General features: G+C 42.2%; 1 protein-coding gene and 1 long non-coding RNA gene across 4 annotated transcripts; one reads left to right on the top strand and one right to left on the bottom strand.

Moving 5' to 3' along the window:
* Positions 1-32,353: 32,353 nt before the first annotated feature.
* On the top strand, positions 32,354-55,683 carry CUNH21orf91 (chromosome unknown C21orf91 homolog). Of its 3 annotated transcripts, none has more exons than XM_052741040.1 (5): positions 32,354-32,377; positions 33,475-33,608; positions 51,774-52,289; positions 53,270-53,332; positions 54,710-55,683. In XM_052741040.1, exons 2-5 carry the CDS (start codon positions 33,482-33,484, stop codon positions 54,874-54,876), a joined length of 873 nt encoding a protein of 290 aa, XP_052597000.1. In that variant the 5' UTR covers positions 32,354-32,377; positions 33,475-33,481; the 3' UTR covers positions 54,877-55,683. The 3 variants fall into 3 exon arrangements, with proteins under 3 accessions (XP_052597000.1, XP_052596998.1, XP_052596999.1); XM_052741038.1 differs by lacking the exon at positions 32,354-32,377 and adding an exon at positions 32,733-32,890; XM_052741039.1 differs by lacking the exon at positions 32,354-32,377 and adding an exon at positions 32,897-33,112.
* On the bottom strand, positions 42,689-45,323 carry LOC128112189 (uncharacterized). The gene is made up of 2 exons (XR_008218903.1): positions 44,759-45,323; positions 42,689-44,665 (listed from the first exon to the last, which is right to left on the bottom strand). It is a non-coding gene; the product is annotated as an uncharacterized LOC128112189 (long non-coding RNA).
* Positions 55,684-72,089: the final 16,406 nt, after the last annotated feature.

The following is a 72,089-nucleotide window of genomic DNA, read 5'->3' as shown; positions in this document are numbered from 1 at the left end:
TCAAGTGGAGAGCAATCAGTACAGTTTGCTTGTCTTTACTAACATCTGCTGGGTTTTAGAACAATAATAGTTGTTTTTGATTCAAACACAATGCAATGCTTTGTTTCTTAGACAATTCAATCAAACAAACAATTCAAAGTGTTCCCAGCCTAGAGCAGCACATGAACTGCAGAATCTCAGTAAACTGTCCCCATCATGATAAATGAGCCTGACCTAAAGTTATCTGGTCAACCTTTACAAGACACATACTCTAACATTCACACACAGGAGCAATGCTGCTAGGGATTGGAGAGGTTAGTCATTCTTTCATTTCACTGATTTGCATTTAGTCACTCCTGGTGCTTTTGAGGATCTGACAAGCCCTGGAAACAAGAGAGAAAAAGGGTGGGACAGAAAACAAAGTGGTTTCTACTAGCCAGGTAAGTTCACCATTTGAGTCTTCCAAAGGCCATTAGGAACCTTCATGTAAAGGTGAAAGAGAATGATCCGAGAGAGGAGACGGTCTGTTCTACCAATGAAGGATGCTCATTGGAGAGTACAAGCTCTTCTCAACAACACAGTTGACCTTCTCAGCATCTACTTCCTGATCACTGCTCAAACTTTACATAAGACACATGGCAATGTGGAACATTCGACTGACACTAAATTTTGGCAACCTACAGGTCCAAAGTCTGTATGTATGTTGGCTTTCAAGCCAATAATTGCAAGCAATCTGATATTTCTTTTACAGAATCAAAAGAAAATCATTGGTTTTCAATCTATATCATATAATCATAAATCTATTTCTTTAAACTTTGTGGAAACTTGAATAGCAAATAGCGTACACTATAAGTTTGACAAAGTTATCCCTACTAGCTTCTGAGAGAAACTAATTAGACTCCCCAAACCTTGCTTTAATTAGTAGTACATTTTAGGGTAAAACTCTTAATGTACCATGTTGCTTCAATGGACCATAGACAGTCATTGTTTGTTAGCAAGAATTTTTAGTATTTTTATCTTTGTTGGTGTGTTAGTTAACTTTCTCTCATTAGTTTGAAAGATACCAGAGGTCAAGTGACTTAGAAAGATTATTTAGTTTATTCTGGCATCTGCTTCATTCCAGTCTGGGCTCTTTCACTGTATCATGTAGCATATGGCATCATGGTAGAACTACATATGAATTCAATCACATGGAAAGACAGGGAGCCAAAGTGAGAATGCACCAGATTTTTCTTTTGTAACAATCCTTTCTAGGAACTAACGAGGATACCAACATGAACTAATGCAGCCTCTTCCAACAGCAGCACCTTCATCAGGCCTTACCTCTTAATGACCCATCCCCTTCCCATACTGCCACAATGAGGACAAAGTTCTCAACACACAAATATTCCCGGAGACAAACACCTTCCAAACAATAGTCAGATAGTGCCACAATAATGCTGCACAACAAAGAATTCCTTATTCTGACTTTTATAACTTTAGGTTGTGTGACGCTTATCAAGCTAGTTTGGGCTCACATCTTAAAATCGTTCCATATATCTTTCATCCTCCTTAAACCACCGTACTCTCTGTGTGTTGGGAAGGGTGTAATTTTTTTTCACGGTGATGATAGATGAGCAGGAAGAAGAGATTGCAGAGATACAATTCTGACCTCTCTCACACCCCATTAGCTAAAGCCAGCAAACCACATGGCCAAGCCTCAAATCAATGAGGCAGCTCTATGTTGCACCCAAAGTGAGAATTAAGTGGATGTTTTCTAAACAATTCTAGCTATCAGTAATTCCAAACAAGGAAGTCCACATGAGCCAGGCAGTGGTGGCGCACACCTTTAATCCCAGCACCTCAGGAGGTAGAGCCAGGCACATCTCTGTGAGTTCGAGGCCAGCCTGGTCTACAAAGTGAGATTCAGTTCAGGCACCAAAACTACACAGAGAAACCCTGTCTCGAAAAAAAAAACAAAACAAAAAACAAAAAAACCCAACAACAACAACAAAAAAGAAAGTCCAAATGAGCTACCCAGATGCCCTGATTTCTTTGAATATCTACATCCCCCCCTCAAAAAAAAATTCAATATAAATTTCTATGTCAATACAGTACTTAGTTACAAACAATAGTAACTAATTCTGGGTAATTTACTTTAAAAAACTAAGAACAATATTAACATTATTAACTCATTAAAAATATTAAAAGATTATTGAATTGTTAAAGATGTATCAGGCAGATTAAAGAAGTAGGCTCACAGACTCTGACAGTAACTGTATAAATACCAGCATAACACAGATCTGGCACTCCATCAAGACACGTGGTTCATTGTCTCTAGGCTTATTCCTACACTGTCCACAAATGACCTTGTGTCGGGCTTCTGACCCAACAAGATCCCTGGAAAAACAAAGGAAGAAAGGTTTATTTTAGATCAGTCAGTTCAAGGTTCCTGGAATCATTGCTTTAGGCCACAAGCTGGTATGATAATGTCAGTTAGATTCAATGGAGGGACTCCTATGAGATTAGTAAAACACACCTCCAGCTTTGTCTGTAAGGGAGGGTACAAACATGATAAGACCAGGAACATTTTGATGTAATCAGTGGTAGATTAGAATTTTTGAGTTGACTATTAGGAGACAATAGAATTGTGAAGTGCTGGAGAGAAGTAATTGGAGAAAGTGGATCACTGGGGCTGTGTTTGAGGGTGTATATTGTGATCCTGACCACTTCCTGCTCCTCTCTACTTCCTGGCCACCATGAGGTAAGCAGGTTATGCCACATGCTCCCACCTCTGGCCAAAAGCAATGATCCAGGAACCTTGTACTGACTGATCTAAAATAAACCTTTCTTCTCTTGTTTTGCCCAGATATCTTCATGTGGCAGAAGCCTAACACAAGGTCATTTTTCCTCAGAAAGCATAACACTAAAATGTGACTAGTTTGAACTGAGATGTGCTGTAGTGTGAAATATAGGTCAGATTTTGAAGTACAAGGAACATTCTTATAAAGTATCCCATTAATCTCTTAAGTCTGATTACATGTTAAAAAATAATATGTTTTATATTTGGATCAAATAAAATATATTTTATAATTAATTTTAACACAAAGGATATGGCCCCATGGTAGAGTGACTGTGTAGCACGCACAAAGCCCTAGGCACAATCCCAATCCCCCTACTAATTTTACTTGTTTTTATTTCCTTTAAGAAAAGAGAGTCCCTTCAGTGGTATATGCAGAATGTCTTCAGTGGTATATGTGGTTCACATCACATTGTGAACTCTATTGAGAATAGACTAGGGTTAATCAAGCCTGAAGCAGGAAGCCCAACATTGACTGTAAATAAGTGAGATACTGAAGACTATTTTGTTCTTGTTCAAGGAATATTTTGAAAGCAGAGCCAATGAGATTCGATCTTGACAGATTAGAAGCAGACTAAGATAGATAATGGAGTTAAAAAACACACACACACACACATACACACTCCAAGGACTTTTTTTATTTTTTATTTTTTTTTAAATCTCAAGCAGCCAGAAGATCAGAATAATCACCAAGTAGAAGTCAAGGAGAATGCAAGGTGTGGGGTTAAGGATGTCAGGCAAAGGGAAAAAAACAAATGTCCAGTAATGAGGATGCTAATGAGCAATGAATGAGTTTCATCAATCTAGGATCAAGAGAAAGTTGTATATTGTAAGTATATATAAATATATATACCATATATGTATATATTATATATATTTTATACTTACAGATTACTGATGTAAGACATCACAGAAATGACATTTAAAAACAAGGACTAGTTGTCATTACTGAGAACCATGACTGAGACCAATAGACAACAGTTCCAAGATACTTTATTTTATGTAATAGCTGGCTTGATAGATGATAGATAGATAGATGATAGATGATGGATGATAGGTAGGTAGGTAGGTAGGTAGGTCAGTAGGTAGATAGATAGATAGGTAGGTAGACAGACAGATAGACAGACAGATAGATAATTACATAGTGCATATACCACTTCCATTGGGTAAAAAGGAAAAGAAATTTGAAACAGGAAACAAAGTAGTTTGCAATGATTTTCCAGGAAATTTTTACTTTCTTTTAAAACCTCTCATTTATTTGCACTTCAATCTAAACTAAATAATCATTCCGGATTCTTCTACATAAACAAAGGCAGGAAGTATAGTCAGGCTGAACCAGAAAATGAAAGACAAATTTGTTTTGTCTTTCTCATCAGTTAGGAATGCTTCCTTCTGAGATTCTGCATCATTTCCCTAACTGTTTGCCAAACAGTCTGCAGAACCACCAAATGGCTGTTGTTGCTTTAAGTGCCGCATTACACTGCCTGGTATTTCACATGTTAAGTTCCAAAGACCTTCACCATCTGACTGGGTCGTTATCTTTCTTAGGAAAATCCACAAGAGCAGAGCTGATTGGCTCAGCTTGGACCAAACTGCTTGGCTAAGTTCACTGGAACCAGAAATGAGAAGTCTGCTGGTCAAAATGGTGAGGCACTGAATCCCACTAATTGGTGCATTTTCTTTGAAAATTGTGTTTAGTGCCATAACTGTTCATAATACATGCTTGTTTAAAAATGCAAATACGGGCCAGCAAGATGGATCAGAGGATAAAGGTGCTTGCTGCCAAGCTTGATGACCTGAGTTCAAGCCCCAGAAGCAACATGGTAGAAGGAGAACCAATACCAGCAAATTGTCCTCTGACTTCCATAGGTATACACAAATGTGATGTGGAATAATGCTCTTGTACACTGTAAAGATTTGTCACTTGAATTGGTTTAATGAAACTCTGATGGGCCAGTAGCCAGCAGGAAGTATAGTCGGGGCAAGCAGACTAGGAGAATGCTGGGAAGAGGAAGAGCTGAGGGGGGCGGGGGGGGGGGGGGGGAGGGGGGATACCCACCACCCCCACATTTCCGGAGAGTACTCTTGAGTAGGAGCAGCAGGAAATATTAGTTAGAAGGATAGAGGGGGGAGAAACAGAAAATACTGGATAGCCTCGAGAGGGCCTGGATCCTAATTCATTGGGCCTTGACCATCTCTGCCCCAGGGTATTTAAAGGAATGCCAAGGGGTAGAGCAAAAGATCTTCCCCCAGCACAGCCAAGTGCAGACCATCTCAGACACCTGCACTCAGGCCTGTGGTCCTAATCATCCTCTCTATGCAGACCTGCTGGGTAAAGCCACTAGGAAACCTGAAAATGGACTCCGACAAAGGGCGGAGTCAGGAGTTGCCAGCCAGACACAGAGGAAGCGAGATGAGAATGCTAAACTGAGAAAAGGTACCAAGCCATGTGGCTAAACATAGACAAGAAATATGGGTTAATTCAGTGTAAGAGCTAGTCAGTAATAAGCCTGAGCTAATGGCCGAGCAATTATAATTAATATAAGCTTCTGTGTGGTAATTTGGGAAGTGGCTGCTGAGTATTTGGGAGTTGCTGATGGGACAGAAACTTCTGCCTATAAAAATGTACAATAAATAAATAGATATTAAAAAATGAATAAATAGGGGCTGGAGAGATGGCTCAGGGGTTAAGAGTGCTGACTCTTCTTCCAGAGGACCTGAGTTCAATTCCCAGCACCCAAATGGCAGCTCAGACCTATCTGTAACTCCAGTTTCAGGGGACCCTGACACCCATGGCAAAACCGCAAATCCACATTAAAAAAATTGAATAGATATAGAAACATAAGTAAAAATTAAAAAGGACCTTCAATCCTGTTTCTCTCACCCCTGACTACTCCTAATTTTGCATCCCATGGTGAGGGATGGAGGCAACTCTAATGAAACAGGTCACACAGGACCCCAAGTCTAAGTCCAAAAAAGACCTGTATTTGACTTTTGTAATGTATTTAACACATAATAGAAGCAATATTCAAAACTTAGTCTTGCCTTTCTCGAGCATTCCTTCTATTTCATGTAGCTCTCCACAGATGTGGTTTTCTCAGAATCTTCAGTTGCACGTATGTTACCATAGGCACCATGTGCTTCGCTGCATAAAATGAGTCTGACAGGCATAAAATCACAGCTGAGAGCAAATTTACATTTCTAAGGGAGCACTAAAATGCTGAAATAGATTCTGAAGTGCAAAATGCACCTGTTGAAAACCTCTGAACTACAAAGATTCCCTCCCTTCATCCCTGAATGCCCAGTACATACTTATTGCATGCTTTAGACTTGGAAGGTATCGTGGAGGCACTAGCAAAAACTGAAACGGAAGACTGTTCATGCAGTTGTTTTTTTTTTTTTTTTTTTAATTACTGTAGTTGTATAAGTTATGCATTATCTCATATATCCCAGACTGTTCCAGAACTTCCTACCTAGCCAAGTATGACCTTGAACTTATGATCCTCCTGCCCCACTTCTTGAGTGCTAGTATTACCAGCGTGGACCACCAGGTTCAGTTTATGCTGAGGCTTGAACCCAGGACTTCGCACAAGCTATGCAAACACTCTACCAACTGGGCTACACCCCCAGCCCATGTTTTTATATTTAAAAATGCAAATAAACACATAGAGAAAAACAAAAGGTGCCTTCATTTAACACTACCCCCCGCCCCGGAGTCATCTCTGACTATCCCCGCAGCCCCAGCCCTCAGCGGAGAGGATGCAGTTGACAGTGTGGGCTGAACTCCTCCAAGTGTGTGTCTGATTTGATTTAATTTCTAACTCATTCTCCGGTTTTCTCTTCCATCTTCAGCTTCCCTTTTTTTCTTTATGCTCATGGCTTCTTGTCAGCATGCCTGGCAAGTTACATCCTCTAATGGCTCTGTATCCAGGGCTCATAAAGACATTTTTAATACAGTCCCAATGAGTTAATCTCTTAAGGTTCTCATATTTCACCCGTTTTTTTGAAAGCAGACGTTTTATGAGCTGGCGAAGCTCATAAACATACATCTCTGAAGCCAAAAACCATTTTATAATGTGCTATGTAGCAAACAACTACAGCTAGTCTTCCGATAGGACAGTCCTTCAAATGCAGTATCTAACATGAAAGCCGCTTATGGCTATTTCAGATAATGGGAGCTGTCCAGTCCGTGATGTGCTCAGTCCTCTCCATTTACGGGGATCAGTTGTGCTAATAGCGACTCGAAAATGAGCTGTGCGCTGCAAATTCAGTGGTGAATGATGGAAATGAGTGAGGATACTCTCGACATTTATAAGGCATTTCCTCCCGAAAGAGAATATATTAAGCACAGTGGTAAATTTGATTTTTTTTTCCCAAGCAGCATATCACATCCTCATGAGATCCTGTGGTCAAGTTTATGTACTGCCCATTAAGAGGGACTGACCAGGGCTGGGCAGGGGGGTCAGGGGCAGCATACCTATGGAGCCCGCACAAGAACCTGGGTCCCAGCCCAATACAAAAAAATAAAAGAATTCACTAAAGAGGCTTCCATCCCAAACTACTTTGTAAATTTCTCCAAGTTTTTGAAATAAATAAGATGAAATTTTTAAAAAGCATCTTCGCAAAGGTAAAATCTCCTACATTATGTCTTCCTGGTAGTATTTTTCTAGAGACCCACTATGTCACAGGAGTTATCTCACTATGAATAGGTCATAGAGTTTTTCTGTTTTCCTTCTAAAACTGGCAGTAACGATATTTACTTTGCAAATTTTGTTGATATAATCTGAAGGTTTATGTCTCCTTAAATTTGTATGATGAACTCAATCCCCAATTCAACCAAGAATGATGAGAATCATGAGTGTGGAACTCCTAAATGGGATTAGTGTCCTTTAAGGGACTAAGAGGTCAGGATTTTTCCCCTTCTACCAAGGGAGAGTGCAGTGAGAAAGCACCATCTACAATCACAAAGGGACCCTGAGAACACAGTAGGAATCACCATCTACAATCACAAAGGGAACCCTGAGAACAGTGAAGAATCACCATCTACAACCACAAAGGGACCCTGAGAACACAGTGAGGAATCACCATCTACAAATACAAAGGGAACCCCCACAAGACACTTCATCTGCCGAGACTTAACCTCGGACTTCCCAGCCTCTAACACTGGAAGAAGTCTCTGTTGGATAGGCCACCCAGATTCAGTACATTGTTACAACAGCCTGGTCCAAAAAGGTATATCATGTCAACAGCAGTGGTTTTGCCACTTAGGAGGACCACCACTGATTCCGTTTCCATCCTGAGGCAGACAATTAATGTCTATGCATACTGGCAAAACTTCAAAGTTTTTCTGACTTCCAATGCATTCAAAAGATGTAATATCTTCTGTTCTTTTGAGGGACAGTGCTGAAGCCTATTCTGTGTAGTCCCCTGAGGAAACCAGTTGAAATTACACACCAGTCATGCATAGAAATAACTGCTCAATAATGCATCCATAATCGGCGTTCTGGAACAATCTCTCACATAAATGACCTTCATTCAGATCTTTATCCACGAGTGAAAAACAATCAAAGATGTTACATAAAGTGTTTTTCCTCATGCCCAGAACAAAAATCCATGATAGTTCCCTGCTCTGCATCTCTTTGGACAATGCTGTCCACTTTACTGATGAATCAGTGTCCAGTTCTTAACAATGACTCATACTGAGCAAAATGCCATCCTACATAGAGTAGCCACATGTGGCTACTGAAGACTTGAAACATATTATTCCAAATTAAAAAGGGGTGGTAGTATAAGCTGCCAAACATATTTAGAAATCAGAATAAAAATTTTAAGGTAACTCATGAATAATTATTGTGCCGATTAGATGAGATAACACAGTGATATACTGGATAGTTGTCTTTGATGTTTGTGGTACTGGGACTAGAAGACAAGAACTCATGCCCACTTACCATACATGGTATATTAGTAAAATAAAGCATATTAACAGTAGCCCTACTGACTTCTTAATTTTTATAATGTGGCTCTCCCCCCAGTATTAAATTAATTATTGTTTGTTTTATTCTTGTGGTGGACTACGCTAAACTAGATACTATGAGAAGGACTCAGTTTATGAACAAAATGGAGAGAAAGAGAGAAAAACAATATAAATGTGTGTGCACACACAGAAAAGAGAGAATATTAAATAAAGTGTTTAATACTGAATTATGTCACATAAAATTTAGGCTAAAGTACAGAAGAAAGATTTTGTGTGTGTTTGTATGTATATATGTAGGTTCATGTGTGTACATGTGGAGGGTATGTGTTATGCATGCATGTGTAGGACACAGATTGATACTGGATGCCTGCTTCAGTTGCTCTATACTTCATTTTTGAGACAGGGTTTCTCATTAGCCCCAAAGGTCATTGATTTCAGCTAGACAGGATAATCAACAAGCATCAGGAATCCTCCTATTTCTTCTTCTCTGGTGATAGAATTGTAGGTGTGCCAGCTTTTTATGTGGGCTTGGGGGATCCAAATTCAGGTCCCCATGCTTGTTCAGGAAGCACTTAATCAACTGAGTCATCTTCCCAACCCCCAAAGAAAATTGTATTAACAATTAAATGATGCTCCAAAACCTAGTCTGAAAAATCAAGCTTATAGGCTGCACAGGTAGGTAAAATGGTCTTTGCTAGTTTGAAAATGATTCCCATCATTCCTTTGCTATCTCCACATCCTTTGGAAACCTGGCCTTGAAGCGCCTCACATCAAGTGTAAGGGCAAAGAGTCAGTTGCCTCCATTCTGAACAGAAGCTTCAGAAGCCTGATCTTAGAAACTTGCTGAACTACCATGTAAAGAAGCCGGGCTAGCATGCAGGTTAATACTAGTCCTATGTGGGAGCCCGTTCTCGGGTTCCTCGTGGCTTTACCCAGCAGGTCCACATAGAGGATGATTAGACCACGGGCCTAAGTGCAGGTGTCTAGGATGGTCTGCACTTGGCTGTGCTGGGGGAGGAGGTCTTTTGCTCCACCCCTTGGCGTCTCTATAAAAACCCTGGGGCAGAGACAGTCAGGGCCCGTTGGAATAGGTTCCAGGCCCTCTCGAGGCTATCCTTTATTTTCTGTTTATCTCCGCGATATTCTCCGCAATAAATCCTTCTATCTAATATTTCCTGCTGCTCGCACTCAAGAAAACTCTGGGGAACTGTGGGGGTGGTTGGGTAAACGCCCCACAGTCCTACTGGTCCCACAAACTTCTTCCTTCTGATAATGTGGCTCCCCACTCCCTAAATATTACAGTATTTTAATTACCTGTGTTATGCTTGTGGTAGACTGCACTGTCCTAGACATCATGGGAAATCATCAATGTGACCGTTACTCGAACCACAGAAACACGGCTTCCTTACAGACCAGCAGCTAGAGCTCCTCAGGTAAACCCAGTTACTACAGCTGTTTCCACAGAATTCTAACCAATCAAGCTACAAAGTTCTGCAGTCGCATGGGTCAAAGCTAAACCTGAAGGGCAGCCCTAAGGGCTGGGAAGACTATGGCTAAGTGGGGAAAGTGTTCACAGTCACGAGGACCTGAGTTTGAATCCCCACAGCCCCACAAAGTCTGTAATTCCAGTCCTCCTGCAGTGAGGTGGAAAATGAGACAGGACTATCCCTGGGATCTCTTGATCAGCTCTCCTGACCCATGAAATGGCAAACCAAAAAGAGATCCCGTCTCAAACAAGGGGGAAGATGAGGACCGACACCACGGTGTATTCTCTGATCTCCATATTCTCTCTCTCTCTCTCTCTCTCTCTCTCTCTCTCTCTCTCTCTCTCTCTCTCTCTCTCTCTCTCTCTTTCTCTCACACACACACACACACACACACACACACACCACACACCACACCACACCACACCACACATCATACACACTCACATATCACACACACACATCTAGTACACTTCACACACATTTACATATCACATACACGTGCACATACACACATCACACACACACAGAGAAAGAAAGACACACACAAAATGATTTTCAAAAAAAATTTTAAGCAGCAAAGAGGATTTGCAAATTTGACACCAGCCTGGACTCCATAGTGAGATCTTTCTGTTCAAATAAATAGCTAAATGGTAGGCTTTATTCAGTAATAACCATTTCAAAAAGGGAAAGGTTCCAGCATGAATTAAACTTAACAATTTGTGTGAGATGACTAGGTATTTTAAAAGGATAGTTGTGGGGGAGGAGTGAGCAGAAACCGGAGTCCCACTGAGCTTGCTAATTAACGCTTCACTGGAGGGAGGAAGTGAGCTAGGAAGGAGAACAGGAGTTAGTTCCTTAAGACTTGTGATTAAGAGATGGTTCTGGGGGCCTCAAGATGACAGTTCCAGGTTAGGAGGTGTGATGATATTCTGTTTTACTCATTAACAAATAAAATTTGCCTGAAGATCAGAGGACACAGCCAGTCACTAGATTAAACATAGAGGCCAGGCAGTGGTGGCACACACCTTTAATCCTAACACTTGGGAGGCAGAGGCAAAGATCCCTCTGGATCTCTGTGAGTTCAAGGCCACCCTAGACTACATGAGATTAATGCAGTCTAAAAGAAACAGAGCCAGGCAGTGGAGGCACACACGTTTAATCCCAGCACTTGAGGTCTCATGCCTTTGCTACCAGTATTTGGGAAGCACACAGGCCATTAATCCCTTCCTAGGGAAGGGAGACAGGAAGTGATATGGCTAGGCAGGGAAAGGCATATAAGGCATGAGGAGACAGGAACTCAAAAAACCTTTCAGCTGAGGACTCGGGCATTCAGTTAGAGGATTTGTAGAGACAGGATCGGCTGAGGAGTTGGCGAGATGAGAAGTGGCTGTGGCCTGTTTCCTCTGATCTTTCATCATTTACCCCAATATCTGGCTCCGGGTTTTTATTAGAAGACCGTTTAGGATTCGTGCACCAAGGAGATCTGTGTCTCAAGTGAGAAAGAAAACAAGAGCAAGTGTCCCAGTGTCACAGCACCAAGAGGTGCCTGCCTATTGCCAGTTTATAAGAGATCATTGTGGAACTTTGCTCATTCCCAGGCAGGCACTTTAAGGTATCTAGGTATTAATTCCACCGGGAAAGAATAAGACCACCACCACAATTTTTGAGCCAAATTTGAAGCAAGCTTTCTTAAACATTGGCCACGACGATGGGCATCGGCCAGGTCCGTGCCCAGGATTCCCCGAGAATGGCAGCAAATTATGACAGTCCGGTGCTTATAAGGGCACCACCCACAAGGCTATGTACTTCCCACCCTCATCTATCCTGGGACAAGCATACATCCTGACATGTTTCCTGCCTGCATACTTCTCACCTATGTATGATCAAACACATCCTATACAGTTGGGGCAACCAACCTTGTTTACAGAAGTGAAAACAGGTGGTGTGTTATCTCATATAAAGAGCCTCCAAAACTCCAGGTAGTTATCTGTCCTGGGGCAAGTGGGGCTTATGGGGTAGAGGTATTTTTGTTTTATAGATCTCTTAAGTACAGTCATTTAAACTTAGAACATAACTTTAACCCCCCATACAGTTATTCTCCTCCAGGGGTAGCCTTGACCTGCTAGAACCCATGCTATGTTTATTCAAGTATTCAGCGTTGTAGTGGGATTGGGGTGTGGACAAAAAAAAAACTATATTATAATCTATAGTTTTTATATCCCTGCTTTTAGGTATGGGCAAAAGGGGGCATAGGTTAGCTCCGAGAAGCCTACCTCAAGTTTCATCAACTAGAAAATCACTGTCACTTGGCACTTTACTTTGGGAGACTTAATATACCACAAAACTTATATAATATACTTCAATCAAGCCATCAAACTGTCCCTGTGGACATTCCACCATGCTCCCTTCTAGACCCCAGAACTGTTTTTTCGTGGCTATCCCACTGAGGGTGGATCTGACATTGCCAACTGTTGTTGTTCCTGGGGGCTATGTAATTCTCATCACCACTGAGAGTCACCTCCAGAAAAGACCCTTGGTGATCTCTGCCTTTGAACACTGCTACTCTCAATTCAATGTCCGACTGACAGAGCATGAGTGACATTCCCATGACCTGGCTTTTTGTCGCCAGCTCTAGATTCTATAGTACCATACTTTTTCTGCTTAACCAAACAGCGGGTCTGCAAACTGTGGCAAGGACATTCTGACACTAAGGATGCCATCAAACCTGAAAAGAAAAGGCGATCTAGGCTCCAGAGGCAGAGCTCTACAAGTTCCAGACCAGCCAGAGAGACAATGAGACCCTGTCTCAAAATAACAGCAAAAGCTATCCAGGTGCTGTAATGCTGCATCTGTACATTTTTAGTGGTGTAGATAACTGCCCGTGGAATATAGTCCTACCCTCTGCTGTGAGGCTTCCTTTTCCTCTCCTTTGGTAAACTGGTTCTGACTCTCCCCTTTCCCATTCTTGGCCAAATTAATCATATACACTCATGGAACTTAGCAAGGTAATTAGCATTTCCACTGTCTCTTTAGTTCCTCAATGGTCAGACTTGTTCACATCAACAGGCATTCAGTCAGAGGTGTTTAATATCTTTCATTTTTCTCGGGGTCTGGTATGGGGCCTCACACAAAGTAAGCCTTAGAAAAAGCAAGTCTGTGTTCATATGTCAGGCGATTAAAAGAAAAGGTGAAGTATGGATTTTTTTAATGTGATAATGATCATTCTCTTATTAAACTAAAACCCTTTCATCATCCTGTTCTTTATGAGAGGTTTTCTCAGAAAAAGAAACATTAAGATAAAGGGATTTCATACTCTGCATATTTCTTGAAAAAAAAATTGTCCTAAGACAATAAAGACTTCAGAAGAATACTTGCAGAAATAAGTTAAACTCTTTTTCTTCATGCAAACTCTGACACCAAGTGAGTAAGAGTGTTTCAAGGGTTTATTCGGAGCTTCTAGCCGTGGGTTTCTAGCTATACCCTTGAATGAAAGTGTCCTCCCTTTCTTGGGTTATATTCTTCAACAGGGTGCACAGGGTTCAGAGTGGGATGATGTACACAAGCAGTGAATGGGAAAGGGGAGTCTGATGGACAGAGCCTTGGGGGTGGGGAATGCACATGGAACAGTGAGTGAGTGGGAAAGGGGAGTCTGATGGACAGAGCCTTGGGGGTGGGGAAGGTACATGGAACAGTGAGTGAGTGGGAAAGGGGAGTCTGATGGACAGAGCCTTGGTGGGGGGGGGGGATGCACAAGGAACAGTGAGGGAGAAAAGGAATACCAGCTCAGGCAGAGAGATGAGCTTAATCAACTCTGATGAGGGTCAAAGAGATGACAGATGTCGTACCCAGATCTGCCTCACACCCAAGGGTGTCTTGAGTAAGTCGTGTAGGAACAGCAGGAAGGGTAACTGCACACCCAAAGATGACCGGCCTCTGACCCTTTCCCCAGGAAGTACCTAGGGAGAGACTGCAGTAAAGACAACCCTACTTGGTAGGCCGGCATTAGAGCAGAAATGGTAGTGTGGGTTGGGTCTCCATAAACGCCTTTTGCCAATGGAAGTCAAGAAATAAATTCTCCTTACATCTAAGCAGGTCTCAGAAGTTACTTGAAAAAGACCTCTGGAGACCAAAGAGGCTTGAATGTTTAACTCAAATTTAACTATGAGTCAGTCAAAAAGAGTTGCAGAGATTGATTTCAGAAGGTAGGTAGACTTGGGATGGCTGACAAATCTCATAACAACCGAAGAAGAGAGATCTCCTTCCCGGGCCACTCTGCAGATTCACCTGGTCAAAACAACACAAAGGAACAATGTAGTAATACTTTATCGGTGGGACCGCCAGCCAGCAAATAATGATACGGAGACTTATTATTAATTATGAAAGTTTGTCCCTTAGCTTAGGCTTGTCCCCATCTAGCTCTTATAACTCAAATTAACCTGCTTCTATTAACCTACATTTTGTCGCATGGCTCTGTTGCCTCTGTTCTGTACTGCATATGTCCGACTTCTTCAGAGTCTCATTGGCATCTCCCTTGAGCACCTAAATTCACCCCCAAGTTCTCTCTCTTCCTGGAAATCCTGCCTATTCTCTCCTGCATAGCTCTAATGGCCATTCAGCTTTTTATTAAACCAATCACCGTGACACATCTTCACCGAGTGTAAACCAATTTTCCACAACAAACAACAATAGTATTATGTATGGGGAAGAAAGACAGAATCCAGATCTGACAGATTTTAAACCTGAAGTGGCTAAAAAGGCATTTGAAAGTTATTTCTACCTAGAAATAACTAGAGTCGGTTTTATACCGTCATAGGAAATAGGGCATACTGTACAGAGCAAGCTTAATTAGAAATGTTACCTCTTAATATGTATGAAAGCATTATACTTTCTCTCAACCACAATATACACTCTTTTAAAAAGTGAAAAACATTATCATTGACTTTACTAAACCCAATAGTGAATTACTATTTTCCTTATGCCCGTCTTTCCCTCAAAAGCAACCTCTGCTCATAACTGAAAACTGAATTTGGATCATCAGGGTGATTCTAGTCAATATTCTTCTTATGAGACAGTCCAATGATTTCCAGTTGAGGCTTAGTTAACTGAAGTCTTGATTAGTCAGAAAAGGTAGATTAGTTCTTGAAGTTGTCTGTCACTGGGGTACAGTCACAGAGAGAAGAGTCATTCTCTGGTAGTGACATGTTAACTTCCCATGGGACACTTAGCAAGGGCTAGGGAAATCTGAGGTGATTCCAGCTGAGGGGATATACTGGGACTTTCTGGGTCGAAGCTAAAATAAAATTTCTAAACATTCCCCCAAAACACAGGCAGCCCCTATAACAAAAATTTACCTTGTCCCAAATGTAAACAATCCCAAGGTTAAGCAATCTCAGGAGGTAAGTTAGAAGCCTAGTCACTTTTAGAATCTCGGGGCTTCTGAAAGTTGATCTATTCCTTTAAATTGTTAATATGTGAAGTTTCATGTAGCTAGTGTTTTTTTTGGTTCTGCCTGGCTCATGGTCAGCACAAATCTCTCTCACCTGCCAGTCCCACAGTTGTTCAAACCCAACCGAGTAAACACACAGAGACTTATATTACTTATAAACTGTATGGCCGAGGCAGGCTTCTTGTTAACTGTTTTTATATCTTAAATCAACCCATTTTTATTAATCTATAAGTTGCCACGTGGCTCGTGGCTTACTGGTACCTTAACATCTTCTCATGGCGGCAGCTGGCAGCGTCTCTCTGTTCCAGCCTTTCACTTTACAGAATTTTTCTCTCTGTTTGTCTTGCCTATACTTCTTGCCTGGCTACTGGCCAATCAGTGTTCCATCTATTAACCAATTAGAGCAACACATTTAACATACAGAGCATCCCACAACACTTTCATAAACATGAGATCCATCATTTTGTGAAGGACCTAGATAGACAAGCCTCTAGAATTGCTGGGATGAAGGGGCATCCCATTGGAGGGTTCTTGGTTACAGCATCATTGCTGAAGTTCATTTTAGTTTCAGTTAAGAACAAGAAGCATACTGATAGCAATCAGCTCCCCATTTGAATTTGAATACTATACTATGAGAATTGAGGAAGCCAGAGGAAAAACAGCACAGAGGAAAGGAAGGAGTCTGATGAGAAACAGGTTCAACTTTTTAACTACGTCACATCAAGAAATAGATGACTAAGTGAAAAGATACAAAACTTAAATTATAAAATGGTCACCAGATTTGTCTTAAGAAATATTGTAACTTCTAAATGAAAGACACAAATTATTTAAGAATTGCTTTATTTAAATGAAAGATTCAATTAATCAACCAGTAGTCATAGCCTTCTGTGTGTGTTCTTGTGTGTGTGTGTGTGTGTGTGTGTGTGTGTGTGTGTGTGTGTGTGTGTGTGTTGGAGTTTTGTCCATGCTATGCAAGCATCCTACTAAGAAGCTATATTCCAACACTTTTTGAACTTTTTATTCTGAGAGTCTCATTAAGTTCACAAAGCTGGCCTCAAATTCATTCTGTAACCCAGGCAGGCCCATGAATTGATAATCTTCCTGCCCAGCCTCTTGAGTAGTTGAGTAATAGCCTGTGGTCCGTGTCCCTGGTCAGTCATCAACCCTCTTACTAACAAGGAACCTAATTGCTATCATTTATAGTGCAGTACATGTCAAGCCCAAACCCAGAGCCAATTTGCTCAAACATATCTGAAACTCAACAAGACACCTATAAATAATGAAGTATTATGTTGGGATGTGCAATGTGGAAACCAGTGCTTCCCAATATCCAACAAATTACTAGACTTGACAATCAGTAGTTTGGTATACAGCAAAATACTGAACCCTCTTTCTGAAGGCTAATTGGCTTCCAACATACCAATATGTGACCAATGCTATAGTGGAAATAATATTAAAAACTGTCCCATACATGCTTCAATGAAATACTTTGTTTTCATTTGACTGATAACTAATAATCCTGAACAATTCTATATGTGCTTTTTGAACACCTGTGCATAAGCCCTTGTTCAATGTCTATTGAAATATTTGACCAATTTTTTTAATTGCATATACTTTTAGTACTGAGAAAACAGCAGTTTACAGATTATGGGTACAGATGCTTTATCACTTTTTTGTCTTATAAAGTGCTAGCACTCCACATTTGTTTGTTTGCTTTTGTTTTGTTGTTTTTTATGGTGCTAAGGATGGCATCAAATGCTTTGTGCGTGCTAGACAAGTGCTCTACCACCAAGAGACATCTGCAGATTGCTTCTCATTTTATTGACTGTGCCTTGAAGTGAGTAGACACGTTTAACTGATTGATTCAGTTCTATGACTAGTGATTTTTATATTTTATTTAAGAGCTCTTTCCCTACGTTAATGTCTCAAAGATATTTTAATATTTCTGTCTTCTCAAAGCTTCACATACACTAGAAAGTTAAGGCTGACAGCACAGCACTGATGAGGATATAGAGGGAATGTGTATCTGCTCAATAAATTGTTAGGTGCAAAATGTACAAGCACTTCGGTAGGCTGTTATTATATGCTGTCACACATACACCCAGTCTATGATACAGCAATTCCACAACTGGTATTTACCAAAGAGAACTGAATAAATGCCCCCCCAAAGTATACAAAAATATTTATAGTGGTGGTTCTGTTGGTTAAAATCCTTACCTTGTGAGAATAGAGACCTCCTGATCTTGATCCCCAGAACCCAACTTTAAAAAAAAAAAAATCTGGGAAAGATGGTAAGTGCTGGTCTGTGAAGGCTAAGATAGGGAGATGCCTTGGAGTTCACTGGGAAACTAAAGGCTATGAGAAGCCCCCATCCCAAAAAAACAAAGTGGGGCAAGCAAGATGGCTTAGGGCGAAGAGGCATTTGTGCATCATGGGCCTGATTACCTGAGTTCTATGTCCAGATCCCACAATGTGGCAGGAGAAGAATGAATCTCAGGAGTTGTCTTCCAAACTCCACACATGGCATAACACATACATGCCTCCACACACACGTTAATTAATTAAAAAATAAGGTTGATGTCACATGAAGAACGTTAGGCAAGGTTGTCCTCTGGCCTACACACACACACACACACACACACACACACACACACACACACACACACACACACACACGATGTTTATAGCAGTTATATTTACAACAGCTTAACCTAGAAACTATACCACTGCCCCTAAACAGGTAGCACATAATCAAATGCTAGTTTAAGCATATAAACATATAGTGATGTCTACAATAGCATTCATGAACCACAAAACGTTGAGCTGAGCCCAAGATAACAGATACAAAAGAGTTCGGCTACTGTAACAGAATGCTGAGTCAATCAGAGTGAAAGGAGGAAAAGTGGTGTTTGGCTCCTAGGTTCAGCAGTTTTAGTCTATAGCCAGTTGACCATGTTGCTTTGGGTCAGTGATGAGGCAAAAACGTGAGTGGGTTTCACACAGCAGGGGAAGCTGCTCACTCTGTCCCAGGGAAGAAGTGAAAGTGAGGAAGAGGTCAAGGTCCCAATGTCTCCTTCAAGAGCACACCTACAGTGTTCTCTCTCCTAACATATTCCATTTCCACTACCTTCCAAAAGAGCCATGGACTGGAAATCCTTGAACATGTGGGTCCTCGGGAGACACTTACCAAAAATAGCAACTGCATAATATACAACTTCAGTTATATGGCATTCAAAACAGATAAAACTAATTGATATTGGTAGAAATTTTAAAAGTCATTGTCACTGAGTGTGGCCGTGTAAGAACAAAGGAGAGTTTACCAAGGTGATGGGAATGCTTTACATCTTGACAACAGGGTGGCTCACCTTGTTATTGACAATGGTGTGACTTACACTTATTATTGCTAATAGTGTGTTAATTTGTTATATTGTGTACTCAGAATCTGCATATTTCATCACATGTAAATATAGCTCAAATAGTAGGCAATCTACCCAGTTTTGGGGATATATATTTGCCCTAAATGTCATATCAGCTGAGAGACATGTACACTTTCTAAAGTTCAATTTTATTTATTTATTTATTTTATTTAGGTTTTTTGAGACAGGATTTCTCTGTGTAGCTTTGTATCTTTCCTGGAACTCACTCTGTAGCCCAGGCTGGCCTCGAGCTCACAGAGATCCACCTGGCTCTGCCCCCCCCCCCCCAGAAGTGCTGGCTTGAGCCACCACCTCCCGGTCCCTAGCATTCAATTTTTAAGCCACATTGTAGCTCAATGGTTCTCAATATTCCTAATTCTGTGACCCTTTAATACAGTTCCTCATGTTGTGGTCACCCCCAACCATAAAATTATTTTCATTGCTACTCAATAACTGTAATTTTGCTACTGTTATGAATTGTGATGTAAATATCTGATATGTGACACAGGTTGAAACCACTGTGGTAGCTGGACGTGGTAGCTCATGCCTGGAATCCCAGCACTGTGGAGGTTAAGGAAGGAGGTTTGCCACAAGTCCAAGGCAAGCCTGGGCTGCGTAGTGAGCTCCAAACAAATCTGCTCTGCAGTGTGAGGTCTAGCCTCCAACAAAAGACAAAACAAAACCCAAGAGTCACATCTCTTTCTAAGACTTAGGAGTGGCTAGGGGAGGGAGAGACATTATCTTCAGTGGTGGAGCCAGTAATAAGGGGAACATGTACCTACAACAAATTTCTACCCACGTTCCTATAAAGAACCCTAATGAAATTCACTGGGACACACACACACACACACACACACACACAGCACACATACACACCACACTACACCCCCTGAAAACCAATAAACTACACACACACACACACACACACACACACACACACCATGTAAGCAGAAGTGGGGCTCCTTAAATAGAGGAAGGGGACTAGGCAGGAATGAGATGGGTACACAAGGATATAAATGGGGCAATGGTGAACATGATGGAAACACATTATGTAAATGTATGTAAATTTCCTATGAAACTCATAGTTATGTATAACATATGTTAACAAAAACCAAAAGGAGAATGCAAGCTATGCACAAGCAGTCATCTCTTTCTGCTTCCTGACTGCATATGCAATGTGACCATACTCTTCTGCCACCACACCCGCTCCTGCCTATCATGACAGAACTTTAGAACTAGAAACCAAAACCTTTACTCCTTCAAACAAACAAACAAACAAAAAAGCTAAACTTAGTGACTTCTGTCAGCTTAAAGGGATCCAGTCTCATCTGCAGCCATTCAGAGCTAAGTGCCATCAGGATGTTGTTGCCGGGGAAGCTCTCACTGTGCTGTGGATGATGCTTTAACTCAGTGGGAACTGTTTAAGTGAAGCTGTATTTTCTGCTATGTTTGATCTATGTTCAAGTGCTAAGAATTCATTCTTTCTCTACCTGTAGTTGTAAACATAAAATACAATGTAAGAGGATTTTGTTTATAAGATAAAGCGATCGGAAAATGTTCTGGTTAGCTGTAAAATTAAATGTCACCCACTCTATTTTTTATCAAGGACCAGAGTTCTGCTAAGCCTCAGATGTAGCCTTAAATTTATAAAAGAAGCTAAACACCTGTAGGTAAAACACGGACAAACCAAACCTTTTGCTTTTATGAACAAACCCAGCCTCACTTTTCTAGCATTGTTTCCTAGAAACCTCAGAAGGGTAGGATGGGAGGGGTGTTACTGACAGTATTTTTAATGATTTAAAAAAACAAACAAACAACAAATTGCATCTGGCAGGAGAAAAACTATAAATTAATAGAACCTGGTGGAAAACCATAATTTGGGGATTTCTGAGTATGATTCTCAGAGATAGTCAGGCTCAGTGCAGAGGCTCTGAAAACAATGCCTCGAACATTATAATATGAGATGGATGTTCCCATTGGAGACAGGGAGCCTTTAAGCCACAACGGACCACTTGCGTATGTCTCATCTCCATGTGCCTAAACTGTACACCTGGCAACCAAAGTCTGCCTCCTGGTTGGTGCAAAGATAACTGCAAAAAATGTAAGTGGAGAGGCATGCCTGATGCAGCCCTCTAACAAGCGGCATTTCCTGCCCTACATTCTTCTGTTTTGTTCTTTTGTATTTTGTGTGTGTGTGTGTGTGTGTGTGTGTGTGTGTGTGTGTGTGTGTGTGTGTGTGTTGCATATTTTTGTGTGCATATGGATATCAGAGGCCAACCATAGGAACCATCCACCTTATTATTTGTAAATATTTATCTTATCTCTCTGTGTGTGAGTGTTCTGGGCATGGAACTTGGGTCCTCATTCTTGACAGCAAGTAATTTACCCCCTGAGCCATCTCCTCATCCCCTCCATCCATCTAATGGTCCCTATGGAAGTCTAGTGAACCTGTATTTCTAGAAACTCTCCTGATGGGCACTGCAATGACTCAGTACCCAACAGAGAACACTCGACTAGTGGCAGCAAATAAATATGCCTTTCGTGATTGATGGCACAGTCACTGCTCTTGAGATCAGGTTCATAGCTGTCACTGTAAGTCATTCTTCAGTGTCACAAATATGAACTGTAGATGGCATATGACCCTGGGTAACAGTGGGACTGCCATGAGCATAAGGAAATGCTTGTGAGCACTTTAGAAGAAATGTCCTAAAAAATCCAAAATATCATTTGGCCCAGGCAGAGAGGCTGGCTTTATTAATATCTCCTCTTTTTGAAAACTAATCTTCCATTTTTGTTTTCCTCATAAATACACACAAAATGGTTGCTAAAACAATAAGTTTGCATGTGTTTAAATGAAAATTCTCTTGTCTCTTCTATATCAAGTCAACCACGCCTGGAGATCATACACCACAAACTCAAAGCGGCTGTCACATGCTGTGAGGGAACTTGGTGATCATAAGTAGATTTCATCATTCTTTTTTTCCCCATTTTTCTTTATTAAGAAATTTTCTATTTACTTCACATACCACCCACAGATCCCCCATCCTCCCTCCTCCCACCCCCAGCCCTCTCTCCCAAGCCACCCCACAACCCACATCCCCCAAATCAAGGTCTCCCATGGGGAGTCAGCAGAGCCCAGCACACTGAGCCTGGGCAGGTCCAAGCCCCTTCCCACTGCACCAAGGCTGTGCAAGGCGTCACACCACAGACACTGGATTCCCAGAAGCCTGCCCATGCACCAGGGACAGATCCTGATCCCCCTGCCTGGGTGCCCCCCAAACAGTTTGAGCCAAACAACCGTCTTCCATATCCAGAGGGCCTAGGGAGGAAGATTTCATCATTCTTAAACAACAGTGAAAAAAAAGGGGGGGGGGGATACATGGGCATAAATGTTCTTGAGATGATCAGCCCATCTGCTAATCTGTCAGAGGTCAGCATGCCGCTCAGTATTACTGTTTTTGTATTTGCAGGCTGGCCTTGAACTACCTATAAGGATGACCCTAAACTCTTGGTCCTCCTATCTCTACTTCCCAAGTGCTAGACTATAGATGAGCGTCACCGTGCTCAGTTTAAGTTGGTCCTGGGGATTGAACCCAGGGATTCAAGGGCTCTCAGCCACTACTCCACTAACAGAGATAAATCCCTGAAACTTGTCACTGCTTTGTCTTGAGTTTTCTAGACAAACTTTTAATTAAGTCTAACACAGTAAATACAGTAAGTAAGCCTCATGGCAAATGCATGCTTTTCAGAGTGTAAGACTCATCCTGAGTGTGTATGTATTTATCATTTAAACTCAAGCTATCATGAGAGTTGACCATATTCAACTTTTCTTCCAGTTCTAGGCATAAGCCCACATGCTTATCTGACACACATGTGTGATGACCTGGATTAAATACCCAGATCCCACAGTGGAAGGAGAGAACCAACTCCTGAATGTTCCCTTTCCTCTGACTTCCATATGAGTACCATGATACAAGTGTACTTACACAAAGAGGGTGGAGAGGAACGGAAGGAGGGAGGGAGAAAGATTTATAATAAAATAAAACTGTAGTATTCTTTCTCATGTGTCCTCAAAGCTATCGTCTCTCAGCCACAAACTTTTTCGAATCACAATGAAACCTTAAATTTTATATCTAACTCAATGCACATACCAGCAGTGGAGTCTAATATACTGGATTTCAATTTCTGGCTTGAGTATTCAACAACCAAATGTTTGCTATTTATATCATGGGCTATAAAAGTAAGCCTCTAGTAAAGTGTTATAAAACAGAACTTCCTCTAACTTCAGACATCAAACTTAAACTTTCCTTTTCATCACTTTGATTTTAATGATGAGAATTGTGTACATTACTAATGACTGTATTTGGTCTACTGTGGGGGAAAAAATCAATATCTTGGTAGTTAACTCCCAGTCTTCTTCCAGAAATGTCCACACAGAGTTTATCCACAGGCTAGAAAGATGCTTGATGTGTTTTTAACAGGACAGTGGGTCAGCACCCAGCTTACCCATAACGTCAGCATTAGACAGCAAATCCCTCTAATGCAAATATTTGTAATCCAAACTTTTGAAGGGATGCTTGCCTAAGGTTATGAAAAGTCATAATTTTAAGAGTGATATTTTCTTTAGCATTAAGAGTTCCAATTGAGCAGCACTTGAAAAGGAGTAGGCACTTAGAAAATGGATGAACAAAACTGAAATAAAACCATCACAATTCAATCTGAGTGGAAACGAAAAAGAATCTTAAAACTAATGGTTATCAATTTCCTGCTTATTAGAAAAGGAAAGAAGTTTAAATACACACTTCAACCTCAAACACATTCTTTCAGCTGGTCCTGGGTCTAAGATTGGAGATTTGGTCTTTAGTCTTTATTAGCCAATTTTAATGTGTAATGTGCAATGCATTCACACCCACCTCCAGTCAAAAACTTTTTGAGCACTGGAGCAGCCTACTTGTTCGTCCTCTTCTAGGAGCCGTGACTTTTCAGCTGGACACATGGACATTTGGAAGAAGGACATGGTTCTCAAGTCTCCTTTTGGAGTAGCTTTAGGGTAGCAAGAAAATTTACACAGCAGCTTCCAGGTTAAACACTAAATATATATATATATATATATATATATATATATATATATATAATTCTTATGTAGATATAAGAATATATAGCTGCTATATATTCTTTACATTCTCTTCCAAGCCTCCTACTCATTGTTATTTGCAATGCCCACAAAAATGAGCCCAGCATCTGAGAGAGAAAATTAAAGACACCATTCATGTCTGCGGACTTTATGGACCAGGCCCCCTACATCTAGACAATGTAGGAAAAAAATTAAAATCCCATCTTTCTGAGCCAAATGTTATTTGGCATTTTATGTTAAATGTGGTGAAGCCTAATCCCAATGGTACAACCAAACTAAGGGATTAAATAAGTACTAAAGTAAATACAAATTAGAAACGTAATTCTTAGAGACAATCTGTTTGAAACCGAGAAATGTAAAGAATTCCAACATGATTTTCTTTACCACTTAATTTTTTGGTTTTATTTTGTTCTGTTGTTTGGTGTGTGTGTGTGTGTGTGTGTGTGTGTGTGTGTGTGTGTGTGTGTAACACAGTTTGTGTGATATATGTATTAATGTGGATGCATGCACGTGTGTGAGGTTACACGTGTTTGCATATGCATGTTATGGAAGACAGAGGTTGACATAGGGTGTCTTCCTTGACTGATCTCCATCTTTATTTTGGGGATAGGGTCTCTCAGTGAACCTGAAGTTCGTTGATTCACCTAGGCTAGCTGGCCATTGAGCTTCAGGGATCCGCCTGTCTCTGCCTATCTCAGCCCTGGGGTAGCAAGTGTGAGCCTCCATCCCAGCTTTTTACATTAGGTCTGGAGATCTGAACTCAGGCCGTCATGCTTGTCCAGCACACACCGTCATCAGCCTAGCCCACAACGTATCCCTTCCTCTGCTAACAGCCACCACTTTCCTCTGGGAAAATTCTTCTCCTATGTCAAGAGATCAAATTTTACCCCATTTCTGAGCCTAGACAATTAAGTAGTAGCCCTTAGAACTGATCCAGGGCTCAGCTCATGAATTCAGAATCTGTTGTAATCAGTGTCACTCCAACATGTTGCATAATAAACACAATTCAGTGCTTCCGCAGCCAACATCCGCCATGCTTCTGTCATTCAGCTGGTCCCACTTAGCTTGACAATGAGGCTGGACGCCTGACTGCTCTAAATCCCTCATCTGCTATGCACCAGAGAATAACCAAGTATCTCTCGAGATGCTTCAGCACAGAAGAACTCCAGCTCACCCTCAGAATCACATTTACAATGTGTCCATTAATAGCTCATTGGGGTAAAATGATACATTCAAACCACTATAGTGAAGTATAAGGTTGAAGGGACTAGGGGGGGATGAACAGGTAGAAATAAGATGCAATTTATTTTGCAGACATTGTGAGTTTCCTCGGTTTTTAGAGGCATGGTACCAGAAGACTCTACGTCTGGGGCTGCAGGTGTCAGGATTCCTATAGGAGAAAATGCGATCGTATATAAGACAAGCAAGGACATTGTCTTAGTCAGGGTTACTACTGCTGTGACGAAACACCATGACCAAAAGCAAGTTGTTGAAGAAAGGGTTTATTTGGTTTACACTTTCACATCACTGTTCACCATTGAAGGAAGTCAGGACAGGAAGTCAAAGGGGACAAGAGCCGGAAGCAGGAGCTGATGCAGAGGTCATGGAGGGGTGCTGCTTACTGGCTTGTTCGGCCTGCTTTCTGATAGAACCCAAGACCATCAGCCTAGGGGTGGTACTAGCCATCAATCCCTAATTAAGAAAATGCTCTACAGGTTTGCTAATAACCTGATCTTATGGAGGCATTTTCTTAGTTAAGGTTCCTTCCTATCAGGAGACTATAGTTTGTGTCAAGTTGACATAAAACTAGCCATTTATGGATAAACATGTTGAGTATATTAAGTTCTTTACTTTAAAAGTGAGACCCTGAGCCGGATGGTGGTGGTGCATACCTTTAATTCCAGCAATCAGGAGGCAGAGGCAGGTGGATCTCTGTGAGTTTAAGGCCAGCCTGGGCTACAGAGTGAGTTCTAGGAAAGGTGCAAAGCCATACAATCAAACCATGTCTCTAAAAACCAAAAAAAAAAAAAAAAAAAAAAAAAAAGTGAGAACCTGTTAGAAAAAAATATCACAAACAATTTTGCATTCGTGAAGCTGTGGGGATTATGAAAGCAAGAACATGAAAGAAAATATCAGCATGTTAGTAGCAGGAATTCATGTGGGTTGAACTAATGAGTGGGAATGATTTTTTACTAGCACACATATATAAGAAATTTTCAGGAAAGAAAGTTAAGTCCTCTCCAATGGCATTGTTGGCTGATTTACATATCTCTTTCTCTTGCTTTTTGTCATGGAAGCCAGAAAAAAGTAGAACAAAAAAGACCTATTTTTCTCAAACCTGTTTTTCAGTAGATGATATGTAACAAAGATCTGCTACGGTCTCTTAGGAAATCTCTTGCTTCCTGACCAAATGGCTTACCCTCAGACCTTTCCCACATCTTTTGTTCCTGTTTTCTTTCCTGGAGGAAAATACAGTGCCTAATTAGAGAGGAAAGCAAAGCCCAGAGTCTTGACAAGGACAACCGTGAGGCTCTTGGCTCTGTTGATCTTGTTCAGACACACCAATAAGCCCCTACTTGATTCAGACACTGTTAATCTGGGGTTTTGTTCCTTTTTATCAAATGATTCGTAGCTACTCTAAACCCAAATTCAGGGTAATGTCTATTTTAGATCAAGCCTAATTATAGAGATAATCTTTGTTTATAGTATAGTTCTGCACACTTCAGAGTCAGTAATTTGAGGGGCTTATTACCTGTGTGTGTGTGTGTGTGTGTGTGTGTGTGTGTGTGTGTGTGTGTGGAGAGAGAGAGAGAGAGAGAGAGAGAGAGAGAGAGAGAGAGAGAGAGAGAGAGCCGCAGTGTACCTTGGGGGTCAAATGACAACTTTGGTCCTTGCTGTCCACCCTGTTTGAGGGAGTCTCTTGTTCGCTCTCACAGCATCCAGCGGAAGAGCTGATTCAGGAGCTTCCAGGAACTCTCCGGTGTCTTCCTCCCATCTTGACACAGAATGATGACAGACACGTGTTACCTAGCCTGGCTCTTATGTGGGTTTCTAGAATTCAAACCCATTTGGGCAGCAGGCTTTTCACCCACAGAGCCGTCTTCCCAGCCCGGATTACTAGTTTTAAAAGGACTACATGTAAAGATAACCACTCAAGTCTCTCTGTGCCTGCCTCTTGGATTAAGGAGAACTGAAGAGCAACCCTTTTTGGAAGGATGGCTTTCCTCATCTCTGTATTGGCAGGGTTGGGTGGGGAATGTGGTTTCTCAGTGATTTCCTCCAGTGTTGCCCCCATCCCCAGAATGGGAGCAGATAATCACCGTCCTGGCTATTCTTAACAAATTTTTATTACTTAAAAGAGAGGATACCTATTTATATAAATAAATGAGATTTTTCTCAAAAGCAATAAACTGGAAATCCACTTGTAACTGTCTCAATGCTAAATAGATGAAAATAGTCCTTCCTGTTAGGAGAAAGGCACAAAGCCATCCTGAGTGTCTAGAGGACGATGTCATCTGCATTTGTCTCAGTAAACTCTCTGAAGAATACACTGAGAAACCAGATGAAAGGTCTGCAGGCAGAATAGGCAAGGACTCCAGCCAGGATGAAATAAGGAGTACCAGAATAGCTTGTAAAAGAAAGCTGGCCACAGTATACAAAAATACCTGTTTTTAAATGCCGGAGCATGGATTATACAGCATGTAGCTTTTAATAGAAAGGAAGGCAAGTGGGATGCAACCCACAATGCCCACGGTTCTATGCCTAGAGGTATTTTCAGACTGTGTGAGGAAGGGCCAAGCCACAGTGAGGAGAAAGAGATCACATTTGGAGACGGTGATGTGGCTGGAATTTGTAATAGACAGTGCTAGAAAGGGAGACCTATGCATAGCAAGGGTTTCAAATTTTTTCTGTAAGTCTTTGACTGAAGATGAGGCTGAGCATGTGTAGGGTGAGACCTCAAGAAGCTGGGGGGGGGGGGAACATCCAACAGAGAAAGGACAACCACTGAGGACTACAAGTCGAGCATCCACTGGAACTCACAGCAATAGGAGTCGACTGAGTTTTACTCAACTAAGATACAGAATCTTTCTTGAACATCTGTGACGCACAACAGAGAGCCCAGAAAGCCATTTTTCAAGGGTGGGACAACTAAAGGCATTTACAAACTGAGTTCAAAAACAATTTTGGAGAGAATTGAGCTGAATACCACTAAAGTAACCTCTCAAAACAAAGTTCAAACTCCTCTAAAACTGTATATATTCAGTATATCAATTTCGTAATACTGCCATAACAAACTAAGGCACATTTGTGGCTTAAGACCATATCCACTGTTATTTCACAGATGGATAGGTGTGGTGGTTTGAATATGAATGGCCTCCATAGGCTCAGAGATTTGAATACTTGGTTACCAGGGAGTGGCACTATTTGAAAGGATTAGGAGGTGTGGCCAGGTTGGAGGAACTGTCAATGGAGGTGGGGTTTGAGGTTTTCAGAAGCCCAAACCAGGTCCAGTGGCTCTCTCTTCCTGCTGCCTGAGGATGGAGACGTAGAACTTTCACCTCCTGCTCCTGGGGCCTGCCTGCATGCCACCCTACTCCCTGTCCTGTCGATAATGGACTGAACCTCGGAAACCGTAACCAGCCCCAGTAAGATGCTTTCTTCTATAAGAGTTGTCGAGGCCATGGTGTCTCTTCACAGCGACAGAACATTGATAAAAAACAGAAGAGTAGGTAAGAGATCCAGCAAAGTGTGGTTCAGTTGAATGCTCTGTTTAGAGATTCCTAAGGCTGAAATTAGGAAGTCAGTGGGATGCTGGAAGGGGTTTCCCAGGTTTCTCAGGTTGTTAGTTGAAGGTAGTTGCTCAGAGATTAGAGCTGATATTCCCTTCCTTGCTGCTTCCTGGTGAGGACGATGGATTCTCCCAGTTGTTTTGGCCTAATCTTTGGATGCATCTCTAGCATTAAAGATTTCTGTTTTTAGGGGTTCATATGATTAGATTCACTTACTATCATGCTTTACCGTACCTAGGACTCCAAATACAGTATTTTTCCACTAGTACCTTTCAAATAGACTTGAAAGCCAAATGAAACTTCTGTACATGTCCTTACACATTACTAATTCTTGTTTTCTGTTTTGTTTTGTTTGTTTTTAAGGAAATAAAGATGGTTTATTCTGAGGCCAAATATGAGTGACCACAGCCTGGAGTCACAAACTTAAATTGCCCCAAATTCCATGGAAGCTGTTTCATGAAATTCTTACGGTAACCAAATAAAGCAAGTTAGAAATCAAGCCATTTTAAAAAACATATTGGTGGAAGTATCAGAGAAGCAGGTGACAGCCAGATGGCGAAATCTCAGCTATGGGCTTCAGAGGCTATCTGATAGCATTCTAAGTTAGCACTTTAATGGTCCAGAAGAGAGTTTTATTAGGTTAATACAATCTAAAAATTTTTATCCATTTATCAGAAAGCTCCCAGAGGCAAGCAAGAAATAGCTCTTTAGGGGTTAAAGATAGCCCAAAATATATAATAACTTGGCTCCAGACTTACAACATTCCAACCTCTCCACAGCCATGGACATTTTAATCAGTCAATTAGCTTCTTTCCAGGAATTCTTGTTCACAATATAATTCAATCTGCATAAATGCTTTTGGCTATATCATTTTTTTTAACTACATCATTTTTTTTTAACTACGCTTCCTCTCTTCTGAGCTATAATTGCAGAATATTTGACTTGGTTTTGAATCTCTACGTCAAAACATTACTAATTCTTCTGATCTTCACTCCTTTGAAAATATTTAGATTGACCGGACATCATTTCCCTTAGCCCGAGGAACTTCCTTTGCCATTTCTGGTGGTGTTGGGAGCAATTTATTTTGGCTTCTCTTTGTCTGAAGACGTCTTTATTTCACTGTGTAAATATAGAATTTTAGGAGTCCGGCACTGTTTCCGCCTCTGAAAGCCTTTATTACATGTGGTTTTTCGTTTGTTTTGTTTTTTGTCGGGGGCGGTTTCCAATGAGAAACCAGTAGCGGTTCTCACCTCCTCCTCCTTAATATGGCTCTTCTCAGTCTGCTTGATGACTTTTTATGTTTTCTTGTGCATTTGAGTATCCATTGGTTGGGGTTCTTTTGTCTAGTTCCAGGTTTGCTGAGCTTCTTGGATATGGTTGACACCTTTCCCCAATTTTAATAGTTCCTTTGCCCCAGGACTGCAGTCACACATATTAGGTAGTTCGGATGCTGCCAAGCTTGAAATCACTAAGACTCTGGTTTGTTCTCTCATGTTTTCTCTCTGCACTTCGTCCCTTTCTGGGCACACATCTTTTCTTCTGCAGTGCTAATTTCCTTTTAAACCTGCCCAGTGATGATTTCCTTTCCGAGATATTCTTTGCAACGACAGGAAACACTCCCCCGCTTCATTTTCAAACAAAAAGGGTTGTATCTGTGATTTCTGTATCACTGTAACAAAAGCACCTCACAGAAACAGCTTAGGGCAGTGAAGGTTTACTTGATCTCACGACTTCAGAAGTATTTCAGTTCATCCCACAGCAGGGAAGACATCCTGAGGTGGCTGCAGTTCTTGGCAGCTGGTGTAAGCTAAGTGGCAATGGGTGTTTACACACCGGTGGACCAGGAATCAGTGCAGCCAGCACGAGAGACCAGGCTAAGAATTGTCAAAGGTATACTCCATTTCTACTAGCTGGGTTCAACCTACAGATGTTTTCACAGTCCCTAAAACAGCACCACCCACAGCGAAGGAGTACATGAGCCTTCAGATCATGAACCTATGGGGAGCACATCTTAGACTTAAGCCATAACAGGTATCAATTCACTGAGGGTATATATATATAACTCTCGGTGTATAAAGTGGCGTAAGCCCTTAGGAAAGCTGCTTGGTGATTTCTTTTTAAAAATGAAATACAAAGGATGATGCAGCTTACTGGCATGGTGCTTATGTAACTCACCTGGATTTGATCCCCATATCCAACACATACCCTGACACAAAATAAGCATACGTTTACCATATCATCCATCAATTCCGTCCTAGTTATTTACCCAAGAGAATAGATGAGATAGATCTACTGTTCTTGAAAACTATTCAGCCAAGGTGACACTTGATGTAACACATCAATGCCACAAAAAGGTAACCGGTGTCCATGTTACTGAAGTGAAGTAGAGGAATCTTTTATTGAATAGATGAGTAGAATCCAGATGGGAGATATTTTAGCAATTAGCACACCTCAAATTTTAATGTGCATAGAGATCTGGGACTTTTAAAAATATTTTACTACTACTACTACTGTTATTATTATTATTATTATTGGACCTGTGTATTATTATTATTATTATTATTATTATTATTATTATTATTATTATTGGACCTGTGTCACGGTGAGTGAATGTGGGCTCACAGGGCAGCTCTGTGGAGACAGTTCTCTCCTTCCACCAGGAATGGAACTCAGGTTGGCAGGCTTGCCATAACGAACACTGTAACAACAGCTGAGGCCCCTCAAGTCCACGGAGCTGGGGGGTCTTGTTCAGCCGAAGGTACTGATTTAGGGGATTTGGGGTAGGACCAGAGATTCTGCATTAGTAACAATGTCACATGAAGTCCGTGTCCCTGAGTGATCTACTACACTTCAGCAGCATGGGCAAGGATGAGTTTTTTCTGAGATGTGGATTAGTGGCTTTACCCCAGCAGCCTTGAGTTAAAGCTCCAGTTTTTGTTTCTAAGGAACTGCGATAAGGGGTTAGTCACCACGAAGCTGCAAAGATGAGAGCTGAGTTTCCGGTTTCTCTTCTGTGGGCTGTTGAGAAAGACTACTATGGAAAACGTAACTGGAAGTGTTACGCAGACTTTTGGCCCAGGAACGGCTTATGATGAAAGCAAATTTACATGCTAATGAGAGAAAAAAAGTTTAAGAAGGGTGGGCAATAAAAACAAAAGGCGGGGCCTCGGGAATGTCCTCCGTGGATGCGCATGGGATGTACCATATTGTGGGGAGGGGCGCCTCATCAAGACACTCTGAAGGAAAAGCAGCTCTGTTTCCAGGATTATCCCTAAACCGAGATACCTGATTTATCAACTTTTATCTCATTCTGTAAGTCAACCAACATAGGACTGGAGTTCAGGGAGAGCACGCGGTTCAGGCTCCTGGTTTCGAAGCAATCCACTCCCCACGCGTGTGTGCTTTTTTTTTTTCTCCCCCACCCCAAACCCTCCTCGCACCCCGTGGGTCGGCTCCTGCAAGCCGCCGGCTGCTGGAGTTTGCAGGGGCTGGAGGGAGGCGGGCCGGACGGGTCCATGTGCGCCACGCGGAGGGGCGCGAGACGCGCGCTGCGGAGCCGGGGAGGAGGAGGAGGGGGGTGCGCGCGGGGTCGGGGGTGCCGTGCGAGCGCGGGTGGCAGGGGGGCGGCTGCAACTCCTCGCGGCGGGGCGGCCACGTGGGGCCCCGGGACCGTGCGCCGGCCCCGCCGCTCTCCCCGTGGGCGGCTCGGGGTTGGCGCAGGCGGCCGGGGCGGGGCGGAGCAGAGCGCGGTGGCCGTCTGCGCTGCGGCGGCGGAAACAATAGTGCGGATCGGGGCGCGCGGACGGCGGCCCGCGGAGCCGGACGGTAAAGCTCCTTCTCCGAGCCGCTTGGGCGCGCAGGGCCGGTGCCGGGACGGGCGGACGGACGGACAGACCGAGAGGATCGTGTGCGGCGGGGACCCGGGTCCCACCCCGCGCCGGCTACCCACGACCCGAGCTCGAGTGGCGCCCCCGGGACCCTCCGGACCGTGGTGGCTGCCGGGTCCCCGACGGGAGCCGTCCCTTCCCGGGGTGTCCGCGTCCCCACGTGCGTCTTCCCGCGGCGGAGCCGGGGAGCGGGGTAACCGAGTTAGCGGGACGCCTCCAGGCGCCCGCCGAGAAGTTGTCTGGCCGCCCGGACGGAGCTGAAGTTGGTTGACAGACCTAGTTTGTGTGCGGCAGCGACTCGGGCGGGCGGGCGGCGGGGGTCACCCAGGGGCAGCAGCCCCTTTTCTGCCCCCGGGCTTTTCACAGTAGAGCCGGGATCCTGAGCTCCGAGCATGGCGATGCTCGCCCGGGGAGGCTGGTGCAAAACGCCGCCTTTTTCGTTTTTCTGTGGGTGCCTTACCGCAGGCCTTTTCAGCAAGTTCTTGCCATTGTGTCACTTGACTTTTTTCCCTTTCTTCACAGGGGCACTATGAACGAAGAGGAGCAGTTTGTCAACATTGACTTGAACGATGACAACATCTGCAGCGTTTGTAAACTGGGAACAGACCAGGAGACGCTGTCCTTCTGCCACATCTGCTTTGAGCTGAATCTCGAGGGTAAGGACGCGCTGTGGTTTTTAACTGCACGCCATGAACTTTGTACAACTTAGGCTGAAATTTTGAAGGTAAAACTGAAAGGGCTTAAATGCCCCAGAGACGGTGCTAAGATGACCTGCTAACGTTTTTCTGGAAATGAAGCCGGAGTTAACACAGTTGTGAACTGAGGGCAATGTTTGCCTTTAAAACCCTTAACGTTGTTCACTTCGTTTTTCACTAAGGTGAAAGGAAGTGCCGGTATTGTCTGGTAAACATGAGATTTTTTTTTTTTTAGCACACGTGTCTCTCTCGTATTAAGAATCAACATGACGGTTTACACGGGTAGATGTGATTTTATTCCTTTCGGCCCAAACTCTTTTAGTCACTGTTTTCCCATCGTGTGAAAAGCTTCTAAAATTTTAAATAACATCCTTTACTTTTAGTCATTTTTAAAAACCATAAGGACTTTTTAAATTTTCTTGATGGTAGTATTACTGTGAGAATCTGAAAAAAGAAACTCTTGAGAAACTGAAATGAACATTTTGCTGAAGGTTGATGCACAGTTAACTGCGCCCTCAATACCAGTAGCTTGTTTCCAGGAAACATGGGATGTAACCTTACTCCTCACATGGTCATAGTGAAACCCCGAATCTTTTTAGGTATATATGAATCACCCTGAAAGGAAATCTGAAAATTCCCGAAAAAATAAAATTGGTTTTTTGAATTTTGAGGTTGTACTAGGTCAATGGAGAAAACCTTGCTAGATACTAGATATTTTAGGTTTTAGTTTGAAAGCATCATTTTATTTTGTCTTGGCCTATGTATTTAAAGATTTTCATGATCATTTATTTATTTATTTATTTTTTAATTTATTTTCTGTTAAGAGGTGCAAAATGCCCTTATTGCTACACACGCACGCACGCACGCACACGTGATGTGATCATAGACTTTGATGTTCCTGTTAGGACTTGTTACTCAGACATGTTGTAGCTTCCGAATAGTGTGTCATGGAGCATCATAGAATTTCTGTGGATTAAGTAGACTGCCTGTTACTTTGGCTTTAGTAAATGTGGTGATTACAGCTAGTTTTAAAAGGATGACTTAAGAAGGATGATCCCGGAGTGGAGTTTATTTGACCACGCTCTCCCTGCCACAGTGAAAGGGGTGTACATACACTCCTTGGAAACACGGTTTCCCCTGTGTATTCTGACACCTTGCAGAAGTTTACATTTTAGAAGGGCAGAGACATCAGAAATGATCAAGAGCAGCCTCTTGTGTTTTTGGTGGAAGGAACTGAGGTCTGGCTGGTGGGCTGTGCCAGGCTGCTGGAGTGGCAAGCTGTTGTTATACGCCAGGCCAATGTTTGCTGGGGACACATCTGTGCCAAGTATTGTACTAAGCGTCTTACTGGATTATCTTCATTCAAAATAGCTCTGGGAGGCCGGCTATTATTACTCATTTTGCATGTGATGGAATGGAACCTTGGAGACCTAAGCAATGCACTTTGAAGTCTCATAGCTAGTAATTGATAGTCCTGGGCTCTGAAGCTTGGCCATCTGGTTCTCGTGTGTGTGACCTTAATTCCATTGATCGACTATCAATAGGTAGATAATTGTAGGATGGATGCTAGAAATCTCTCCTCCTGAATCCTAATTGGTTTTGGTTCAGCCAGCTTTCCCTAACCAGTGCTTCCTGATAAGTCAGTCACTATCCCATAATAAAATTTTATTGCAGAGACTCAATTTTCATAATTGCTTTTCTAGCCCTAATGAATATGCCTTTTAAGTAATTGTTTAGCTCTTGATATGTAAGCATGGCACTACCCTGTTTTTGAAATAATCATTGTCTATCAGTCCAAAACAGACAAAAACAGTTCTCAGCTGGATTAGAACTGTTTCATCTTCTCTGTGAGTTAGAGTCAGAATTCTTCTCAGTTTATCCATAGTGTTAGTTCCTCGTTCACAAATGCATTTTCATTTTTGCTGAGGTGCTATTTGTTATAAACATGTGTTTAGTGTCTAGTATTGTTATTGTTGTAGGAAAATGGGGAAAGATTCCCACAAATATCAATTTTTATGTCAGTACCCAGGTTTAAAAAAAAAAATTAATAGATGACTTAATGCAGTAAAATCACTTGCTGCCAAGCCTGAGGACCTGAGTTCAAATCCTGAATCCCACATGATGGAAGGAAAGAAACATTTCTCTCAAACTGTCCTCTGGCTTCCATATGTGAGTTGTGGCATGCACACCACACACACACACACACACTCACACAGACAATGTTTTAAAACAAGTGAAAAAAGTGATTTAATTGTGTATCAGAAAAAGTGGAGGGTAGAGTCTTCATCTTAGTTAGTGTCTCGAATTATTATTACAGTTTTTTTCTCCACAATGGGAATGTAAGAGGAGCACTTCAGTAAGACATTTACCTCTACTAGTTCAGTATAGGTTTCTCTGTAGTATGGTAATGTCGCTGTTGCTTAGTTTCTTAACAACAACAACACAAAGCTTGAAATTTCCTCTCAAGCATTTTACTTTTTTTCTGCAAAGAGCCCTAGTGAAATGAAAGTGTCTTGAGGATCATGGCAGTTGGGCTAGTTTTTAGTTCACACATTCATAAATAAAAACAGCATCTTCTCTACTTTGGATTGTTGACATCCAGTGAACACTGGTCTGATAATGGGCCTCTTGTTTCAAAGCTGTGTGCATGCATGTGTTTCCACAACAGAGACAAAGGAAGAAAGGGAATTGACAACAGACAGTCTGATCTTGTTGCAGGGACTTTGTATTCTAGTTATGGCTCCGAGTTCTCTTTTTCCTGTGGTTTCACAGTAGTTAAAAGGAAAGAGGGTGCCAAGTAACTTTTGTGTTTCCAAGGCCTGGTCCTAGTCTTCAAAAACCTAAAAATGTATTCCAGGGGCTCCAGTCATGAACTATTCATGCCCAGAACTCACCGGTAGGGTGGTTTGTGCATTGTAAGATAAGGAGTCAGATAAAAAACAGACCAACAGAAGGCTGTGGCCCAACTTTGGCCTCAGGTGCTCTATGATTTTGCATGGACCTCTAGTTTATGGTGGTAAATTCTCTAAACCTACTTAATAACCAGATCACCACCATGCCCTAAACTGGTGAAGCCAGGGTAAATGTATCAAAGGCAGTAACGGTCCTGGGAGAGGATCCAGGGAGGCAGGAGCCACTCTGCACCCTAGGCTTCCCAGTTAGGTAACGGAAGCTTTCTTTCCTATAGGGAACCACTTTTAGATAAAACTAAACCAGTTCCTGGTACACCGACAGTTTGAGTGATGTTAAAAGCCACCAGGTCCTCCAGAACTGGGGTTTGCTAACTGATGAGTAAAGCAGGTATCCGGCTTCTCTGTAGTCTATCGTCTGTCTTCCTGAATTTCTTGTTCTTTCATGGGAACAGAGGTAAATTGAGCTCCTGAATCTTTTCAGCAAGAAAAAAAAAACCCGTATTTTGCCTTAGTAAAGCATAGGTGAGTCCAGTGCCTACTTTTACTGTCCATCCTGTATTTTTGACCATAACTTTTTTGTTCATCACTAGTTGGCGTTAAATCCTTGCTTCCGCTTGAGAGCCGTAAGTGGTTGTTTATTGTTTAAGGCCTTCTGTTCTTCCTCCATGCCCGAAATGCTAGCATCTTTCCACTCAGGCAGACTGACCACTGCTTGAGGCCAGGAAGCAGAGAACTCGGTCTAACATCAGCTCATTTCTCTTGTTTCCCATCCCATGATGGCAACACCACCTATTAAGGTTAACTAAAAATGGTCAGGAGAGATGGGTTAAGAGTACTTGCTGCTTTTATAGAGGGCCCAGTTTTGAATCCCAACACCCACAAGGTGGCTCACAATCATCTGTAACTCCACTTCTGCAGGACCGATGCCATCTTCGGTGGGCACCAGGCATACCCACAGTACACAGACATACTTGCAGGCAAAAATCCACACACATCAAATAAAGAAATCTTGAAAAGATAAAGCGACACAAATGCCATTTTTAGTTAACCTAAATGGGAAACCTAATGCGGTTTCTGTACTTGTAACGATCTCTCCCCTTAACTGCTCTTGTTATCACTGAAAATGACTGGGTGCTTGGTAAATGGTTTTGTTGTAGCCCCTCAGACATAAGAGATGGGATGTGGAAAGCAGATTTTACCAGTGATGAGCTGAAATTATAGAATGTTTCCAGAGAAAAGTAGCCGAAACTAGACTGGCACCTGGTAAAGGCTTGTCTTAACTCCATGTAGGAGGAGCTAGGTTCAAAGTCTTACCCCTGACCTAGTTATAGTAGCCTATTTTGATTACTTAAACTTTTTTCTCCTTGACTTACTAGTCTCAGTAACTTAAAAGTCTGGGTTGAGTTTCAAGTTTGGGCGTCCCACAAATGTTGGTCATGAAGGCTTATTTGTTAGGATCTGGTTTGGTTATATACCACAGGAAGTTGAAATATAATGGAGTGGGGTGAATAGTTACATTTGTCATACCAAAAGCAGTTGGAGGCCAGGGCGATGGCGCAGTCAATAAAATGCTTGCTGTGTAAGCATGAGAAATGCGTGAACCCTATCGTTCAAGTGAAAGCTAGCCTTGCCAGCATGCTCCTTGGTCCTGGTGCTGGAGAGGCAGAGCCATGAGAACCCCGGGTTTCACTGACCAGCCAGTCCAGCTAGTCGATGAGTTCCACATTCAGTGAAAGACCCCCCCCCCCCATCTCTAAAAATAAGGTAGAGAGTGACTGAGCAAAGCCCCTGGCCTTGACCCCCAGTTTGCCCCTGCACACACGTGTACCCTATCATGGACATACACATACCCCAAAAGAAGTTGATTTAGGAACTCCAGAGTTGGTATCTGCACTCCATGAGCAGAAAGACCCAAGCTTGTTTTATGGTCTATTTCACTTTCCGTCACACATAGTTTCTATCTTCAGGCTGTGTCACAAGCCAAGGGAGGCTGAGGTTACTCTTGCCATTATTTACTTATTCCTGGATAGAAAAGACTGTGTCAACATTGCCTCCTGTGTGGAAATGGAGCTTTCCCTTCGTTCCACCAACCAATTTCCTGCCCTTATGTTCCTTCATTATGTTCAAGAGTTGCTGCTCCAGATAAAATTGATGTTTTACAAGAAAGGTATAGCGTGTACTGAGTAGTCAACTAATAAAATGGGCCAGCATTACAAATACTTTTTTTTACCCCAGTACTAAAGGTTTCACTATATTGAAGGCAAACTGTTTCCATTGGTTGAGACCAGTTAGTGCTCAGATCAATCTTCTAGCCTTGGGGCTGAACTGGATGAATGCTCACTGGATGATGGGTTGCACTGTGAAGACCACCAAAATGCAGCCATACTTAAAGTGATCTTGTCAGAAAGCTGTAAGAATTTTCCATTTTTTTTTTTTTTTTGGACCTATCTCAGTCTATAGAATGTTATAATTAATCCAACTGCCCAGAGAGTGCCCCAGGTATTTATTATTAGATTAAAAGGAATGAAATGAAACCTAAGTCATGTCGTGTATTTTAAGCTAGGACTCCTCCCAGGCTTCTCTCAGCCTCTGTTCAGAAGAGACTAATGGAGTAGCTCCCCTTTCCCTGGGGATCTGTGGGCGGCTGAAACCAACCGCCATCACTCCACTGCTGCTCTGGAAATGAGCGCCTGGGCCAGCTCTTCCATTTTGACCTTGCCACTTTCTAGCTGGGTTTCCTTCCCAAGATACCAAAGCCACCACTGCTGTCTTGATTGCCGGCTGTCCCCTGCAAGACAGCTTCCTAGTTTTCCTTCTTAGTCCTGACATGTTATGCCAGGGTATATGTTGAAAAGCTCAGCTGTCATTATTGTCCCTTGTCCAGAAGTGCCTGGCCTTGGAGCACAGATCTGTTTCTTTGTCCTGATGTCTAGAATGGAGCTCCACAGTGACTGGTACTGGCTGGGTGACAAGGAGCACAGGTTCCTACTTTGTACCTTTGAAGTCCCAAAACTCCACACAGTGATACGGACTCCAAAACCAGAGCAGCAGATGGGAATCCCCGCTACTGTGAGACCCAGCAGGTTCCTCATCTGCCATGTTGAGTTTGTCCAGAAGTTCATGCTCATCTACATATGCAACAAGAAGTGACTAATACTTCCTCTCATCGAGTGATAATCCGTAGCAAAAAACATCGTAGACATGAGTGGGGAAACTGGAAACGCTTAACCTTATGAACTGATTTTTTAAGTGTCGTCTAGCAGTTGCTGTAGCAGACATGTAGATTTCTCCCATCTTGAAGGCCGAATACAACTTTATCCTCATTGGTATGTGACATAATGAAAGCACTCAAGTAAAGTTACCTTCTAGTCACGTAGGTTGTAAAAGGCACAAAAGGGCTCATGTCCAGGTCTCTGATGCCAGAGATGTTACACCTACAGCCCCTGGGCAGAGGATGCTTCTAGGACGTTCTTACCTTTACACTGGTTTAACTGTAGATCAGACAGTCTGATCTGGTCTTTCTGGAAGTGAAACCTTCTCTATGGTAGTGACATCGTCTCTGTAGTAGTAGCACCTTCCCTATGATGGAGATGCAGGATACATCATAGAGAGCTATGATGGTGGCACCGTCTAGGTGATGGTGGTGCCCTGCCTGTGATGGTGCCGCTCACTCTGACAGTGTCGCTCGGTTTGGGGTTTTCCCATTCTCTCTGACTGCTCCTACCGGCTGTCTTGCAGTGTTCTGTATGTGTTTTGTTCCATGAAACAATATTGGTGTTTTGCCCAAGCCCTTCTAGTGTCACCCTGGTCTTTGTGACCTTGGACATGAAGGTACCTAGCAGATCGCCGTCTATTTCTCCCCCTCCCCTCAAAATGTCTGTATCTGTAGCTAATTTTAGACAGCTCCACTTATATAACCCACGAACACCTGAGACTGCATGTCTAAAGGAAAATTATTCTACCCCATATGTCATATTTGAATGAGTGGATAAAATAACTGAAATCCGCCTTGTGTCTGCCACCACAAGTATTGCCGTTGGAGATGAAGTATGGAGGTGGAGAAGACTTACACACCTTGCTGAATTATGCAGGAGGGCATCTCCCCAAACTGACTGTGCCTGTGAAAATCCCTTAAGAAGTTAAATTCCTCAGCCGGGCGTAGAGGCTTATTTCAGAAGGCAAGAGTCTGAGGCAGGGAGATTGGTGCATTGGAGACCAGCTTAAGATACAGATTCAGAGCCTGCCTCACACAAACACGAAACTTCCTTCAAATGAGCAGCCTGCTCGCCCTGCCCGCCCACCACTACTTCCCTTTAGTTATTCTTTCCTCTTGTATTGGGACAGGATTTTGCTATGTAGCTTTGTCAGACTGGAACTCACTAGGCAGACCAGTCTGGCCTCCAATACAGAGATCCGACTGCCTCTGTTCCCCACCACTGGGGACTAAAGATGCCCCCATTTCCTCCCCTGCCCCATATTGTTCTCTTGATTGCACCCTCCTCTCAGTGGTCTTGTGTCCACTTTACTACTGTAGGAATTTGCTTGTGTGTTTGTCTCCCACACCCTTTTCCTTTCCCTGTGCAATTCCATAAAGACCAGACTGGAGTCTGTTTGATTGACCAGCAAGTGTCCAGGCCATTACAGAAGGACTAGCAGAGCAGTGGGTTGCATATGAGAATTAACCTGGAAGAACTTCAGAGAATTAATTGCCTTTAAGATTGTTCTTCCAGCCGGGCGGTGGTGGCGCACACCTTTAATCACAGCACTCGGCAGGCGGAGGCAGGCGGATCTCTGTGAGTTCGAGGCCAGCCTGGTCTACAGAGCGAGTTTCAAGACAGGCTCGAAAGCTACACAGAGAAACCTTGTCTTGAAAAACAAAACAAACAAACAAACAAACAAAGATTTTTCTTGTAAACTGACCCGGGAGGACACTTTGATCTGTGTACTGAATACTATGAGATCTACTCACAAGCTGCAAGTCTTACTAATATAACAGAAGAGCTTTATCTTCCCTTCAGAATAACAGTCCAGTACAGCTGGTACTAACAGTTGTGTCTAGTTATCTTAGTAAACTGGACATATAAAAACAGTGCCTTGCCCCAAACACAGAGCAAGCAGTGTTGAAGCAGGCTGTCTTGGACTGCTTCTCTGGGTTCCTCTGACACAGGCAAACACTACCTCTGGATGCGGCGGCAGCGGCGTGGGCACTCACCGTGCCGGTATGGTATCCTGAGTGCTTTTAGATCCGTGCTGAAAACAAGCATGTGGACGATGCAAACCAGATTACTCTGTTAGAAATAATATCCTTCTTATCAATAACATACATAAATGCATACAAATGACTTTCTAGCTCAAAACCATAGACAAGTCATCCCACTAGGCAGACGTGAGATGAGACATGTGAAAACATGAACTCTCATTGAAAGTCTTCAGTGCTTAGGACAGAATCCTTTCCAGCAGCAGATACAGGTGTTGTGGTGGAAATCATGGAGACCTTTGCCCAGAGAGTTGATAGAAGTCAAGCACCCAGGCTTCCAAGGTGATTTCTGTATTACATTCACATAGTCATGGCCTGTGAAGAAAACAAAGTCAGGCCTCGTCTCCGTAGGAAATGGTGCATTGGGGCTGACATGGAGCCGGGCACTGTTTTCTGGGCTGGGCTTCCCTGCAGAGGGTGGTGCTCTCAATTGCAAAGGCAAGTCTGCTATGGGCCAGAAGCAGTCTGGTCACACCCATGTCCCCTGCCCTTGCTGCTCCTCTGTCCAGAGCATTAGTCCCTCACTGGCTTTGTCGCAGAAACCACTTCCTCTCCACACCCGCTCTGAGGCCTCTCCCTCAATACCACTGAGAAGGGTCTTTAGAATACAAGTCTGATCGTTCATTTGTTTCTTTACAACTCATCCATGAGTCCTCCATTTCCTTCAGGTTGAGCTCTTAGCTCCCAGATGTAGCATGCCAGACATAACATGATGAGCTACTTTTGAAAATATATATTGTTATTCCAAGAACTTCATAGAGTGTATTTTGATCATACCCCACGCCTCCTCCTGTTGTTTTAAGTATTGGAACTAAATCCAGGACCTGAGGTGTGCCAGGCAAGAGCTCCGTCACGGAGCTATATCCCACCCCTTTGTTTTTTATTTTCAGGTGAGGTCTCACTAGTGTTCCAGGCAGGCCTTGAACTTGCCGCACCCCACGTTGACTTTGAACTTGCTGTCCTTCTAAGGGAACTTCCTAAATAGCTGAGGTTACAGCCTGTACTGCCAGGCTCAGCATGCTAAGAGCCCTTTTCAGCAATCACCTTGGCCTCTCATTCCCCCTCCAAAGTAACTCTGGACACCATTCCCTTCTTCCTGTCTCAGTTTTACGCCTTTGGTTACCTCAGACCTTGTGTCCTAGACGCCGTTTATTTCTCCTTCTCGAGTGTAATCGCTGAGCCCCTGGAGAATGTACTAAATGAGGAAGAATGATGAATAGGGTCATTAGGTGAGAGGGCCGCTATGGGGCCGAGAAGAAATGATGGTTATAGAGATGTCAGTAAATACAGGACTGTGTAGTGTGTGATGCAGATGCTAGTGTTAGGAGCTGGGTTGAAGGAGCCTTCTCCTCAGCAGGCTGTGACTGGGTGTTCTGGAGCCTCTGCTCTGTCGACACAGTAGCTAGCTTCCAGTTCTGTGGACGTTGAGGTCTGGGCCTTCCTGTGGGCTTTCCACCTCTGTGCCCATCCCCCTCTTCCGCGGCAGCAAGTGTTCCTGCCGGGGTGCAGGTTGGTTGATGGGGAACACAGACGGTGTGCACTCTGTTCACTCACCCACCTCCCCTGGTGCCCCTTTCCTTCTCCACCAAATGTTGACAGGTAAATAAACCTCTGCTGAGGTTCTGGTTTGACTGCCTGAGGGGATGGCGTGGCCTCCATTCATGTGCGGGTTACATATTCTGGTCGATGCATTGTTAGCAGAGAAAGCATTCTCACAAAAGTTTCAACATTAATGTTTGAAGAATGTGTCTATCACTTTCAGTGTCCTAGTCTTTTTTGTTTATTTGGTTGACTGGAACATGGCACAGTACTTAAGCCTCGTTTGTCTTGAACTGAGGGACACTAGTGTTCATTTTCAAACTCAACTCTGCTTCTTCTCAAGACTATCTGGGACATTTTTAATTTTCCCTACTTATGTAAATGACTTTGTTCTTCCCAAACAAAATAGTCCCAATACAGGAAGCAAAAAGAGTAGGGGGCTTCCTGATCCCACGTGTTTACTATCCTTAGTGATTCTCTGACCAGATTTTCTGGGGTGAGGGCACGTGGGGAGGGGGATTGTGCTTATGAGAGGACAGGTCGTGCATACACCATTACTGTCCTTCACATCCACTTAATACATGAGGAGCATCCTTTTCTGTCAATAGGTAGCTCTTCACACATCAGCTCTGCACAGTCCCAGCATCCCATGGAGGACTCTTTGGCTGGTGTCCAGTTTACCAGTGCTGAACCACTGTGACACAGCTCTTTTCCTTGCCTGGTTAAATTCCCGCTGTGATGTAACTTCAGTTCCCAGGAGAAGATTTAGTCACTGAAGGTAGGCTTATCATTAGTTTTAATGTCTTCCCACACTATTAAATCGATACTGGGTACTCCGTCATTTAAAAATCATTTTTGTTTCATTATGCAAAAATTGGTTTCCCGTAGTCTTCTAACTTGTTTGGTTAGCTCAAAGTTATTTTGACCCTAGAATTATGCAAATGTAGTTATGACAAATAGCCACACTACTTAAAGGTGTTCATCTCACCTTAGATAAAATGGACGTCAGTATTTGCTGCTCTAACATTATATTAGTAGGTTCCTGCCTTCATCTCCATTGAGAAATGTTATAAAAAAAAAATATTTATAGCACTGTGGTCCAAGTAAGGAGAAACTACATTGTCTGCTGCTAAAATGTCACATTTGTGTGGCTCGTATTGGTCTGAAATACAAGGTAAAATTTGAGCTTTTGACAGCATAATTAAAGGATGTTTTAAAACACATAAAAAGTACTTCCCTGGAGCTTGAGGGTCACTGGTTCACACACAGGTTGTTCTGTCCGTAGTCTGGGGTCTCTTCATTTCTCTTACCTGTAAGAAAACCAGTTTCTCGATCCAAACCTTAACTGGGGTGATGGAGATTGGAGAGACAGGAGACAGTTGCTGCGGCTCTGGGTTCCAGACCTGCTACTGGATCTGGCTGGCTTGTCCCCATTCATGTGGTTGCTGCCGTGAACGCATTTTTCAGGCTGTCTTCAAATGACACTCATCTTTTTAACTTTACCATCGAGACACTGTCACTCTTGCCGAAAGTTAGTGTCCCTCCCTGTAGGATATTTAAACTGGTGAGTCTGTTGTATCATAGTTATGCTGTATTGTATCATAGCTTAATTTAGTTTTATATGATAACATCACATCCAAAAAAATAGAATAAATGTTAGACCAACGAATTAAACTTATTGAGTGGAACACTTGAACATGTAGGTTTATTTGAGAAAACTGAATTGTTGGCTTAAAACCTTGTATGGTAGCCGGGCGGTGGTGGCGCATGCCTTTAAACCTAGCACTTGGGAGGCAGAGGCAGAGAGGCAGGCGGATCTCTGTGAGTTCGAGGCCAGCCTGGGCTACAGAGCGAGTTCCAGGAAAGGTGCAAAGCTATACATAGAAACCCTGTCTCAAAAAAACCCCCCCAAAAAAAGAAAAAAAAAACCTTGTATGGTGTAATTTTATTTAATTGTGCCCCTTTCAGTTTGGGGTGTTTTAATGTACTTGGGAAACAGACCTAGTCTTTTTTGATTCTGTGTGGTTACAAACTTAAGTGTCCTTCATTACACTGAGGGAAAAGATGGTGGGGCTTCCAGTCATGTCGCCCGCCCTTCATCCTAATCCCCTTTATCAGTTGTCTGTAGACAGCCACCCCGTCCTAGTCAGTAGTCTGAGGCGTCGTTAAATTTCAATGAACTAAAATGAAACCAAATTCCAAGTTGAGTTCCTGGGTCACACTAACCTCATTTCTGATATTAAATATCCATGTGGCAGGGGTTTGCAGTATTTAATAGCTTAGATAGAGCATACACATCATCACAGACAGCTCCCTGGTTAAAAAAGCAGGTATACAAATTAGAGAGTAGAATCGAGTGTGAGTTTTTGTACTCTCTTAGTAATAAACAGTTGTTATGTAGGTGTGTTTTCCCAACTTTCCAACTGTTAGAATGGGAAAGTGGAACCCACCAGGAGAGGGGTGTTCTTGTTTGCTTTGTTTTTGAAATCATTTGTAATTTATACACACTGTCAATCCATAAACTCACTTCTACCGTGGCTTCTCTGTTATTTGACTGATGTTGAGGTTTATATTTTAACATAACTTCTTTGAACTCTTGGCTTACTGAAGTTTTCCCTTATAATTCGTTTATTGAAGTAAGCTGATTTGATTACCTGCTTAATCCTCTTAACACACAAAACCCTTAGCCTTGCATAACCAGCCCTGAGCTGAAATCTGGTGCCTTGTAAGACCACCTGTTGTGTGTCTTTCTTAAGTTGACGGTTCTCAAATATGGGAAAGTCAGGGAGCCCATCTGTGTGCTGGCTTAATGTGATCGCCAGTAGTCCCATCTGCTACCCAGTGCAGAAATACCCCATTGCCTTGTTTTCAAACGCTGTGTCAGAACCTTGAACATGGCAGACTTGGTTGTCGTCTAAGTGGCACTTGAGTTAGCTAACGTGTGAGGTAAAAGAATAGGATTCTCCTTTATCTCAGCATTCCTGCAGGCACAGGGAGCAACTAGTAAAGCTTCCTAAGGAGGAACCTAGCCTGTGGAATTTAGGAAGGACCTATTCAGCTCCATGCCTGCCTTCCCACTGTTACTTCCATGTCTAAGCAGGACAGGACAGACAACCTAAACTTCCACTTACGGCGAGCTTGGCAACAATGAAATGGTTGTGTCCTTTTGAACCATAGCTGGCCTTCTGCTTGCTGAACAAATGCGTAGTAGTATAGTTAGAGTGGGTGTGCCCAAGCCTTGTTCTAACCAATCAATCCAGACAAATACCACTGCGGTTGTAACACGCATTGAGGCGGGCTGACCTGGCTTCAGAGCCTCTGAGGTCACAAATAGGCATGAATCCATTCAGGCGTTGGTAAGGACTGTTTGGGTTCTAAGAACACATTCTCTGTTCTCAAGGTAGTTGCCCCCCCTGTATATTAGCCAGTGGCTGAGAGACTTGATTTAATAGCGACCAAGAACTCGAGAATTGTATATGAACGTAATGTTCTGTTTTGTTTGTTTCCTCTCTCTAAGACACTGGAGACCAAACAAAAGTTGTGTAATGGACCCATTTAGTGCGCCATCCCTTCTACTGAAGGGGCTGCTTTTCTGTTCTGTTTATCAAAAGTGGTCATCTGCTCCTCAAGTGGACTTCCATTCATTTTAATTTTCTCTAATGGAACAGTGTGTATGTCCAGTCATCGTTATAATTAACAATTGCTTAAACAAACATGACATTACTTAACATGTGCAAGTATTTCTACTCTCCTAGCAACCAAGGTAAAATCATCGAAAGGAAACACTTTAAATCCTGGAAAATTTTCTAAACGGGGCACAATGTGAATCTCCATTAAAAAAAATTTTTTTTGGAAGCAACACTACTTATTACATGAATTACTGCACAAATAATTGTCTTATTTTAAGATGATGTGCTTAAATTCTTCTTTTTTTAAGGTCTATTTATTTATTATGTATACTGTATTCTGTCTGCATGTGTCCTTGCAGGCCAGAAGAGGGCACCAGATCTCATTACAGGTGGTTGTGAAGCCACCATGTGGTTGCTGAGAATTGAACTCAGGACCTCTAGAAGAGTAGTCAGTGCTCTTAACTGCTGAGCCATCTCTCCAGCCCCATATATGCTTAAATTCTTAAAGTATTTTACTGAATGTTAATAACCTGGAGCCTTAAGTCATAAGGCTTGCTTGATTAAGAAAAAAAAAATCCTACAGTCTTGCCGATAGGAAAACCCTCAAAACCAGAACAGGGTCTAGTTGATAACTAAATGTCCACCAGGTAGTCAGGTAATGTAATCGAAGAACACGTGAAGTAAAGCTGTGTGGCGTCAGTGCGGACCGTGTGCAAGACCATGTTTCTTGACAAGACCCACTAGTAAACTGCTTAGTTGATTCACTACTAGTTAATCACACATATGATCTACAAGAAGTTAGGATGGATGGGATGAGAAGTACAACTTTTTAAAGAGTTTTGGCAGTTATGGCTTTTAAAAAATGACTTTCGGAGTTTCATCTCTTCTAGGAAGAAGCATTTTAGTCCCACAGTAAGCAGGTGAAATAAAAGCCCAGGGATAGCCTCAATTTTAAGAATTAGCGTGGCAGTTATACATAAATATTCATGTTTGATTAGTTGTTGCCCCTCTGGGGGCGTTGATAGGCGACTTTATTTTAAAGAGAGAATTAAAGAATGTAATTGTGAGGACAACCTGCCAGGTGGGTGATCCGGAGAGTTTTCAGAACATGGAAGAAAGGTTTAAGTAAAAGCTCTGTGTTCTGGTTTATTTCCTGTGGCTGGGGTGGGACACTTTGTCAGCTGTGTCAGGGTGACAGCCGGAACTATGACAGCCCATCCCTTGTTAACTCTGACACACCACTCTAAACCATAACCTTTCCTTTCCAATTTGTCCCTAAGGTCCCACTGCTAATATTAGACATAAAATACAGTACAGCCTTAAAAGTCTCAACAGTCTTTAAAAAATTCTATCATTTAAAAGTTCAGTTTCTCTTTACAATTAAAAAACCTCTTGTTTGGGCTCCTGGAAAATCCAGAGTAAGTTAAATATTTTATTACTCTAAGAGGAAAGAACCAGGGCATATTGCTATTATAAATTGAGATACATTTTTTTTCTATATTAAAAATTGTATGAAGTAGTCCTGGTATTATTATTTTACTTTTTTGTTTGCTATTGCATGGGATAGTTAATGTATGTTCACAAATATTTTCAAATTGAATTTTAAAATTTAGTGAGGTTAAAGTTTTGTTATAATTTAACCAAAAACTAAATTGCTATTTAAAATACATAATGAAGTAAACTCTGTGATCTTCTTGGCAGACTGATATCATGGGAACCTATTTGTATTAGTGCCACACACACTACTTCCTTAGATGGTCAGCCCTCTAGACTCAAGTGTAGGAATGACTTCACAGACAGATGCCCTTAAGTGACCTCTGAGTAAGCTGCCCGAACTGCCTCCTACCCTTTAAGTAAGATGGGTTAAACTGCAGTGATTTGTCTGTACGTGACAGGTGGTAAAGTAAGGCTTTTATTGTTGCTGCTGCTGCTTTTCACATATTCTTGTAACTTTCCCTGATGTCTTTAACTACCTCTTATTACATAACAGACACTAAGGCTGGGGATGCCTATGAGTAAGCTAGATAATGACCCCTTTCTACACAGAACTCACCTGGCAAGAAATAAAAGCCAGTGAAGAGGCAGTTGTAAAAAATCTTGTGTATTAAACCAACCTAGGTGTGTTGGGTAGAGAAGACTTCTCAGAGGAAGTGAGGACCAGATAGAAGATGTGGATAATGGCCCAGGTTTGCAATGGATGAGTAGCAGAAGGTCTGAGCATGGGGCAGGAGCGGCTCAGGAGCAGTGTTTCACATTCTTGACTGGTCAGTGGCTCCCACACTCACAGTGTGTTCTGAGTGTTAAGAGTGGAAGCCGGGGAGATTCATTTCAACATGATGAACTCTAGGAGCCGATAGCGCCATCTGAGAGCAAGAGTTGTAGGTTCTCAAAAGCATGCATGCGGCGTGTGGAGCTGTTAGGCTACCCAGCATGAGACCTGGACAAAGTCCCAGTGTCAGGTAGCATGGCACTTTGATTTCTTACTTTATGCTGCTGAAATACAAATGTTACATTCTCTTACCAGAGTTTCAATTCATAAAATTACAGTTTGAGCTTTTCAAGTTAGGAGGGCATAAGGAATGTAACTTTTCCCTTGAAATGTGGTTTTTGGTTTTAGGTTTTTTGGGTTTTTTTTTTAACCTAGCACCTTAGTGGCTTTCCTTACTCCATTTTCACACATATTTAGACTGAATCTTTCTGGCAGGCATTCATTTAAAACTGCACATGCCTGATTTACCTTCAGTATGGAAGGAGAACTGTTTGACTTCCAATAACATGTATTGAATTATAAAAATGCATGACTATTTTGAAAAAAAATGTTTTGAATTTGAAAATGTATCCTATATTTTAAAAAGCTTCACTAAGAAAACTAGGAGCTATAAAAGGGCAGTCAAAATATTTCCATTATTTCTAGTATGTCATGAATACTTGTGAGTTGAATTTAGACTGGTTAATGGGCTTAGTGCTGCATGAGTAATAATTGTGTATAATTCATTTCTTCTAGAAGATAAAAATGACCTTGATAAGTTAAGTATAAAATTAAACTGAAAAGTGTAGACATTTTGATTTTCTTACAAAATAAATTGAAACAATTGTTTGCATTTGTAAGACTTTAATGTTTGTATATTTATAAATTATATATATATATATATATATATATATATATATTCTAATTCTGGTGTATATCTTCCAAGTCAAACCATAACTCATTAGTGAAGTCCCATAGACCCTCAGACATTACAGGATTATTGTCATTGCTCTTAGTTACCCTCCAGAACTTGATGGTAAGACCCTGCTGCTAAAGAGGACACATACTTGTGTCCCAGAATATGGTAACATCAGTCTGGTCCCGCCCTGTATGTTCCCTCCCCACTGGCTATCACCGCAGTGCCAGAAGGTACTATGCACTAGAAGGAGGAGAGAAATGGTCTTGTCCAGCTGTGAAGACTGACTGGCCAAGCAAGATATGCTCACTGGTCAACAGTGGCCACAATGTTAAGTAGTAACCAGTCATTTTTCTGCTATAAGTTAAGGCCAGTTCTATAAAACAAAACTCATGCCTAGCACCAAAACTCAGATCTGGGCCAAGAACTGGTGGCTGGGTAGGAATAGTGCCGAGGAACAGGGGAGGAACTGGGGAAGAGGGGATAAGGCATGAGAATAGGTTTGATAATAGACTTTTTCAAAACAATTTTCTTAATATGATTAACATATGTTGTTGGGGGGAAAAAGCTTTCTGGGGTACACGTGTTTGTAGTGTATGTAATTGTGTTCTTTTGTGAGGGTACACATGAATGCAGATTCATGTGTGCATCAAGTGGAATCCTGAGGTTGATGCTGGGTATCTTCAGGGATCACTCTCTACTTTATTTACCGAGGCCAGAGCTCAGTGTGTGCTTTATGTATGTACTTTATGAAGACTAGTGATTGCTGGGAACAATAGTGTGTGCTTTTAGATTGTATCCACTAATATGCCACTGGACCGAGACTCAAACCGAATCATTAAAGTTTTCGAAAGTCTTTGCTAGGCATAAAAATATTACTGTTGAGCCAGGCGGTGGTGGCTCACACCTTTAATCCCTGCACTCGGGAGGCAGAGCCAGGTGGATCTCTGTGAGTTCAAGGCCAGCCTGGTCTACAGAGTGAGATCCAGGACAGGCACCAAAACTACACAGAGAAACCCTGTCTCAAAAAAAAAAAAAAAAAAAAAAAACGGAAAAATATATATATATATATATATATATATATATATATATATATATATATATATATTGTTGAGCTGGAGCTATGGCTCAGTAAAGTAAAGCCCCTGCTGTGTTAGCATGGGCCCTGACTCTGATCCCTAGAATGCAGGCCAGGATAGGCAGAGCGGTGTCTAGGGGGGCTCATTGACCAGACCACCTAACTAAGTCACTGAGTTTCAAGTTCAGTAAGGACTCTGTCTCAAGAAATAAAGGTGGAGAGCAGGCCAGGAGAGACACACTTTGTTGACCTTGGGCCTCCACACATACATCAGCCTGTGTGAACACACATATACATGTAAATGCACACATACACATCTAAGTGCACACATACTGTAAATGAATAAAAACATTTTGAATAGAAAGCTAAATGGAAACACAGATTAGGCTACATTTCGTATTATCGGTGTCAATATTTAACATTTTTCTCTAATTTGCAGATGAGTTCTATCAAGAATTCACTAAGATTCATTTGTGTTTAAAGTAATGTTTTATTAAGAAAATCTGAATATTTTTTGAGTTTTCATTCTGTCTTCTTTTCATTTTAGGAGTACGAAAATCTAGTCTTTTACACACCAAATCACTGAGAGGCCATAAAGACTGCTTTGAAAAATATCATTTAATTGCAAACCAGGATTGTTCTCGATCCAAGCTTTCCAAAAGTACCTATGAAGGCGTTAAAACCATTCTGAGTAAGAAGATAAACTGGATTGTACAGTATGCACAAAATAAGGATATGGACTTGGATCCCGAGTGTTCCAAAAATACCCAACATCACCTGTTTAATTTCAGGCATAAGCCAGATAAGAAATTGCTCCCACAGTTTGACTCTCAGGTGCCAAAGTACTCTGCCCAAGGGATCGCTGGGAACACGGGTGCCATCTCGAGCTACACACAAAGGATTTTGGAGCAGGGGGAAAATACAGACTATGGGCTTGCTCTATTGCAAGGCTCCGATGCACTGTGGCCTCACAAACACAACCAGGCGCAGAAGAAAGAAGAGATGAGCTCCGGTCCAGAGGCAGCTGTCCCGCCCCAGAATCCTCATTACAGCAGAGAGCAGCGTAAGCAGTGTGGGAGGAAGAAGGGCGGAGCGGAGACTGTGTGGTTTGTTCGTGTTGGGGGGCTGGGGGTAGTTGGTTTTGGTTGGTTTGATTTTCTGTGTGTGTGTGTGTAGAATTATAGATTTGGTGAACATAATATTTAAGTGACAGATGGCACCTCAGTGAATGTGAGATGTCTTAAAAACTTCTCTGGAATGCTCTTGAGTATGTGTTCTATACTGACTTTCATTGGCACCATTATTTCTTCAGCCATTTTTAGTGACCAAATGGAATGGAATCAGCAGACTGAATTGGAAGTTCAGGGTTCCCACTGTTTATGTAACTAGAGCGATTGGCCAGTATACATTGCCATGTTGCTAACCCTTAATAGACTAGTTGGCCAGGAGCCCAACTTAAACATCTGACAGTGTACTAAAGGGTAGAAGTTAATGTGGGCATTTATTTTAAAATTTTAAATGACTTCTTTGGCCTGCACCATTTCCATAAAATCTCACTGGGGTGATTTTAATTGGCTTGAATTATTTTAGCTCCAAAGAGACCTTGACTATGTCTTTAGACAAGTTCTTAATTCTTCATGTAAAGGTTGTTTTACTAGATAGACATTTCACAGTACTTTAAAGTAGTGTTTTAAAACCCCAGGTCGTGACTTATCCAGAGCTTAATCAGAGTCAGTGTGAACAGGCAGAGACTAGTACTTCTGAAAACTGAAAGAGAAGATAGCAGAATCCAACAGTCTGATGACGTTCCCTTCCTTTTCAAACTCTTGTTTCCTGTGGATGATGGAGGTAGTGACATAGAAAACATGTTCCTTAAGGGTTTTGTGGTTAGAATGTGCTACACTTTAAGAACCGATGATGGAGACCTGGGGTTCTGTTGGAAGTTGTATTGGGAATGAGCTGCACATTCTTTGCCGAAGACACTGACAGAAACTCACTTTCCGAGGTTGTCTGTGGTAACAATGAATGTATTTCATGTTTCAGTGAATTCAATGACTCTTGAGGAAGTAGAAGAACTGAACACAAGGCTCCAACAGCAAATCCAGGGTAAAGAATCGCCCTCAGTGCTTTTTGTTGTGTGTGAAAATGTTACTACAAAATATCCCCAGGGATTGGACATTGTTAGCTTTCACATTATTTAAATTTAGAAAATTAAGATAGACCTGTTGAGGATTCTGAGGCAAACAGTAAGGGAAAGTTTCGTTGGGACCGTCAGGAAAAATAATCTAAGTAGAAGGGAGACTGCAGCTAACTTCTGCCTCTTGCCATCCTTGACTTCACTGTGAACCACTCACCATGACAGGTACCCTGGGCTATGCATCCTGGTAGTTCCTGAAGGCAGTCGTAATATCCCTGGTTATCTCTATAAACTATGAACCATTTGAAACAACACATAAAAATAGTGAAGTAAGTATAGTGACCACTGCCTGTCGTTATCAGCATCAACTGTTACTAAAACATGGCTGTGTTTTCCTTACCACCTGTTTCCATTCCTCTCGTCCCACGTTAGCCACCGGCATGGAATATTTTGAGAACCCTAACAATGTATTGTTTTGTTCATAAATACATCAGGGTTTTATTAAAAATAAAAATAAAACTCAGTCATACCCTCACTATCGGGTCTTCAAAAGAAACCACAGAATTGATTCTGTAGCATCGTCACAGACATCAGCACCTACAGTATTCCCATCCCCACTGTCTCTTGCTCCAGCTCTTCCCACTAAGGTGAGGCAGTTAGCTGCATGTTGGAGACCTCTAAGTTGCTTACAGATATGATGCATTCGGTCAGCAGCAGACTTAATTGCAAAACCTGAAAACAATAAACTAACACGGGTAATCCCAGTTGACATTGGTTAAGTACTTACTTGCGTTCTTTACACGTAGGATGTCATTTATCTCTCACAGTGTCCCTGTGAGCTGCTGGCCATTAGTATTGAATTTATCCATAAAAGGATATTCAAGGAGAAGTTTAGATGACTTACCTGGAGCACATACATACATGATCATAGGAGCCAGGATTTTGAAAATCCAGGGAATCTGTTCCAAGCCTCTTGGAGGAGTTTCTGGACTTGGATATTAATGAGCATTTCTCTGACAAGTCATTATATATTGATTGAACCTACTTGTAGGTTAAAATGGATAAGAGGCTCAAATGGTGGCCACTGTTTCTGTGTTGTATACTGTAGTCTTTCTTAAGTTGCACTTGATGGAGAGGAGACAGCATCTCAGTTGTCTACACGAAATACCATAGAATGATCCCCACTGATAGGCTGCAGAGAAAACAGCTGTTTTCCTTGGTATCAAATGAATTTCCTGTAAATCCTGAGATTTACCCAATGCATGGTACCTCTGTTACTTCAAACAGAAGTCTCAGGGTTAGCTCCCTTTTCCCTAACACTGAAACTGCCTTTGAAATCCTCACAGGAGTTTTTGAAGAGTTAACTCACCAAGTGCAAGAAAAAGACTCTCTGGCATCAGAGCTCCATGTCCGCCATGTTGCCATCGAGCAGCTTCTCAAGAACTACTCCAAGTTACCATGCCTGCAAGTTGGCCGGGCAGGAACGAGGTCACACCTGCCCATAAACAACTGAACTGAACGTAGTTCCTGTGCTTCACCCTGCTGGTCTGCCAAGCATGTGTACCTAGAAAATGTTTGAAGAAAGTTACGGTCCATTTTTATGGTTGTTGTACTTGCAAAACATAAGATAATACTTATTATCTTTACCTAATAAAGCGGATCACTCTAGTCTAGGGTTAATCATTTGGCTTCATTTGGGGACTTTTTCTTATAATTACTCAATGCCCCTCCCTAACTTTTACCATGTGTGACTACTTAAATATACTGTTACAGTGTGTTTTTATTGGACATTTTCTATTGTAACTCAGCTGTCAAAACAATAGAAGCCTAATAAGGTCTTACGTTAGTCTAAACTGCTAGAGATAATTTTTAAGAGGGAAGTAGAATTCATAATATCACCTTATTTATGAGCAATATTTTAATATAAAATTTTATATATAAAATTGCTATTTTGGGTATTTTTCATTGTCTTTATAAATGTGTATTTGAATGGCCATGTGTATTTGCACTTCCATGTGTGAATATGTTCACCCATATGAAGATCACTGCATTTGGGGGATACAGTGTTTTTATAACTGTTACCTTTCTTTCCAAAGATAAATGTGTTTTGGATAGTATTTGGAGAAGCAGTCTGCCAAGTTGAGCTATCTTAAATACTAACAGCATTTGAAAGTGAAATTAATCACTCTTTAAAGCAAATATCCAAGGAAATAAAGCACATTATTGTTTTCTAATGAAAGCAATTGTGAGTTAGCTTAGGAAGAAAATACTATTCTGGATCTTGTGTGTCAGTCTCCATAAAAGTAGATGCCCCACTCGACTTCTTAACTCTCCTGTCTTTCTTTGCTGTGTTAGGTTTTGGGTAAAGTAAATCAGCTCTCAGCCCTGAGTCCAGTGTACTGAAATTAGTCCTCAAAAAAAAAAAAAAAAAGAGAAAAAGAAAAGAAAAAGATTACCAGGACCAAAAAAAAAAAAAAAAAAAAAAAAAAAAAAAATCAACAATTCAATAAAATAAGCCCATTTTTAAAAAGTTATTATAAGCTACTTAAGTTCTAGATTCTTAACTAATAAATTACCTCAAGAAGCTAGATAAGATTTAATGACATAATAAAGGTTATGATCAATCCAAATTAAGATGGGCTCTAGATTGGTTTTAACTGATGCTTAGAGTGTATTTGTGTGGTAGGTCTAAGGAAAGACAGCCCATTGGCTTGGCAGCTACATGCCTGGAGATGATTTCTGCCTTGACCTTGGCACTCTATCTGGGCAAGGGTCAGACTTTAATGTTGAACACAAATAGTATTTGACTAAGCAAAGAAATGCTTCCCTGTAGGAAAAGCACCTTTCCCTAATGCTAAGATGTGTTCAGTTGGCCTGGGTTTGTGCATGGGTTGTGATAGCCATTGTTTTTGCTCTTTCCTTACTAAACTGAACCTTGGGGCTTTTTGGAGGGAATTTTTGAAAACAATACTTTTTAGTTTCAGTTTTTTGAATCATCCAAAATGAATTTCAAATCTGAAGAGTGGAGATGAATGCATTGCCTTAGTTTTGATAAGCTTTAAATTGAATGTGTGCAATATGGAAGTATCCACATTTACAAGCTGGGTAGAGACATGTCCTGATTATGCCAGTAAGTATTTTAGTGCTTCGTTGTTATGGTTACATTTTCAAGTTTGACTGTACTCCTGCTTGGCATAACTCATTAAGAATGTTAGCAGCCAGGGTATTGCACACATTTGGGCTTCTTTCTTGATGATGTAAAGGCAGTCAGGGCAGCCATAGGAGTCTAGGGTACTTCATATTTGGTATGTGCAGTACTTAGTGTATTTCTATAATAGAAGACATATGGTGCAGTCCTAAATACCAGTGTTATCCAAAGAAAACGTTTGCTGATCTCTTTAAAGAATTTCCTGGCAAACATTTAGTTTACTAATGCGTTTGGACTGACTGGGATTTTCCCGAATACTAAGGTCTTAACTGGGACCTCCCATTCATTTCATTTAGATATTTCACCTGAAACGTCAAAGGAATGGTGCTCCTACGTCTCTATCTGGTGCTCATTCACACGAATTGTGTTGGCGTACAGTATTTCATAGAGTTGACCCACCAGTTATTTGTTGTAGTTGGTTTTGTTGGTGGTGGTGGTTGTTTGTTTGTTTGTTTGTTTGTTTGTTTGTTTTGAGACGGGGTCTTGCTATATAGCTCTGGCTGGCCTACAATTCTCTAGGCCAGGCTGACCTGAACTTTGTGACAGTTCTGCCTCAGGAGGAGATACAGCGCTGTGATTGAGGTGTGTATCCTACACCTATACCTAGCTTCACCTGCTCTCCTGATTGAATATGCAATTATTGTATGTGTACAAATAAGATGGAGTCAGGGTTGAATTACAGTTTAGGGAAATAGGAACTATCACAAACACTGGTTCCCGTATTTGCTTCTTTCTAAATCGTCTGTATGTTTTGAGAAAGTTCAGAAGAAACTCTCCCTCATGAGTTCACTTTTTAAAAATAACAGAAGACAGACGGTTAGTGAGCCCTTCCATTTCCGAGTTTCTGTGAGTGTGAGGCATGAAGGAAAATGTTGTCATACTCGATTTCATAGCTAAACAAGATGAAGAGTTTTAAAATCAGAAGTCAAACGTGATTTTAGCATCATTTTTGTCTTTAAAGATTGGTGTTCTTATGTGCCTGGCATACATCAGGCCCTGGTAAATATACACAGGGTTTGGTTTGGGTTTTATTATGTTGCTCAGGCTGGCCTCAAACTTAGCATCGATCTTACTGAATGCTGGGGTTCAACACACACTGCCATGCCTGGCTTAAATTTTTTGTATTGTCCCACCTTGTAACGTTTCTCTTGAGATTACTGTCTTATCCTTTGATTCTAGTATAAGTTTCTAAATTAGCTATTTGGAAAAGGCATTCACTTGCGACACAATGCCCGTGAGCCCAACAGTCGATTCGTTTTATTGTGTGATTCTTGTATGCAGTATTGGAGTAAAGAGAAGTCCTTAGGTTTCTAAGCTACATGTTCATTTCACCATAAAGTGCCCATTTTTAGAAACATGTAAGGATTATTTTTCAAAATGTGTTCATGTTGGCAAGTGATTTCAGAAACACAGTTGAAGTATATTCTGTTACCATTTGGTAGGTAGTTTATGATTCCTTGGTTTTGTGTTGTATCTGATCTGCTGTTGAAAATGGCTTTTACCTTTCTAGTTTGTTTATATAATACATTTATCTTGGTGTTTATACTGCTGAGGCCTGTTAGGGGTTTTTTGGTTCATTTTTAAAGTAATTAATTTGATTCATTTGTATTGATGTTTACCAGTTTGGGTTTTATTTTGTTTCTTTTCAAGAGAAATCGTGTTCCTTGTTAACATTGTATGTAGCACATACAACGTGTGCGTTCCAAACTTAAGCAGGCATTTTAAAGATCTATGTAGCTTTTTGGAGGGTTTAGATTTGTGACCATGAAAAGTAATTACATGTACATGAGATACTTTAATGGTAGAGTATATTGATGCTTTTATTTTTTTTTTAACTTTCTTGCCAGTTCATTTACTGACAAATGTTACTATTGTTCATGCTAAAGCAAGATGTGTGAATATTTTAAAACTTCATAAGTATAAAAATTTTATATACTGTCTATTAAGATAAGACTTTAAAGCAGAGATTTGTTTTGATTTTGGTCTGATTCCATTTTTACCTTGAACAATTTTTTTGAGGAAATTTGCTAAAAAATAAATAAACAAACAAACAAATAAATAAATACCCTTGCCAAGTTCAGCTTTGTGGTGATGGGTAAAAAGGGTTTATCGGCTGGAGTAGTAGGGCTCTGTGGGGAAGTGGGGGTCACACGGGGCTGAGAAGAATGTGCCTTGGCCTTGCATTTCTTTTCTTCCACCTACATCAGCCCTCACCTGAACAGCCTCAGGCTACATCTGCCTTGATGTGAACCGGATCACGTGGGTCTGGAACGTTAAGATTTTTAACGCCTAGTTCATAAGTCATATTTTCACTATTCTTTTTAGTTTGAAGGCGTCTCTGTTACAATTACTTAGTAATTTTGCCCTAATTTCAAGTGTACCAACGTGAAGCAAAAATGTCGTGGAGATGCACTTGTTCAACGCTACTCCAGCTGCGCTTGCTTCGGGAGGGTGGTGGGTTTAGTCTGGTGTTTCGTTGTTTTTCTTTTCCCTGGCCTACTGCCTCCAGGAGGGGTGGTTTAAAGTGTTCAGTAGTGGGGTGTGTGTGTGTGTGTGTGTGTGTGTGTGTGTGTGTGTGTGTGTGTGTGTGTGTGACAGAGAGATGCTTTAAACCAGACTAGCATATTGAACTTTAATCTCTGCTGTTAGAAGTTTCTTTTAAACAATTGTGCTGACATTTAGAAAGTGAAAATGAAACTGCTGTGGTTAAAAACTTAAGTTTGTTTCCAAAAAAGTTTATTTAGTCATTATCTGGGTTGTTATATGCAATAATTTATATATTTGTATTCTGCTTTGAAACTGTAAACTAGATAAGCTTGTCTACTATTTTTAACTTTACAGTAATAAAACAAATATTTTGTTATCTCTCTGCTAGCTTCAGTTGATTTTTGTACATTATTTATTGTGTGTGTGTGGGGGGCGGGGCACCAGGCCACCAGAACCTTCAAGAGTTAGTTCTGTCCTTCTATCGCGTGGGTCCCAGGGATCAAGCTCAGTTCTTTTCCTCCTCCCTCCCCCTCCCCCTCTTCCCCTTTCTCCCTCTTCCTTCTTACTCCTCCTCCTTTTTTTTTAATCAAATAGTTGAGCTACATTGCAAGTTTTGCATAATCTAACTCTTTTTATCCAGTTATCTGTTCATGAACAACTTGAGTTTTTTTTAAATCCAAGTTAAGCTGGTAAGAATAAAACTTTAGGGTGCTGGAGAGATGGCTCAGGTTAAAAGCTCTGGCTGTTCTTCTGGAGAACACAGGTTCAATTCCCAGTGCCCCCATGGCTGCTAATAACCAACTCCAGTTGCAGTGGTGTTCCAGGGCCCTCTTTTGGCCTCCAAGGGCACTAGACACATTGGTGGTGCACAGACATACAAGCGAGCAAAACCTCCACATACATAAAATAAAAATTTGTAAAGATGAATAAAACAGGACTATACTTCAATTGGCTTTTTAAAGAATATTTAAAATGAGGAAACTGTAGTATCCAAGATCACTGTGGTTAGCATGAGGAATCAATGTTAAATTAGCCTTTACTCGTCCATGGTTTAATTTTTAGTAGGACTGACAGATGGCTTGTGGTTAAGAGCACTTGCTACTGTTCCAGAGGACCCCTTTCACTCGCCATGGTGCACAAGTGGAGGTCAGAGGTCAGCTTTGTGAAGCCAGCCCTTCCGCCCATCACCCACTGAGCCATCTCACTGGTCCCTCACGGATGATTTTTAAAGTAATTTTTATGATGTTTTTATGGGAATAATTTAAAACTTAGACATTCGTTTAAAAGATCAGAAGTAGATTACCTGGTAATGTCTGAGAATTGAAACATTGTGTTGGAAAAATGTTAACTGCCTGTGGAAGTCTCAGGAATTCAGCAATCCTAAACCCAGTGTGGTGGTCCATGCCTATAGCCCAGCTCTTTGGGGGAGGCAGAAGGATCAGGAATTCAGGTCATCCTTGGGCTGTCTAGCAAGTTGGGAGTCAAACTGTGCCAATAAGACTGTCTAAAAAAAAAAAAATCCATTAATTAATAATATCTAACAGTTGAGTCACAGTATTTCATCAGGAGAAGAAATAGAGACCAAGAGTGGGGGTCTGTAAATGATGCTGGGAAGAGTACCAGACCACAAAGGAACTTTTCCTGTTTGGCTTCTGCTTTGTGACATGAGGGAACATTCATAGTGACGTCTTTGAGTCTGAATTCACTACGTTTTATTCCTACTCGGTTGTCCAAACTGGAGAGTTTCAAGTTCACTATAAAAGTCTTTGTTCTCCCTTGTTTTTTCCAGTGATCTGTTAGAACTCGTCATTCTTTACAGGTGCCTGGGAGCCTGGCAGGTACCTCTGAGCACAGTGGATAAAAGCAGGCGAGGAACCTGAAGGCAGAACAGCGCCCCTTTTATACAATTGATATTCTACATAAGAAGCCCTTTAACGGCTCTGCATTTACAGTCTGATCTAAACAACGTCTGAGGTCCTTTCCATCTTGAAATTCCAGCTTTATATCAGCAAAACTTTTCCATTTATTGATGTCCTATTGTGGGGTGTGGCATAGGCTACCACGTTTATCTCTAGATACAAAAACTTGTTATCCTGACCACTTTGCATCTGGGCTCCTCACCCTAACTTTTGAAGCAAAGATGCTGTCTAAGGGGAGGCCATGCTAAGAGCCTCAATGTTATCAGCAGGGACAACATCCATTATCCATTTGCAGTAGGCTAAGGTGTAAGCCACTGGCGTCCAGTGTTGAGTAGTCTTTCCTTGCTACAAATTTGACCAGATGCAGTACTTGACTGGTCACTTTTTGCCTGCCTTCCCAGAGTTCTGGATGGTCTTGCAATGATTGAATTCTTACCAGCTGAAAGCAACGAGTCAGCCTTCTTTTGCCTGCAATAGAGCTCTGCTATACCTACCTCTGGTCTGGCAGCCTGGGACTCACCTACTTGGAAATCATATGAAATTGTTTTCTAAGAAGATACTGCTAAGAACCACTGGATTTTTGTAAACGGTGGCTCAGGACTTCACAGCTACTTGTTGAGTCAAGTAAAAGTGGACAGGAAAATTCTAAAGAAATTCAATCTCTTGACAATGCAAATGTCACTTTGGACTTTAAAGGTGTTTTTGGTTAACAGGAGGGGGACTTCAGAGAATTTGCCACTGTCTGCCACTTCCTTAGTTAGGGTGTCTAGTGCTGTGATAAGACATTATGACTAAAAGCACCTTGGGGAGGACACGCTTTATTTTATCTTATACTTCAGTTCATCACTTCCGGAAGTCAGGAAGCCGGCCGGGGCCAGGAACTGATACAGAGGATATAGAGCAGTGCTGCTTACTGCCTTGCTCAGTCTGCTTTCTTACAGTACCCAGGATCACCAGCCCAGGGGTGGCACCACCACAGTGCTCTGGGCCCTCCCCCCATCAATCACTAATTTTACAAATGCAGTACAGACCAATCTTTAGACACGTTTTCTCAGTTGAGTTTCCCTCTCCCCACATGACTAGCTTGTGTCCAGATGACATAAAACTAACCAGCACAGCCACTAATAACTAAAGGCATTCAGTTTTCACCTACAGAGCTCATGGAAGGGCTGGTCCAATAAAACCAGTGACGGCCATGGAGGGATTGGCCTGCATTCTCCTTAGTAGTACTGAATGACTCCCAATTCAAGTATCTATGGAATGGATAAATAAGTGAAAAGCTTCAGAGGCAGTACCAGGATTGAGCAACTTCTAAAATTGTGTTTAAGTAGGCACCCCACAAAATGCCTGAAGCACTCTTCCAGGGACAGATTAATACATGCATCAGTTACATTTCTTGTTGCTGTGATAAATTACCCTTCCTTACAAAAACAACTCAAGGAAGGAAGGATTTATTTCACCTTATAGTTTGAGAAGATAAAGTCCACTTCGGCAAGGAAGTCATGGTGGCCGGAGCCTGAGGAATCTGGTCCCACTGATTCCACAAGAAGCAGAGTGTGATGAGCTTCTGCACCCAGCTAGGTTTCTCCTTCTGTGGTCCGGGACTTAAGCCCAAGGGCTGGTACCATCCTCCTTTAGGGTGTCCCTTTCCACCTCAGTTAACCTGGTTGAGGTAAACCTCACAGGTGTGCACAAGGGACTGCACAGCCTATCAGGCTGTCAATCAATGCTCGCCATCACACCCCCATTCTTTCCACACGCCTTATTCTCCACTCCAGCTCCCGGACTGCCTTGAGCCTCTGATAGCTGGTACTCACTCTGCCTCCATTGCGCCTCCAAATTGGTGAGTCTCTAAACTTTGGGTTTTGTCCAACTGGGGTGTCATCCCCGGAATTTCTTAATTAGTTGGGGATTAAACTGGAGATTTTTTTTCCCCTACCAAACCCCCAGGCGACACGGATGATACACAGTGCTTCATGTACTGATAGAAGCTTTCCACGGTCCCAGAATTCTCTTCCCAAAGGAATGAGATAATGCTGCTTCTTAGCTCAAAGATCTCTGCGAAAGGTTACCACCGCCTACACAATAAAAGCCAATGCCCTACTGTCCCGTATCTAAAGCCTTCATCTGGCATCCACATGTTTTTCATTTCAATGATTTCATCCAAGAAGTATGTCAAAATACTGGAGATGTAGTTCAGTAGCAGAACAGAGTATTTGCTTAGTGTGCACAGGACCTTGGGTTCAATCCCACCGCCAAAGGGGGCTGTGGGGTGGGGGGAAGAGTGGGCCATTTGGCAGGCTCGATGCAGAGAGAGGGTGACTGGAAGAACAGAAAGCTATAAACTCCAGGCCGGCCCTCAGTGCTGCACTTCCTCCCACTACGGTCCACCTCCTGAAGGTTGCACACCCTCCAAACAGTGCTCGTGAAGGACTCTAACGGGCCAGAGCATCGAAAACTCGGCACTGACGGGGTTTGCTTTTTACCCTTCTCCCCCTTGCTAAAACCCGTTAGATTACATCCCAAAGTGAGCCCCCACGGTCCACTTCCTTATTCGCCCACTGACTCATTCCTGGGACAGAACACAGAGGTCCAGCAATCAAAATTCATTATTTGGCTAACATGGCCAATCAGGATTTACCAACTCACCCTACCACAGACTCCCCTCTTTTCCCTTAAAAACCCGCTTCTGCAAAACAAAAAAACAAAAACAATAACAACCAAAAAAAAAAAAGAAAAAACCACTTGCTTGGTCACTGCCGCTACTTGCTGTCTGCCTTTGCCCCTCCAGCCCCTGTGCTGAGAATTCGGTACCTGGGTGTGTCCTGTACCGATTGGGGAAGGGGCTCCCTTACATCTCGGAGATCAAGTGTCCAAATACCTGAGCCTGTAGGGGAGAATTCTCATCCAAGCCACCACACAAAGGGATTATAATTTAAGGAAATCAAACCGATTAGATTGAGCTCTACTGGGACAAATCTGAAATTTTGATACATCTGTCTCTCAAGAAGCAAATTCACAAAACCCTTATGCAACAGATGAAATTTCAAGTGTGGGATGAAAACAACATTTGAAGCCACTGCAAATGCCATCTGGGGGAAATGAGAATTCTGTATTTTAATTTATTCTTTTTTTCAGACTGATTTATTTTTACGTGTAAAAGTGTTTGCTTGTGTGTACCACAGTGTGCCTAGTGCCCACAAAGACCAGAAGAGAACACTGGATCCCTGGGAACTTGGATAGTTGTGAGCCACCATGTAGGTGCGGGAAACTGAACTTGGGTCCTCTGCAAGAGCAGCAACTGCCTTTAACCTCTGAGCCATCTCTCCAGACAATATTCTTTCTTCACGTATATATGTTTGTGTGTCTTTGTTCATGTGTGTGCACATACATGTGTGGATGTATGTGGAGGCCAGCGGTTGGCCTTGGGTACCTTTATCAGTTGATGTCTACCTTCCACTTTGTTTTTTGAGACAGCATCTCTCGCTCAGCCTGAAGCCCACTGCTTGGCTACACGGGCCAGCTAGCCCTGGGATTTACCAGTCTCAACCTCCTGCAGTACTGAGATTTTAGGCTCATGCCACCAGACCCTAGGTTTTTTTTGTTTTGTTTTGTTTTTTTTTTTTTTTTTGTTTTTCGAGACAGGGTTTCTCTGTGTAGCTTTGTGCCTTTCCTGGAACTCACTTGGTAGCCCAGGCTGGCCTCGAACTCACAGAGATCCGCCTGGCTCTGCCTCCCAAGTGCTGGGATTAAAGGCGTGCGCCACCACCACCCGGTGACCCTAGTTTTTGTATGAGGGGCTGGGTATGAAAAATCAGCACAGCCAACACTTTACCAACTGAGCCATGTTCCCACTCAATTTCCATTTGTTGTTGGTTTATTTATTTGTTTGTTTGTTTTACAAGCAAGTTTTATCTTCTGAGTAATTGCTAGTACCTGGGACAGAGGTCTAAGACCACCTTGACGGCCCCATCATTATATGTTAGATGGTATCATTCTTTACTGGGAGGAATTTGGGGCATCTCTGGCCTAGAATGAAGTACTTTTATAAGAAAAGTCAGCATGGAGAATGTGAAGGAAAACCAAGACACAGGCAGCCACAGTCTCGTGTCTGTACCTTCAAAGCGAAGGACAGGCAGTGTGAAGGAAAAGGCTCCTACAGGGAGGGGGAGGCGGCAACTGGACTGACCAGTGTTGAAGGTGTAAGAGGAAGTTCCCACGGGCAAGAGGACTGAGGGATTGCTACCCGACATTCAAGGTTCATTTCGAAGCCTCCTTTGCCACTCCGGGGCAGCCATCTGCCTCTCTTAGTCTTTGTCTCCTAACCTGTGAAAAGTGGAGGGGGACTTGATCCTCGAGGATCCAATGTCAGATGGCTGTGAGCAATGTTAGGAAGAGTCCAAGTGGCAAACCATTCCCGCTCCTGCATGCACAGCAGAATGGAGCCGAGAGGCCACAGAGGAAGTGCAGTTTTATTCAAGAAGAAACTGGAGCCTTATGAGGAAGCAAGCAGAAAGAAGGTGGCCAGATTAACCCGGTTCATAAGCAGAGACATAATTCTCTACATGCGGTTTGAAAGCATTTAAGCTGGAGATGGGAAAGTGTCTATAAGCTTTCACACCTTGCTTCTCCTCCACATTTCTCTGTCAGACAAAACGACTGAAGAAGAATACTTTCGTAGGACTGACGGTGGGATGGTCATACAACACAATCAGAGTGAGTCACCAAGAGCATGTTCCCGAAAGGCTGCCTCACATGTATCTCCGCAGTGCAAAGGCACACGATAACTTCAGCAGAACCTCCTTGGTTCAATTCACAGGACTGTCTTTTATTCTGAGATAATACTTTCTCTACTATCAGGACAGCCAACTGCTCTTTTTTGAAAGAATAAGGGCAGCAAGGTGGTTGGATTTCACTTTTGTTTACTAGGTTTTTTATTTGTTTTGAGTCTTCTTATTTTATGATGATTCATTTTACCAACTTCATTGGATTAAGAGATAGCTGAGAAATCTGTAAAGCACAACGCTGGGGGTATCTGTGAAGGTGTTCCTCGAATTGATTGACATATGGCACAGCAGGGAAGGTGAAGCCCTAAATGTAGGCAGCACCACCCGGTAGGCTGGGGTCTGGATGAAACAAGATAGAGAGTTACACTCAGGCTCCGTCTTTGTGGATCGGGTCATCGGAACTAATTCACATAGCCTTGGATGTTAGATGAGCACTGATGCTCCCCAACACTGACTGGGTAAGTAACTACATCTCTGGCTCTCTCACTGTGGGTGTATTTTTGTTCCTTTCAGCCCTGATTAGATGGCTCTGAAACCAGGAAAGGCAGTATCTGGGCCTCCTGCTTAGTTTCTGTCGGCTGTTGCTGCCATGCTGCTTCAGACAGAAACAAAAAACTGGTGGAGGAGGTGTGTGTGCCTACTGAAGACTGGAAAGCTGCCTGTGCTTGGAAAAAAAGAAAAGTGCAGGGAGGGAGCAGCTGAGCCAGGGATATTCGAAGCCTGGGCTTCTCTTTCTTTCTCCTGTCTATACTTGTGTGAACAAAACCGGAGGCTGTAAACCCACAACCTTCAGGACAACATTGCATTTCCTCCAAGCATGGGAGGAATCCCTGTCCCAGACTGATCTCCTCTACACACTGATTTCTTCAGACAAAGACAAGACAAGCCAACACGTAGGGTGTAACGATCATAGGCAACAACTGGATATGAAGAAGGGCTTTCTGGAGTCTCAACAGCTCAGCATTGATTTGATCTTGTTTGAATTTCTCACAGCAGAGATGTTTATGTAAAATAATCCTAAAACTGTCCAAGAATACTATAATATCTGTGAAAGCAGAGCTGTTGCTGTTTTAGCTGAAAGAGTACGCACTAGTTGGGGGAAAGCTTCCTTCAAATCTACTTCAGGGGCTCTCCTTGCTGGCCCTGGAACTGCTACCAAGATCCCTGAGGCAGCTCTGAGAGACCTGAAGGGGGGATGTGGCCAAAGTGCCATTTTTTTAATCATCCTCACTTGCTTAGGACACTTATGCATTCTACATTTTGTTAGTCACAGACATGCACCAAACTCACAATCGCCTTTCTTTCCACAGCTTCCATGGCATATGCCACCTTCACCCGGACATCTAGGTGGTGACTGCTGCTGCTGCTGCTTCTGTTTCTCCTTCTTCTTCTTCTTCTTCTTCTTCTTCTTCTTCTTCTTCTTCTTCTTCTTCTTCTTCTTCTTCTTCTTCTTCTTCTTCTTCTCTCCCTCCTTCTCTCTCTCTCTTTCTTCTCTCTTTTTCCTTCTTTCTTTTTTCCTTCTTCCTTCTCTTCCTCTTCCTCTTGTTCTTTTTTCTTTTATCCCATGAGAGGCATTTCTGATGGACTTTCTCTGCACTCTGAGGGATCACAGAACCAGTCAGCCAAGAACAGCATCCTGGGGAAAAAAATAAGCAAAGCAAGCTTTTTTTTTTTTTTTCCATGAGTCAAGAGGTACCTTAAATGTTTTTAATTTAGAAGACAACCAGATGAAGTGAGAAGAGGTCACAGGATTAGAGCATGAATATGTGCCCTTCTTACATCAAAAATCCAGTGCCAGAAAAATTCATCGCTGTGAAATTTCAATGTTTATGTCCATCTGTAGCTATTATCTGGGGATGAGGTGGGTAGCCTGTTGCTCCTGACTAGTTCTTCAAAGTAGAGGAGATACAGTGACTATAGTCAGATGTTTGAAGACTTGGATACGATGTGATTGAGATTTCCTATAACAGAAGAAACTGGAAGGATGTGAACAAAAGCCTTGTCCTGTAGCTAGAGTTTTCCTGCCTGGCCCACAGTCAAGACAAATCTCTCTCACCTGCCAGTCCCACAGCCATTCAGACCCAACCAAATAAACACAGAGACTTATATTGGTTACAAACTGTATGGACGTGGCAGGCTTCTTGCTAACTGTTCTTACAGCTTAAATTAATCCATCTCCATTAATCTATACCTTGCCACGTGGCTCGTGGCTTACCGGTACTTTACATCTTCCTTGTCCTGATGGTGGCTGGCAGTGTCTCCCTCACCCAGCTGCTTCCTGTTCTCTCAATTCTCCTCTCTGTTAGTCCCGCCTATACTTCCTGCCTGGCCACTGACCAATCAGTGATTTATTCATTGACCAATCAGCAACACATTTGACATACAGACCATCCCACAGCCTTGTCCCTCACTATACAAGCATTTTTCCGGTAAGAGGTCATCCATTTCTACATTGCATAGAGGAGCCAACGAGAAGACTTAACAAGCTGAGCGAGAAAGAAGCTCAGGGAGAAGCTGAATTCCAGCTTCCGATGTGAATGACTCTGACCTGGGAGCAGTTAGACAATTAAACAGGACCTGGAACTGTTTAGCGTAAGCAGCCCTCGTAGTCACTACTACTACTAACTTGATGCTGGTTAGAAGTAAATGGAGGCCCTATCCAATTACCCTCTGCTGGGTTTCCTGTCGTGCTGAAGAACAGGAAGAGAAAAACAAACTGTTCTGCTAGGTAAGAATTCTCATCTGTAGGTGGCCTGTGGTTTGGTGGCATGGCTGGATGTTCTGATCAGTCAACCTAGCACTGAAAATGCTAGAAATAGTATCAGAAAAATGCCCCGTGAAAGCCCCAGGTGCTTGTGTGGCTCCTTTCTTTCTTTCTGGAACTATTCCGTTCTAGAACTATTATTTATATTAAGTAAGGTAGGTGTCTACCAGGACTTGGAGAGGTGGGAGGCTGGCAGAAAGGGGCAAACAGGAGGTCTCACTTGGGGGTGCCCTTCCATCAACTGCCAGTTCTACAGTGAAATAAGGAGGGTACCCAGGAGGACAGCAGAGAGAGCTGGGGGCCTGTCAGTAAGGAGTTGGAGCCTTGGAGAGCACAGACAGAAGAAAGAGGCAGAGCAGCCAAAAGAAGATAGATTACACAGAAGAAGGCTGATCAATATGGAAATATATTAAGAATAACAGAAGCCCGGCATCTCAACCTGTAAGGAGAACTGGAATAAACCTATGAGTCTAAAATGAAAATAATGAGGTAAACTCTTAACTCTAAACAGAGAAAACATGATGAAAATAGCCACAGTCATGAATCACCTGTGTGTGCTTTCCCACGGAGAGAGCCAAGGGAGCAAATGACAAACAAAAACAACCTAATGCCTATTGCTCAAATCCTGCCTTCTGTTTTACCTTGTAGTTTATTTTGGTTTTTGTTTTGATTGTTTATGCTTGGGCTTATTTTGTGTATGTTCATGTGTAGAGAGTGTATGTGGGCAAGATCATTCATGGGCATGTGTGGGCATATATATATATATATATATATATATATATATATATATATATATATATTTATGTAGGCCAGTGGTCAATACTGGGTACCTTTGCCAATCACTACCCCACCTTACATTTTTGAGACAGGGTCTCTCACTGAACCGGGAACTCATCAACTTGCTAGACTGTCTGGCCAGCATGCCCCAGGAGTCTTCCTGTCTCTGCCTCCTCAGTGCTGGGATTACTGCCATGGCACCCATTTTCACATGGGTGCTGGGGACAGACAAACTCTAGTCTTCATAGCCGCATAGCAAGCACTGTCCAAGTGAGCCATCTCCCCAGCCTGTTTACTGTAGACTACAAACTTGCTATGTAGCTGAGAATTACCTTAAACTCCTAAATCTCCTGCCACCATCTCTGCTGGAGGATATTTTTCTGTACACTGGGAATATATGTTGTTCCCATTGGTTAGTAAGTAAGCTGTTTGGCCTATGGCAAGGCAACTTAGAGGCAGGCAGGAAATCTAGGAGAGAGACAAGAAGAAGAAAGGTAGAGGCAGAGGAGATGCCATCCAGGGAACAGCACGGCACACAGGTAAAGCCACAGAACACGTGGTGACATATAGATTAATAGAAATGGGCTGAGTTTAGTTATAAGAGCTAGCTAGCAAGAAAATTGAGCTATTGATAATAATAGCCATAATTGATATAAGCCTCTGTATATTTATTTGGGTCTGAGCTGCTGCAGGACCGGGTGGGACACAGGAAAACTTCCAGCTACACATCTCAGTGCTGAGGTTACCAACTCTTGGTTTCTTAAAAACTATACACTTAGGGGCTGGTACACACAGGTGAGTCTGGGGCATCTTTTTCCTGGTTGTATTGGTGATATTTCTGATGTTTGTGACCATTATCACTACTAAAGAGTTGTCGGTCTAAAATCTACCAGTGATTTGTAGAATCTGTGATAAACTACCTTCTTTGCAAGTTTGGAGGTTTCAAATTCTGGCTATACCACTAATGACCTGAAAAAAATCCACAACAAAGGGGTACTAACACTTCTATGAAAGGCCATTCTTGGCAGGACTGGGAGAGTGGCAGCTAAGAGGTGTGACTACTTAGGGAGTATTTCTCACATACAGGGATTCTGGATTGAATTGCCACCACGCTAATGACGAGACAAAGAGGATAGGGAGTGAATATTCAGTTGCCAAGGTACATTCCATATCAAAAAAGTATTCAAAGCTGTGTACCACAGGGTCCAGTTGTGACATTTTCCTTTGGAACACTTCCTCCGATGATTTCCCTGAAAGAATCTCTTAAATTCTTTTTCCATGGCTATAACAAAATATGAATTCAGGATAACTTATGAAGAATCTTAGTAAATCACAATTCTGGAGGCTGAGAAGTCTAAGAGCCTGGTACTGGCCTCTGCTCAGGCCCTCTTCCCATGCCTGCCATGACCTGTCAGAGGGCATCACTTGGTCTCTTGGTTACGCGTTCCTGTTGCTGTGATAAAATGTACTGACAAAACAACAAAGGGAGAAGGGCTTATTCTGGCTCACAGTTCTACACATAGTTTATCATTTCAAAGAAGGCGTGGAGGAAGTCAGGGGAGGCGCGGAGGAAGAAGTCAGGGAAGGCGCGGAGGAAGAAGTCAGGGGAGGCGCGGAGGAAGTCAGGGGAGGCGCGGAGGAAGAAGTCAGGGAAGGCGCGGAGGAAGTCAGGGGAGGCGCGGAGGAAGAAGTCAGGGGAGGCGCGGAGGAAGAAGTCAGGGGAGGCGCGGAGGAAGAAGTCAGGGGAGGCGCGGAGGAAGAAGTCAGGGGAGGCGCGGAGGAAGAAGTCAGGGGAGGCGCGGAGGAAGAAGTCAGGGGAGGCGCGGAGGAAGTCAGGGGAGGCGTGGCAGCAATAGCATGGAGCAGCAGGGAAGATAGTCCCACTGAATCCACTCAGGAGGTAAAGCAAGAATGGGAAATGGATTCAGGCTATAAAAACCTCAAGCTCCGCCCCCAGTCACGTACTTACTCCAACCAGGCTCCACCTCCTAAAAGTTCCGTAATCTTTTCAAGTAGTGCTACTAACTAGGGATCAAGTATTCAAACTCAGGAGCCTATGGGAGACATTATACATGCAAACCACAACACCTGGTAAGACAGAGCAGGGATGCAAGCTTATGACTCTCTTCTCTTCTTATAAAGACACTCTTATCATCATAAGGACTTCCACTCATGACCTCATCCAATCCTAATGACCTCACAAAGACCCATCTTCAAAAACTGTTAATATATAAATTTGGGGATATTGTCTCTATTACATGAACTTTTAGGAGGCACATTCAAACCACAGTAGCATCCTATGTAGCAATGTCTCTATATCCCTAAACTCTATGGATGTTCCTGGAATACTCTCTTTTCCCTTGTAATGCCCAAATTAACTGTCTAATTTGCTGCGGGGGACTTTTCCCCAAATTTCTGTGATCCTATAATACTTTACAATATTTTGGAAAGCATTTGTTTAGGGCTAACCTCACCTAAAGACTGAAAAGTCCCTAAGGACAAGACCATTTCTGCCTTTATATCCTCACTCCTTGCATAGGGATGGTAATAGATACCACTAAATTAATATTGAAAAACTTCAGTTCATGAGTGCACTCTTTCCAACTTTTGATAACTATTCATTTTGGCTATAGCGGTAACTGATTTAAAAATAGTTTTATTTTAGAAATAATCTTGCCTGTCCAGTTTCCTAACATTACAAAATGACTGCTGTTCCACTTCCAGGTCACTGACCAAATATCAAACAGAAATAGCTTGTCACCACACCTCCAGTGAGTCACTCGC

This window comes from Peromyscus californicus, unplaced genomic scaffold, assembly GCF_007827085.1.
Source record: "Peromyscus californicus insignis strain IS unplaced genomic scaffold, ASM782708v3 Scaffold_16__1_contigs__length_79575227, whole genome shotgun sequence".
NCBI classification, from domain to species: domain Eukaryota; kingdom Metazoa; phylum Chordata; class Mammalia; order Rodentia; family Cricetidae; genus Peromyscus; species Peromyscus californicus.
Note: the sequence above shows the minus strand (reverse complement) of the source record. Positions and strands in the feature narration are given on the sequence as shown.

What these genes read in the sequence shown, in the direction of transcription:
- CUNH21orf91 (XM_052741040.1), top strand. Translation starts at nt 33,482, where the DNA reads ATGAACGAAGAGGAGCAGTTTGTCAACATTGACTTGAACGATGACAAC. An exon ending in TCATTACAGCAGAGAGCAGC is followed by an intron (nt 52,290 to 53,269) that starts GTAAGCAGTGTG and finishes TTCATGTTTCAG; the next exon opens with TGAATTCAATGACTCTTGAG. An exon ending in GCTCCAACAGCAAATCCAGG is followed by an intron (nt 53,333 to 54,709) that starts GTAAAGAATCGC and finishes AAATCCTCACAG; the next exon opens with GAGTTTTTGAAGAGTTAACT.